This window comes from Homalodisca vitripennis, chromosome 1, assembly GCF_021130785.1.
Source record: "Homalodisca vitripennis isolate AUS2020 chromosome 1, UT_GWSS_2.1, whole genome shotgun sequence".
Classification (NCBI taxonomy): Eukaryota; Metazoa; Arthropoda; class Insecta; order Hemiptera; family Cicadellidae; genus Homalodisca; species Homalodisca vitripennis.
In genome coordinates, this window is record NC_060207.1 from 194,650,658 (window position 1) to 194,722,746 (window position 72,089).

General features: G+C 33.4%; 3 protein-coding genes across 4 annotated transcripts in view; 2 read left to right on the forward strand and 1 right to left on the reverse strand.

The window, feature by feature from the left end:
- The first annotated feature begins 5,425 nt into the window (after positions 1-5,425).
- On the forward strand, positions 5,426-30,508 carry LOC124354480 (ionotropic receptor 40a-like). Its single transcript, XM_046804966.1, is given in 13 exon segments — positions 5,426-5,622; positions 7,628-7,728; positions 15,207-15,302; positions 20,793-20,876; positions 20,878-20,930; positions 21,606-21,774; positions 22,191-22,294; positions 22,425-22,515; positions 23,462-23,620; positions 24,974-25,133; positions 26,308-26,533; positions 27,248-27,491; positions 30,377-30,508. Coding segments are annotated over 13 exon segments (1,671 nt in total). The 5' UTR covers positions 5,426-5,570.
- An 8,681-nt stretch (positions 30,509-39,189) lies between these two features.
- Positions 39,190-68,537, forward strand: LOC124352990 (ionotropic receptor 40a-like). 2 transcript variants are annotated; one of them, XM_046802761.1, is made up of 15 exons: positions 39,190-39,309; positions 41,320-41,420; positions 45,602-45,697; positions 48,848-48,984; positions 49,661-49,829; positions 50,255-50,358; positions 50,488-50,578; positions 51,524-51,682; positions 53,066-53,225; positions 59,520-59,648; positions 60,393-60,493; positions 61,641-61,803; positions 64,616-64,712; positions 65,848-66,083; positions 68,294-68,537. In XM_046802761.1, the coding sequence occupies exons 1-15, from the start codon at positions 39,258-39,260 to the stop codon at positions 68,389-68,391; spliced, it is 1,893 nt and encodes a 630-aa protein (XP_046658717.1). In that variant the 5' UTR covers positions 39,190-39,257; the 3' UTR covers positions 68,392-68,537. The 2 variants fall into 2 exon arrangements, with proteins under 2 accessions (XP_046658717.1, XP_046658718.1); XM_046802762.1 differs by lacking the exon at positions 59,520-59,648.
- A 255-nt stretch (positions 68,538-68,792) lies between these two features.
- LOC124352991 (adenylosuccinate synthetase) overlaps positions 68,793-72,089 on the reverse strand; it is a 46,763-nt gene continuing 43,466 nt past the window's right edge. Inside the window, exon 10 of the mRNA XM_046802764.1 lies at positions 68,793-72,089. This exon is cut by the window's right edge and continues 1,713 nt beyond it. The gene's annotated coding sequence lies outside the window, so the exon portion shown is untranslated.

The following is a 72,089-nucleotide window of genomic DNA, read 5'->3' on the forward strand; positions in this document are numbered from 1 at the left end:
GGTCTTATCATTTCAATATATAAAAAATTATAAACTTTACAAAAAGACTAAAAATGATGGATACAAATCCATGACTGTAAATGGTTATTGGATACATAGCAATAAGATCGTAAAATAGAGACATCTTCCATAATACTATGATGGGAAATAAGGGCAAAAAAATGCATGTGGTTTAACATTGATATTGTTCTTATCGTTTCATTACAGCAAGACCTTATGGTATAATTATAGGTACTACTAATTATATTCAAAAATCAAAATCAACCAAGGAAAATTCAATTGAAATTCATACCAAACTGTTTGAAGATTACCTGATGGTAAAAATAATAAGGTAACATAAATACAGAGTGTCAATTAAGTCTGGAACCGGCCTCTGAACTCTCAAATGATTACAGATAATGAAATACCACTTGCGTTTATCAATAGTATACTAAAAAATGTACATGTTTAAGTGATTTCCTGGTTTTCATCACATCAGGGGGACGTCCCACTGACTACTAACCTGAGACTAAATTAAATGTTCAAAATGTTCTCCATTGGTGGTTAGACAGTGTGCCAATCGGTTGTAAAAGCTGGATACTGCGTTTTGGATGTATTGTTGAGGAATATCTCGAGCTTCCTGTTCTATCCGAAATCTCAGTTGCACCAAATCTGTAGGCTTAGTTTGGTAGACCTTGTCTTTGAGGTATCCCCAGAAAAAATAATCGAGTGGTGATAAGTCAGGAGACCGAGCAGGCCACTCTATTGCTCCACGTCTTCCAATCCACCTTTGTGGAAACACATGATTTAAATATTGTCTCACTTGTAGTCCATAGTGTGGTGGAGCTCCATCTTATTGGAAAACAATTCTATCGAAGTGTGGACCAAGAATAGTTTGAAGGACAGGACTGATGTTATTTTGGAGTAGAGCTAGGTAAGATTGTGCATTTAAATTGCCATCAATAAAGAACGGCCCAACGATTTGATTTTGTACAATGCCCGCCTAAACGTTTATTTTCTGGGGATGCTGCGTGTGATTCTCGGATGTCCAATGCGGGTTGGTGTTGTCCCCGTACCTGTAATTATGTCTATTTACACTTCCATGTAGGAAAAATGTTGCCTCATCGGAAAATACAATATCATTTAAAACTATTTGATTTTGGTCAATTCGTTGCATTGTAATCTCACAAAATTCGAGACGACGATCAAAGTCATCTTCATTCAGTTCCTGAAATAAATGCACTTTATAGGCCTTAAAGCCAGCCGTTTTCATAATTTTACGAAATGACTCATGAGCCATTCCATGGGTTCCTCCCACAGATCTAAGTGACTCATGGGAATTCTCAATAAATGATTGTATGACGTCTAATGAGGCATTTTCATCTGTTACTGTCACTGGTTGACCACTTCTGGGGCGGTCTTTAACGCTTCCAGTCTCTAAAAAGCGTGCTACTGTTTTGACGGTTGTAGACTTTGAAATTGGATTTCTGTCAGGAAAGCTAGCATTAAATAAATTAGTAACTTCCTCGTAGGGTCGTACGTTTTCTCCCCAACCACGCATCATTAGAATAGTGATTCTTTCCCTTGTACTAAACTTGTACTAAAGAAGGAACTAAAGAAATCAACTGACCACATACAACCACCAGTGAAAGGTAAACAGCAACTACTGATATCAGTAGGATGTTTAAGAGTAGATAAGGTTTGGGGTTGAAGTCCATTTCATCGGAAAACCCAAAGCCACTTATGCAGTAATTTATTAGTTTGTATCTACAGTTTTGTTTTATGGTAGACCTTTTTTTCAATAACTTATAAAAGACCTGGGATTACAAATGTATCAAAACATCATTTGCAAGGAATAATATTTTGATTTTTTTTGTTGGGATTTAATTTAAATTTACATAAAAAAACGTGTAACTGCCGCCATTTTGTCTAGGGTCAACCTTTTGAGGTCTGGTTTGTGGCGTTGTGTTCCACTCACATAGCCCTTTAATTTGATGTACTACTCGACCTATGCTTGCATTTAAGATTTTCATGACTTCCTCAGTGGGACGTCCCCCTGATGTGATGAAAACCAGGAAATCACTTAAACATGTACATTTTTTAGTATACTATTGATAAACGCAAGTGGTATTTCATTATCTGTAATCATTTGAGAGTTGAGAGGCCGGTTCCAGACTTAATTGACAACCTGTATATTTGTACGTACATTTACACAAATTTATATTCAGTAAAATTATCTGGTGTATATCTGGAGTAAGTAAATATTGGATTTTCATATTCAACATGTTTGTTCTAAATTAGCTTAAACATTCTTTTTTCTCATAAACTCATACTTTGTGTAACCTTGGACATTTTACTAACAGCTATTTATTGTTTTTATTCTCTAATTGCATATGGTATAATTGAAATAATAGCAATACAGCTGTCAGAATTTGTAAGAGAGTAAAGTCCATAAGTGTCATAGTAGTCCTGAGTGGAAGGGAGTCAGTTGTTGCTTTTAATTTATAATCCTTTAAAAAAAGATTTTAAATTTATGGTTCAAGCCAAAAAGTTTCAATGAATTTGTTAAATTTAAGATTGGACAAAACTCAATTGTAGATGGGCAGTAGTTTTGGTAAATTGTTGATCAGATCAATTGTGGAATGAATCTAGGACTCTATGGTTTACTAATAAGATTTAACAGGTATATCATTAATTGATTTATTTTTGGTTGTTAATTGAGCAATGAAAGCTGGTTGGAGTACACAAAGCATAAGCACAGTGTGTGATCACAACACCTCTGGGGACTGAGCACATGTAATGATCATAAATGGACACAGAACTGACCATGAATGAGTTCTTGAGAAGGATTAATACCAAAATAAGAGAAAGAAACAAGGATCCAAATGTACTATACATAGTAAATCACCCCCCAGAATAACTATCTGTGCTCAAACATAAAATAAAATGGAAGAAATAAGTCAATTCTTGGGATTGTGATCATCAATTTCCTACATATCCCTTCTATGAGTGAAGCAAAGCCTTTTTTGTAGCTAACAGTTTTTATGTTTTTTAAATTGTCATACATCTTTAACAGTAGTGCAGCTAATTTTGGTTTTGGAAAATATTTTTCATGTTAACTTTATAGCTCTTTAAAATAACTGTCTGAAGCTGCAACTCAAATTTTTATCTTCAGCCGTTTTTATTTTAGCCTGATTACAGAGTGACCTAAATTTTCTTTAAATCTGTAAAATCTGGAGTGATAAAGAACATTTCTACTTTTGAAAATCTATTTCCAGAGAAGTTGTCTTAAAGGACAATAAATTTAAAATAAAAATATGTTTTCCATACAGAAAATCGATAGAATAAATTCAATTCCTGAATGAATAAACGTGGTATGGTAAACATGATTATCATAATGAAATGGCATTTATTGATTTTAAATTTCCTTTTGAGTCTTACAATCCATAATCAAAGTGAGGTTAAACATTCTTAAAAACCATTCTAGTATGGAAATATTTATTAAAGGTTTTGTTGTTTTGAAATCAATTTTCAACAGGTTTAGTGTAGATTGATGTTATCTATATTTGGCATATTTTTGTTTGGTTATAAGCAAAAACAGATTACTCTTTCGAATAGCTTCCAAATATCCACATGAGTTCCAATTGTTCTTCTTTATAAAATTATTAAGGAGTTGTGATATAAAGGTCATATTAGCCTCATAAATGTGTCTGCCCCTTATTTTGACGAACAGGTCATAAGATATTGATAAAGTTCAGTCACACAAGAATCTGTCTGCCTGAAGAGCCAGACCTTTTTGAAAAGAGTAATGGCTGAGAGTTCTGTACTGATAGTTAGAATCTTCATCACTTCTGCAATTTTACATTTAGGTATTTTTTTTAATTTTATCTATACTAGTTTTATACTACAGTTTAATCAATTAATAAAATTAATACTAACAGTAAGTTTTTATGAACATTTACTGTTATAACTATCTATAAACAGTTTAAAATTATCGGCACTTTGCTAAAATATACTAAAATCTGTTTTTCAATAACTAATGTTTTATAAAAAATAACAGGGTTTTTATAAATGAATATCGGAGTTTTAACATACTTTAGTATTTATTATATGAAACTTAAAACTATAATTATTAAGTAAATTTAAAAAGCAATTCAAGTAGTTTATACCTACAAGCTTACAAGTGATCAATGTGAGCTCTATTTGTCACAAGTCACACATCAAATCGATAGTTCTTCCCGAACTTTGATCAATGTATCTGGAGTGATTGTTGCCACAGCTGCTTCAATCCTGTTTCTTAAGTCGAGTAAGCCAGCTGGTAGCAGAGGCAAATACACACAATACTTTATGAATCCCCAAAGGTAGAAATCACATGGTGTCAGGTCGGGGTGAACGTGGAGGCCTTGCTAAACAAGCTTTAGGCCCCTTGCAGTCAATCCAGCAGTAGGGTACAGTGACGTTCAACTGATCATGAACTGAGTTATGCAAGTGAGGTGGTGCACCATCTTGCTGCCAAATAAAGTTCTGTGGTTCATCTTTTTCCTATCGAGGAAATAGCCATAGTTCTGAAGCACCAAGATAAGAAATACCAGTAATAGTTCCTTCTGCAAAAAATTGCCAATAAACTTTCCACTGAGATATTGCACACAAAAGATTCAATTTAGGGAGTCACGCTGCAATTGTACCATCTCGTAAGGATTTTCAGAGTGTTGTGAGTGTTCACATGTAAAATGATGTGAAATGTCGATTCATCAAATTAGAACGACTACAGATTCAGTCTACAAATTACAGAACACAAAACACCTTCCGTACATGAGTCACTATGTTTGCTACTAGCACTTTCTACAAACGGAAACATTGTATCCGCATGTGCACAGTTGACAACTTACAAAACTATATGAGTTGCTCTTTGATTAGATTTTTCAATTATATGTAAATAAACTGCAAAGTGTTACAACCCTGATATTCATATATGAACACCCAGTGAGATTTAATTCATATTAATTTTTAAAATACCAGTATTTTCTAACATAATTATATTTGAAATGAGACTTTTTTGTTAATTTGAATTTATTTAATGGTACTTTAATATCTAATATATAATTTATCAATATTACCAGATATATTTTCATTTTTGAAACTTTAGAACTCAAAATCATGTACTATCTGAAAAATAACCTTTTAAAGGTTGCTAGCACATTGTAAAGCATATTATTAGATCTTCTTTGTTTTTGTAAAAACTCTAAGCTCAGTGAGAACACATAGCAAAATTTGCATAAAGATTTTGTGTAATTTTATTCAATCAAACTTTTTTTTTAATTTCGTTGTAGCCAAAAATATTATCATACAGTTTTTATCTTACATAAAAGATCTTTTTCCTGTTGAATAAGATTTATTATTTTCCGACACTATGGAAAGTGAAGACAAAGTAAATTAAATTTCTGTTATAACATTTTTGTGGCTGTCTCTATTGGTCCATAGAGTAAGAGTATGGAAGGAATTTTGTTCTAGGTTACACAGAGCTAACATTACCGAGGCCTCAGTATCAGAGGTATGAGGACACCAGACTTTCTGCTGCTGTCAAAGACTTCATGTTGGCTCTCCTCACTTCCCATGTGGTCCTGGTCATCGACCATACGGTTGGTCAGTAGTCTATATATGTAAAAACCATTTGTATATACTTACCAACACTTGCTTTTGTAAAAAGGTTACTAAAAATATACAAGTAAATGCAAATTAACAAATACAAACATCACTATCCTACCCAAATATAAACATTGTAAAACATTAGGTGATGTTAGTTAGGTGATGAAATATAAAGTTAAACTGGTGACTGTTTCTATTTACCTTTTTTAAGTCATTGTACCTTTCTGTAAACTATAAAACAGGGCAGAGTCTGATTTTGTTTCCTCTGTTATTGAGCTGTCTTCCATTTTACACATTTAGTTTATTATTTGTAAAAGTAGTAGGCATGTGTTATAAGTAAGTCATCATCATCATCATCATCATCATCATCATCTGACGTTTCCGTTATCATGGGTCGTCGTACACAGCCTCCTCCACTTTTGTCTATCATTCCAGGTCTCCTCTTCCTCCACCTGTATTTTCTACAGTCCCCTTCTCTCTATGTCTCTCCACACTTGGTCCTCCCATCTTCCTCTCAGTTTTCCTCTTGGTCTTCTTTCTCCTTCCTCCTTCTCCAGTGCTATTCTAGGCATTCTATTATCTCCCATCCTCTTCACATGCCCCATCCACTGTATTCTTCTTCCTTCCATTGTCTCTTGCAGTGAAACTACCTTCAATCTTTCTCTGGTTATTTCGTTCCTTATTCTATCTCTTCTTGTAGTCTTCTCTATCCCTCTTAAAAATCTCATTTCTGCAGCTTGCAATCTGCTTAAATCATTTTTAGTCCACGTCCACGTCTCTGCTCCATATAATAAAATTGGTTGGAAATAAGATTTATACATCAATACTTTTGACTCTTTCCCAATGTTCCAAATCCACACAATCTTCTTCACCATATTGAAAAACTTTCCACTCTTCCATATTCTGTTTCCTATCTCTTCTCTTATTGTGCCCCTATCTGTTATGATACTTCCTAAATAACAGAATTCCTTCACCTTTTCAAGTCTTTTTCCTTCAACTAACACGTCTTTGTTATTTCCTTCCCTTCTCTCTATTTTCATTACTTTACCACCGTTTTAATATACAAAAACATCAGGTAATCCTTTTGCAACAATTTTATTTTTATATGAAAGCTTATAATTTTATCTACTTTTCTACATAATAGAAATCATTATTAAGATATTTGTATCATATCAAAAACAATCTTCATAGAAGATTGCTGTGTGATTTATCAGCAACTGAAATGTGATCATTCTCACGCCTGTTAGTGTTGTGACGCTGACCTTTAAGACGATTCTTCTGATGTAAAAACAAATGATACTCACTGAGCGTTAATAAATTGGGACTTTTGGAGGACTATCAAATTTATCCAAGAAAAATGCTGTGATGAGATCTTGAGTTCATTTTGCTGCATGTGGACAGACATTGTTGCTGTTGCGGGTTTTGCAATTGACAAGGGCATTTTAAATACACATATATAAAACGATCAATTTTTGCTGTAGTTGCATCTATGACCTGCTAACAGGAAGGTAGACAGTTCACAACCGTGGGTCACTGACTGCAGCGCTGCACAGTCGGAATTTCAAAATGGTACTTACTTAAAAAACACAATGTTTTGTCGTAATCTTGTCGTAATTATGTCATCCAGATAAACTCGTCACATAATGTAGTTATGGTTGTAAAGGTTAATGAAATGCAAATGTTCAAACAAAGGTTTAAATATGTTCTGAATAACTGATGTCAGTACTAAACAAAAATAAAAAAGGACCATTGTATTGTTTAACAAAGTTGTTCAATTACTTTGCATTCCTCATACATTTTTTTAATGTAGTTTATCAAATTAAAAATAACAATTTGTGAAATACCAAATTTAGGTGACAATTTATTAATTACACTTAAGTTGGTGAATAATATATGTCAGGTTTTTCTTAAAAGACACATATAAGACTACCTTATTTTATTTTATTTCATAACAAAAATAGTTCAGTAGTATCTGTGATTTTATGTCATTACTGAATTTTAGATGAAGACTTGCAAACTCTTTTGATGAGATCTCTGAACAACGGCACTGGTATCATGGTGGCTGTCTATCGTTTGCAGTTCCCGTTAGATGGGCTTGATCAGGTAATACATACATATTTATTTTCTTACTTGTCCAAATATTTAAAGCATGAAAATCCAAGTAAGGTATGAACTTTGCACTCATTTGATGTAAAGGACTAACGCCTATGCCTCACCAAGAATAAATCACACTCTGTTACCACTCCCATGTCATTTTTACAACTTGGTGAAACAGGAGAAAGTTAAGTTCCTTTTCCACATTCACTTTAATTAGCTCAAAATTGTATAGGCCATCCAAAAGGAATTTCTTCAGCACAGTTTCAATTGCTATATCTGCATAATGTAGGTCTTTATTCCAGATAATGATGGCATACTCAAGATGTCTTCAAACCTAAGATATATAAAGCATCAGACAAGAATCTTATTGTTGAAAAATTGAGTGATCTGTAGCTGTAGCAGGAAACCCAAGTTACTATTAACTTTTGAAACAACACTGCTTACTTCACATAGGGCTATGGTGGGAAATGTTGATTCAGTGTAAATATTGAGTTCAGCTCAACTCCACCTTCTGCTTAGTGTAGAGTCTGAAATTTGAACTTGAGTTATTTTTAGGTTCTTCATGGCAAACCTTTTGGGATCTCTTCAAACAGATGTTGACTCCAGATTTCAGGAGCTGTCACAGTGTCAGATTTCAGACACTGCACTAAGTGGAATGTGTAATGGAGCTGAACTCAACATTTGGACAATAAACTTTATTTGTACATTCCTTCAGAATTACAATTGAGTCAAAACAGTTGTACAATCTTTGTATAATTAGTGTCAAGATTCAATTGATACTTCCAATTTAAGAATTCATCAGTTTAAAAAGGATGATGCAGCAACTATCTTCCTAGCTCTCTCTTCATGGCATCAAAATTGATCATGGTACATTTTATACATTCAGGTAGTGCATTAACAAGCTGGCATTCCATGTTTGGTGGCTCCTCTGAATACAGTGCCGTTCTGTGTGCTGGTAAAGTAAAATCTGTAGCCCAGCAGATGTATGTGTGTGTGTGTGTGTGTGTGTGTGTGTGTGTGTGTTCAAGTTCAAGTTCAAGTTCAAACTCGTTTATTCAGAAAAAGACATGTTACATTTATATACTACCCCAAGGCACCTTGCAAGGCGCGTGCGGGAATGCAGCTTACAAGTCAAAAATATTTAGTCTTTATGTTGGCAAACCAATAACAATGCGAACTAATTTGTAATAAATAGATGCTACTCATAAGTCACAGATAGATTAGATATTAACAAATATAACAATAAATATGAGTGACAAAAGTAAACAACAATATTGAGTACATTTGTGTACATGAGTGTAAATTAAAACAGCCAATAAATAAATAAATAACAATAATAATTAATTAACAATAACAAATTAATAACAACAACAATAACAATAATAAATACAACATAGAAATCATTAACAGGCATAATATAACATAAGGTGTGATAAGCATGCAAGAAATAAATAAACTATTTTAATAAATATAACAAATAGAAATAAATTATCAATAAATTATCAAGGACCAAGGTTTAATACAAACTGCACGGCTTTCATTTTAAATTTGGGTTTAGAGTCAAGAAATACACTATTACCATATACTGTAATAAACCTGTTAAATAAAGTTAACCCTGCATAACAAAACTGGTGTCTACATTTTTCTTTTGCATAATTTGGCACATATAGGAGATCATATTGAGCAGTTCTCGTTAATCGAGATGTCTGTCTTTTTGGATACTCATCTAAATACTTGTAAATATACATTAATACACATAATTTATACAACTGAAAAAAATTAAGAATATTATTATCGCTAAAAAAACTGCTTACTCTACCCATACGCCCAATGCCAAAAAACTGTTCTCAATGCATTTCTTTGACACATAATTATAGGATTCAGTATGGTATTATACGTGCCACCATAATGTATGACACCATATCTTATCATGCTTTCAAACCAGGAGAAATACAAATACTTTAAAAATTGGCTATTCAAAAATCCTCTCATGTGGTACAAAGAATGATTAATCTGTCTTAACTTTTTCCCCAAGAACTGTATATGGTCACCCCATTTGAGATGGCTATCTATGTACAACCCTAAGTATTTAATTGAACTAACTATTTCCACACTTGGACATTTATACACATACATACACTGATGACTATGGCAAAACATTTTAAACATATCTTCTAACTCGCATTTAGGCTTATCGTTATCAAAAAATAGTACACATTTGGTTTTTGAAGCATTTATCAATAATTTATTAGTAATTAACCATTCAGATACTTTCACTAAGTCTTTATCAATTTTCAATTTAAGTTTATTTCTGCTGCTAGCTAAACAAACTAATGCTGTGTCATCAGCATATGCAAATATGGAAGAGTTGAGGTCGATATCCAATAAGTCGTTAATATAGATAAGAAACATGAGTGGACCAAGTACTCCCCCCTGAGCAGTTCCATAACATAGGTTTAAGGCGTCACTCTTGATGTTATTTATTCTAACTACCTGCTGACGGGATTTTGAAAAAGATGTTAACCAAGCCAATGCAGAGCCTCCAATCCCATACCTTCTGAACTTATGTACTAAGATATCTATATCCAAAACATCAAAAGCCTTTTTTAAGTCTAAATAAATAGCCAGAGTAAATTTGTGAGAGTCAACTGCATCTGTAATACAAGTTACATGTTTCTCTAAGGCTAAATCTGTTCCCTTATTAGGTAAAAAACCATATTGATTACTAGAAAAAAAATTATACTGCTGAAAGTGGTCCAGTAACTTTTCTTTAATTAATGTTTCAAAAATCTTAGCTATAGTATTTATAAGAGAGATCGGGCGGTATGAAGACATTTCCGTGGTGTCCCCTGCCTTAAATATAGGTACCACCATAGCTACTTTAAACTCGTCAGGAAATATACCTTGCTCTAGAGACTTACTATAAATACTATAAAATAATGGTACAAAAAAGATCTATGTTATTCTTAACTAGTACAATGCTTATGCCATCTATGCCAGTGCTGTTCTTATTTTTCATTTTACTTATTACTCTGTAAATATCAATAACATTAATCCTAAAAGAGTCTAATAAGACATCAGCCTCAACATGTATTTGAGGAAAAATATCAAATCCGAATGCCTCCTCCTTAAGGGATGGCACTACCTTTGTAAAATAATTATTAAAGGCATTGGCTACAATGGTTTCATTTCCCGCCACCGCAAGCAAACGATCACCTATCTTTATGGTTGCTAGTGATTTTCTTTTTTTGTTTAAGATTTTCTTAACTACACCCCAGTATTTCCTAGAATCACCATTACAATCACCTAACAACCTAGAATAATAATTTAATTTTTCATATTTAATACATCTATTTACGAATTTAGCCGTGTTATCATATTCTTTCTTTAAAGTTACATTGGATCTATCCCTACTATATCTTTTAAACAAACTATTCTTCCAGTTTACCAGATCTATCAATTTCTCTGATATCCACTCCTTTCTTTTTTTATTTCTACAATTTAATTTCTTTAATGTACATGAAGCTTCGTAACATAAATTATACACACTATAAAAAGCCTTAACCATACTATTTACATTATTACCGTTCAACACTCCGCTCCAGTCTGCCAAGGCTAGCTGCCTTTGCATCTTTCTGTAATCGAGACTTTTTACAAAACCTGAACTAGTAAAATTGGTGTTGTAACCTGAAATACCCAGCTTTAATGCATAGTGATCAGTTATATCAAGTTCCATTACATTACATTTAAAATCAAGTTGTTTTGAGTTTCTTACAAGAACATGGTCAATACAAGACGAGTATTTATCAACAACTCTGGTGGGACTATTAACTAGGCTTTCAAAACCATGTGCAGAGATCAAATTTAAATAATTTGTACCAGAACCATGTAATTTATCTCTCAAAATGCATATGTTCAAATCACCAATAATAACTGTGGGATCATTAGAGTACTTCAAAATATTTACAAAATCATCCTCAAATTGATTATATGTAAATTTACACTGTCTATATATACCATACAGGGACAGTCTAGTGACGACGTTGTTAAGTCTGACATCAATCAGGACGTTGACCACCTCGGCTGTGGGCATCAAGATAAGGCGGTGTTCACAGCGCAGTGCAGAGTCCACGTACACGGCGACTCCACCGGCCTGGTTGTCTGGCCTGTCCTGCAGAAACATATCGTAGCCTGTCATCTGGTATTTCGCCTCCTCGCCACTCTTTATCCACACTTCAGTCAAAACAATTATAGTTATTTTTTCCGAAAGAGTGGACAAATACAAAATGAGTTCATCAAAGTGTTTCCTCAGGCTTCTTATATTTAGGCAAAATATAATTAAGTCGTGCTTTTTAGTTACACTACGCATATACGTTGAACTTATACACATTAAAGTTTATTTTTAATTCAATTAGTTGCACCTAAATCTCCACCATGGATGTCAATGCCAAGTTTTCTAATATCTTCAGCACTCGATATACGTATTTTTTCTTCATTATCGTCCTTTCTGATAAAGATTTTACCCTCCCAGGTCCACACATACTTAAATCCTTTTTGTTTCAGCGTTTTAGTATGGAAGAGGAGATGTTTAGTATATGGAGTGAGATGTTCGTTAATATAAACATTAGATACCGGCACGTTACTGCAAAAATTCGTTGAGACCAGTTTCGTTTTTTTGCTTTTCTTTAAAATTGCATCACGTTTTTTTCTGTCAGAGAATTGTACAATTATTGGTCGTGGTCCTTTGGGTTTCTTAGTTGGGATCCTATGGGCTGCTTGTATATCATTTTCATAGTTAATCGGTACATTGACAAACTGCGCCAACGTTTGAACCGTTTCAACCATATTCTCACTGTCAATTTCTGGAACGCCCTCAATTTGTATATTTCTATTGCGGTTATATTGCTCTAAACATTCGAGCTTTACCTGATATTTATTGACTTCTTGTTTTAGAGAATTATTTTCTAATTTTAATTCACATTGTGCTTTTTCTAGAATTTTAAATTTTGACGTAACTTCAGAAAGTTTATTCTCATATTCGTCTATTTTCCCAGAACAGAATTCTACAGATGCTTTAAGATCTGCAATTTGAGCATTAAGTTTGCTATTATACTCTTTGAACTGAGATGAAATAGTTTCCTCCATCTTCTTTAAAAACTCATCCTGGAGTTTAACTATAATATCTTTAGGAATTTGAGACTTACTTGAACAGTTTTTACACTTCCAGCTATCACGCCTTTTCTGTCCCATTCTGTTCCATGTAGACTCCAAGATTTCGGCACAAATAAAATGATATTTTGTATTACAAAGTGAACAGATCGCAAAATCATCTTCATCCGGTAAAGGATCCGCACACTGGCCACAATCACTCATTATATCAGAGTACGAGTACGAGTAGATAACGGAGCTCACTGAAATACATCCGCACGCTACGGCTGACAACTACCAACTGTGTGTGTGTGTGTGTGTGCGTGCGTGCGTGCGTGCGTGCGTGCGTGCGTGCGTGCGTGCGTGCGTGCGTGCGTGTGTGCGTGCGTGCGTGTGTGTGTGTGTGTGTGTAGTCTCTACCCCTTGCATACAATATCACTTAGAGAAGTATGTATAGAAAAACCATGGTGATTATGCGGAACTCAATAAAGGTGTTTCTACAACTTTCTCTGTGTTGTAGACCTGCTAAAATGTGGATGTACTTTTTTGAAAAATAAGGATCTTTTACAGATTTGCTTTATAAGAGCTGCCCCATGCTGAAAGACAGTAGCAGAATTGAGATTCAAAGACTGCATAGTGAGCAGTTGTTGCAGTTTTTAGATCACATATATTTAATCCCAACAAAAGTCCTTGGCCAGGTTGCAAAGGTTGTCAACATGTACAGTCCATTTGAGACAGTTGTCAATTGTAATACCCAAGTATTTGGCTACATTCAATGCTTTAATATTTGGCCATATTCCCTCTTCCTCTTTTCTGTGTCCCATGACTAGCTGCTTGCTTTTACCACTAAGTTGTTGTGGTAGTACTGAACATCTGCCTTGCTATGTGAGCTGATACTTCCTAGGCCACTTAGTGTGCTGTCATTGAGGAGGCGCACTGTATCGTCCGCATACATTATGATTGTTGAGTATTCCTCCAAATACCTGGGGAGGTCATTAGCAAATAAAATGAAAAGGACAGATCCTAAGATGGATCCCTGTGGTACTCCTCTTATGAATGGAAGTGGTTTGGACCTCACTATTCGAGTACAACTCTTCTCTGTGTATCTTCAATTCAAAACTCTCAAAATATCTTGTTGACATGTCATGTATACCACCCATTACTAATTTATTCAACAGCTGTGCATGGGCAAGACAATCAAACACTTTACACAAATCTAGTAGTAAGATTGTAGTTGGTTTGCCGTCCTCCAGTTGATCAATAATAAACCCTACCAGGTCTATCACAGCAGTGGTTGTAGAACGTCCTTTTATGAATCGACACTAATACTTAATAAGTAGTAGTTGTGCTGGAAATTTTCCTTCTATAAATGGGATGTTGATGATCAGGGTTAATATTTAGGCAAATTCATTACAGCACACTTTAGATGACCTTAGATGATAATCATCAATCCCAGCTGAAGTATTTTTTTTTTTTTAATAGGAGATCATGCTCTTTACTTCATTGACTGTCACAGGGTGTAAAAACAAAATTGGAGTCTCTTGGTTTGGGGTTTGATCTGGGATTTGTAGCAAGTGCATTGCCAGCTAATTTTATGAACACTGAGTTGAAGAAGTTAGCCATCAATTGTGTTCACTGATGACCTCATTGGACCAACAGTTCTTTAAAGCCCTTGGAAGTCTTATGTTTTCGGGTTTATTACTGACCACACAGTTTTTTATTTTTTGTCAGAGTAAACAATGATTGGCAGCTATCTGGCGCCTCAAAGATTTTAGTTTTAAGTTATATTTCTTCTTTTTAAAAACTACCTCTTCCTTATGTTCCAACAGACCAGTCAGATTAAACTGTGCTTGTGCCCTCAAAAACGCCTCCCTAAATCTTTCTGTTTCAGTGTCAGATATCCTATTACTTTTTTGCCTTTAAGTCTAGTTTTTATAATATAGTTCAATAACCATACTTATTGTATTACTAGAACGCTTGTAAGCACTGGATGTGTTTGTAGTATTATACATTCCCAGCCATACTTCCTTTGTCAATTTGGATTAATTTTCACTGCTTTCTTGTTCAGAGATCAGTTTGGAATTTATGAAAACGCTTAGTTTCTGCTTGATGTGCTTTATCTTAATCTATAACCATAATGTGCAAAAAAAGTCCAAAACCATCAAACATTCATTCCACTATGGTACTGCCAAACACATACTAAGTCCATTTCTCCAATACTCTCACAACTTCATACACCATTGAGTATCATATATTACTTTCTGAACAGCCATAGTGTAAGGCTAACAAATTTGAAAATGTACAAGAATATATAACGCGTTGCGACATGTTTATAGTTGTACAGCGACATATACGACCACCTGGAGTCATACACAAGCGCTGTTTACTTCATCATTACAGCTCCAAAACTCAGCGAGGATATTGTGGAAATGGTGAGGACTACCTTTTTTGATTTGTATTACTAAGCATGTTAATATTAGTTAATATTTTAATTCTTCAAGTTTTGATCTAAAATTTATATAAAAATCAGATTTTTTCCAAACAGGTAACTAACCTCTTCTCTTAAAATCTCTGAGTAACTCAACTCTTATACATAAATAATGCTGCTGAACAATTATTGGGCAATATTGTGCCAAGAAGTATAAATATTCCTAAGGTCCTTTATAATAATAACAATTACAACCCAGAAAAGGTGCTCCAGGCCATAAAAATTCCTAAAGCTAAAACAAAATGTACTCTAGTAATTCCTGTGAAAATTTATTTAAAATTCAAATTCTGCTCCAGACTCTTTACCTATGACCAGATTTTAAATGCACCCAAAAGACTAAACAACTCTGACAGCATGGACGTTTATAATACGTCCAACAATATATGAAAATCAATAATACCTGGAATAGTTTTACCTTTTACTAGAGTAATTGAGCAATATTTGGCTGAAAAATATTCAAGACTGCTATTTACAAAAGGGACCCAAAAGACATTTATCTAAATTAATAGAAATAGTACACTATAATCAAATAAAACACTTTTTAAATAAAGAATAATTTTAATTAATTTTAGTTTGGGTTCATAAAAGGATCATCTACAATAATAGGGGCTATTGCTAACCTAGTAAAAGGTATAATTCAGACTTAGGAGTCCAAGGCCATCTTTTGTGACCTAAGCAAGGCTTTTGATTGCATTAATAATTCTGACCTAATTTTGAAATTAGAACACTATGGAATTAGGGGAACGTGTTCAAAATTCTTTGGTTCATATTTAACTTGCAATGAATGATCTATCTTTTTCAGTTATGACTAGACGATACTACCATTTTTAATGTTTCAAGTATGGACCCTCCATAACTTAAAAAGCAAAAATTGCTAAAATGAACAAAATTGCCCTCACAAGGCAGATTCATCACTTAATAACCAATAATTGAATCCTTTGCCATTAACTCAATAGAACAACATGTATTCAAATCTGGATGCTTCAACATCAACTGCTACAATAAACATCACTGAACACCTTATAATATCACTTGAATAAGAAGGTGCCGATTTTTTTCATTTTTAGTGGCTTTTGACAAAAAAACCATTAAATCCTGTGAATTAATCTTTTCGGCATTATAGTAAAAACTATTTTAAAAAGCTTCTTATTCATTCAGACCAAATCTGTTCAAGTAACAATAACCACAAATGACCAAACTAAAAAATCTATCCAAATTGGAGTCTCTCAAGGATTCACCTTAAGACCAATTATTCATTGCTTAAGTAGATGAACTACCTTTGTGGCTACTGCAGGTGCTTATATGATACTGTACTCCATCTCAAGAACTTATCACCGAAGAAGTACGTAGTACTCCAGAACAATATGTTTAGCAAGTGAACAAATCCTAAAAGTATATCCATAGCTTAGAAGCAAGAAAATCTAAGAATGATGCATTTGCTGCCCATTGGTTAAATAGCTATAAAAACAACCATGCTTACATCAGTGCCAAATATAATATAAGTAGCTTCTGAGCTGCCTTTCAACACCCTAGAGAAGTTCAAATTCAGTAATGATGAATGTTAAAATCTGATTCAAGATGAAGTGGTGTTCTCATCATGTTTCTGAGACGATTTCACGTCACGGTGGAGCAACTGAGTTTTCTACACATAATGTAGAGCAATGGTAGGAAGGGTTAATTCAATAACAGTGTTAAGATCAGCTTCATTTCACCTTCCACTTAGTGTATGAGACAATGAGAACACCACTTCATCTTGATTACATTTGTTTGTAATCCAGATTTTTCTGATGTCGAAACGACAGTCAGTTTTGGATCTCTTCAGATGGATGTTGATTCCAGATTTCAGGAGTCAAATCTGTTACAGTGTTAGACTTGAGACGCTGCTAAGTGGAAGGTGAACTGGAGCTGATCTTAACATTCTTATTGAATCAACCCTTCCCACCATTGATCTACATTATGTGTACTTTCCTTCAGTTAAGGGGATTCTGCATCTAGATGGGTGTTTTTTTTATATTTACTAACATTTTATTATTTTGATGTATTTTTTCAATTCCCTACATGTAAAAACTAATATGTAAATACCTTTGGTGTCATATTTTAATTTTACTTGGATACAATAAAATAAATACTCGTTTTTATTTTGTAAAAACGTTAATTTTTAAAATTGATATTCCATAGCTGAATGACAATCAATTGTTATCCTGTTTATTTTATTTTGATGCTATTGACAGCTACTACATTCCTATGTATTTTCATTGTCATACCCCAATAGATTAAAATTCCATGGGCTTTTAAAAATTAAAAAAAAATATTTTCTCATTTTATTTTATTTGTATAATTAAAAAAAATAGGTTAGGTAAGCTGTAGAGTTTATGAAAATACATAGGAATTTTAGACATGATATGAATAATACCTGGAAAAAATTTCAGCTCTCTATGTATTATGGTTCTCAAGCAATATCAATTTTATTTCAAAGAAACCTAACTTTCGGAAAATCGCGATAAACTAAATAGTTTCATTTCTTCAATGTAATCTACAAGTTTATATTAATACAACAATTTTATATAACATAATATTACATTAATTTGTTATTTTACATAGGCCTATTAGAATAGTATCCATAAATATTTTTTGTTGGTCCAAAATCTAAGTTTTGAAGTCTTAAAAAAAAAAAAAAAAAAATTAGACCTACCGTATCAAGTAGTGGTTCCAGCATTCAGATCTTTACAGCCAATGTAGCCTACTAGGTTTTAGACCTAGAATTCTCCTGCACCATACACCAGCCCTTCTGTTGCTCTTAGTCTTTCTTCTTCTGCTATCTGTGCCACTTTCAGTCTCTCCCTATATTTCTCCAATCTGTAACTCTTTGCGCCTTTTTGATAGTCGTTAGCCTGCTTTTATCAAAGCGCTTAGCTATCCTATAACTGTGCCTCCCAGGACTAATACCTGCAGCCTCTTGATAGCTTTGAACAAGTTTTCATATAGCCTGTGTTGTAAATGCTGATGGCTTCAAAAATACCCAGTTCAAGTTTTGTTTTAGATGTGTAAACAGTTTTTGGGGCACTTTGAACCAAATAACATTGTGGAGCGCCTCATTGGCATTTTGAGTCCGACCGGCTAAACACCTAGTCAACAAAGTTTCGGTGGAGAGCCTCTCATATAAAGGAAGCATTTCTTTCACTACATTAGGAGAGAGAGGTGTTTTTGATTTTCAATGCATGTGGTTCAGGAGATCTTCCATCAGCAATGGCTCTTTGGTAAAAACACCAAGATTCCTTCCCTAGCGGACATAACTTATGATGTGGTGACTCATCAGTGGATTTACAGTGAAAGAGAGTGGCATATATTGCCTCTTTCATTTTGGTTACAATTACCAAGGTTTTTATGTATAACCATTGTGGTAATACCTTGTTAGTTTTTTTTGTATAACTGGTTCACTTAGGTGACCTCGAGATCGACCTCCAACTGGGTTTTTTGATTTTGAACGATCCTTTACTAGTTTTCTCAATCCAGTGCCTAACCTCTTTGCAACATGATTGAGGCACTCCACTTTTTCAATCTGTTTGTCACCATAAATATTGCAATCATTTAGATGTGCAATTGTTTTTGCATCGCCATCCGACAACATGGTTGTATATCTAAATCCAATGCTTTCCGAACGCCGCCAACAATCTTTCTGCTGCCTCCACCTCCATTCCTGGTGATGAACCTACATAGTTTTGGTTACATACACCTTTGTGATTGTTGTACCAAGTCTGAAAATGCTCAGGGTTGCTAATTTTTCGTTTTGCTACCTCACATATGTTACAAAATTTGGATATCACTTCAAAATCTAAACAAGACCTGTCAAAATTTCAATACAACAACCAATCCCATATTTGGATGTGAAACCACGTTTCTGCCATGATCCGTCATAACACACAGTTATGTCAAACACCTCATTGTCAGCATCTAAAGTGCCATAACACTTTTTTTACTTCGAATCGGGCTAATTCCAAAACATGTTCCATTTCTGTTTTTGAAGAAGCGTGTGTAGGCTACTTATATGTTTTTTTGAAACGTTCTATAATTCATTGGACTCATGTTCAAGGACATACAAAACATATCTAAAGCCCTATGCCCTTGCCAATAGAAGCAATTGCTTTTGACTACTCTGCGGTTTACGTCATAAGAACCTCTCGGAGTGTCGTTTGTATTCGTCGACTGGGACGTACAAAAGCTAGTCTCATAATCACAGTCATCACTTTTACATTCAGGGTAACAGCAAAACCTTTTATGCATTTGGTTATTACTTTTGACCTCTCAGAAAAACACATTTTACAAGGAAAAGAGCCTATAAAACTTTCAAGCTTCTTGGTTTCGACTAAAATGTATTCTGATGATTCGTTTTTTTCTGGAATTATCTCATTATAACTAGAATATAATGCAAATCCAGTAGGCCTACTTACATTTTCCACAGTCTCTTCACTTACTTGTTGTTGGACAAATGGTGCATTTTTGTAACATGTTGCATACTAACACTAGGTTGTGGATCACAAGTTTGTAGGTTAGGGCTAGGCTCAACTGGAGCTCTATTTCCATTGTCACTTGTATCTTTCCATCTTAGCGAAATCGCTTGTCTATTTCTATCACTTAGTCTCTTTTTGGAGTTCTTTTTTCGACCATATTTGACTAAACTATTCACTTATTGTAGACACTAAAACACAAGAAACTGCACAATTACAATTGTAAACAAACAGAATATTTTGTGAAATGTTTGTTTGTGATATGCTACCATATGACTCAAATACATTTGATCAGCTGTTTGAGCAAACAGTTGTTAGCTAACTAACATACAAGCTAGCCAGAAAGACAAACAAACAAAGATAAATAACTATAGAAACAAAGAGTAAACAATAATGCTTATTACATGTAAAGTTTCTTTGAAACCAGAAAATGTCGAGTTCACACTCAGGACATGGCCGAATAAAATAAATATTATGAGATAAAATATTATTTTTTTAGTCATAAAGTTATGTTTTTCTGGTTCAGAATTAAACAGAGAACAAGAATATGTATAAATTTTTTTTCAAATTTTTGTCATTTTTTGCCATTTCTAGATGCAGAATCCCCTTAACCAACCAATTAAGAAGGATTTCTGCATGACAAAAACACATTAAACCTAAACCCAAACAAAAATGTTATTAAATAATATTACAGACTATAGATTAGACATAATTTAGTTATTTCACTTCATTTAAGCACTCACCAATTTTTAGAACAGTTACTAAAAACAACAATAATTGTTGAAACAGCTTTTGTGAAACTAATCATTGACAAAATCTATTTATTTTATAAATAGCATAACGTTAGATTTAACCTTGTACTTTTTGTTACTTTAATGCAGATAAAGTTATGTTAATTCCTAAATAAAGATTTATTTTACATGAACCAGATCCGTTATGAGGACCTAGTTCGACGCAACCTGCTGTACATGTTCTACTGGAGAGAAGTGAAACCAACTCTTAACTTTAAAACAACACCTGATAGAAGCAATGAGAGTGTGCATTGTTATAAACAGACAACCTGGAACGTAAGTTTCTATTTTGTTTTTAATTTTGAGATAGTACCAAATAGTAAAAGGTTTCAACTTCAAAGAAAAGTTTTTACTTACAAACTGTATTATTGTTTTATAAAATTATTCTTTAGAACAATAAACATCATTTGCCCTTTCAATCATTTTTGCTCATATTACTCTAGAAAAATACCATTTAAAAAATGCTGTACCTACATAAGACAAAATGATTATACAAGAATTACTTTTTCTTTAGCCACAACTTTTTAATCATTTTAATTTCATGTTTATTTTTCCAGCCCCAATGTTCTCACCTGTCTGTATGATAAGAATAAGAACATCTTTATTCATAAAAGTATTATGTACATATTTTTAAAAAGCTAAACAAATTTTAACAGTAGTAATTTAAGAATCACTTTAACTAAATTTAGCACTTAACACATATTTTAATATACCACTTGCATGATGACTCTTACATCAAAATAAACTAAAATGAAAAAAAGGGAAACATTTTACTTATATGATCATATGGTTAATATTTTAACCAGACATACTTTAGATATTAAATATATTTATTTAATTCTCAAAGTGTCACACAAACTTCCTGTAGTTTTACAGTATTTTATGCCATCAGTTATGATGTATAGACCTCTTGCAGGGTTAAAACACTGCAATTAATCATTTATTTATCAGTTACCAGGTATATTACTCCCAGGCCCAACCGAGCGGGAGGTCCCTCCTGCAGCTGGTCAACTGGTGGTCCGCTCGCACCGGGGGATTGTACAGACACCCTCTTCTACCTCCCGCAGATAAGGTCTACAAGGACTTCAATGGCCGCACTTTCTACATCCCAGTCCTTCATGTAATAATGTGAATTCATCATGATAGTGTGCTTATTAATCGAGAAATGATAATGTACAGACGTTTCAGATGGATGTTTAAGGAACGAAAATCATTTTTTGTTCATAAATCTAATTATATTATTATTAGTTGACAACCTGTCAAAAATGAAAAGATTATTCCACTATCGTATCTATATGAAATTGCTAGTTGGTTTTGTATGTGTGTGTGTGTGTGTGTGTGTGTGTGTGTGTGTGTGTGTGTGTGTGTGCGCGCGCGTGCGTTTTGTGTGTTGTGTGTTTAAATTCTTTTCTACTGATATATAAATATTTTTTAAGTTAAATTTCAATATTGCATTTATCAAACAGGTCTTTTACAAAGATATTTAGACCTTTGTGTTTATTTTATACATACAATAATTTTTGTATACTGTTTTAGAAACCCCCATGGCACTTTGTTACTTACAACAATGACAGTATTGTTGTGGAGGGAGGCAGAGATGACAAGCTGCTTCAAATGTTGGCTGTGAAACTCAACTTTCAGTTTGTATCATACTAACATGAAACATAGTAAAACATACAAATTAATCAATAAACCAATTTTTTTTTTTTTGTACATATTATTATTGGAAAATTGTAATTCCTGTATTTGTTTTTATGTTTTCTTTTTCAGAATTGAGTATTTTGATACTCCCGAAAAAAGTCAAGGATCTGGCATTATTAATGGGACGATGAATGGTGTGCTTGGCCAAATATGGAGACGGGTAAGCATTTTTATTTGTTATCCATACATTACAGACAATCTTACAAAAACTTCTAGACTGCAATTTAAAAAGATGTTATTAAAGTAAGAATTTGGTAGTCAAGCATTTGGAGCCATGCAGTGCAGAGGTGCCTGTCAACTTGATCAAGAAATATAATAAGTAACTAGCGACTGTTACAAATAATAATGATGATTTAGATTCATAGTTGATAGGATTGGAGTTATTTGTTAGTAGATAATTATCACGCATATTATTTCTAGTGTTACAAAACATTTTTTAGCCATTATAAATAATATTTTCATTCAAGAGCTATTTCTTCAGCAATAGTGTTTCTGATTACAATGGTCTTTTCAAAGCTAGCTGTGAAAATGGAAAATTAAATTCAAATACAATTTGAATCAGCATAACAAAATTATATACAAGTAAAGTTCCTTTGGAGGGCTCAACATGCATCCTATTATGGCTAAACATCCAAGAAGTGGAGAAGACATTATAGAATTCTCTATTGTTCCTCATCTAGAATTTTTTCATGTGGTTAGTTTTACAGATGTTTCTCCATAGCAGCCACCGACTAATGTTAAACTCTTTTATTCCTAGATCCTTTGTAAATTAAGGTGAACTAAGCTGTTTTTACGCCTAAAAGAAATAGATCAAAATGTTTCTGTATATATTACTAAAAAGCTATACGAGAAATTCACTTAACAAATTCTATGGAAAGAAATAATAGCTACTCCAATTACTCAACACAGATATATGCTAATGGAATAATTTTTGTTTTCATTAAACATTTTAAAGAAACAAGCACATTTCTCTGTGTAATAATATAAGCTTGCAAAAATGCTATACAATTATATAGTTCCTAATGGGTAAAATTCAAAATTTGATTGTTAAGAAGAAACAAATTAGCTATCTGAATTACAAACATGAAATCTATCTCTTTGAGCAGGATGTGGACCTCTTTATGGGAGACCTTACGGTAACATATAATCGTAGCCAAGCTGTGGAGTTCTCGTTCCTAACGTTGGCTGATAATGAAGCTTTTCTCACCCACACCCCTGGGCGGCTCAACGAGGCTTTGGCCCTCGTCCGATCCTTTCACTGGGAGGTGAGAAATTGCCTTAAATGTAACAACCAAATTTGTATATTGTTTGGGAATCTACACACAAACTAAAACATAGTCAGTGAGATTTGTTAAGGTAATTAGTTTTTGATGAAATTCAGCTTCATAAAGCAGAAAAGTTTGATTGTGGGGATTATCAATCAGAACAGTACTTGCATGGTTCAAATTATATATATTTTATTATAATATTTATACTCGTATTATATGTATTTTGTAATTTGACATATCACTAGGTATTATTCCATAAATATAGTTCACCTAAGATTGTTCAGTGAACAAATACTCATTTCAATTCAATTAAGTTGAACAACCTGCAGTTTATTACAGAGATGTAATCCTAAAAACTGAATATTCTCTTTGGCATACCTTAGAGATTTTTACAGAAACATTTCAATACTAATTCAAATTCCAATCACGATTTGGCAACAAAATACAGTAGCAAGATCATCTAAAAGGACTCTTTGATCTGGACAACCAGTTACTTCAAATTAGTGAATCAAGTAGTATTTTTATATACTGTTAAACATAATAATTTAATGGTCAAAGCGCAGAGCCTTATTTTTACAGTGTCTCGTGCCAAACATTCCAGTTCTGAAATTACTGTGGACTAGAGAACTATACAGTATGACTGCTATATTAGTTCTGGAATGTCAGTACTCTATATGTTCATAAACATAAGATTGTAGAAGCTTAATAACACAGAGATATGTTACATATATATATATATATATATATATATATATATATATAATGTTTGATTTTAAGATGAGTATTACCTGAAGTAACTATTTTGATTAGTTAAAATAATAAAAAGAACTACTTTCAACATAAGAACCACACAATGTGATTGTACAATTTTTTACTACTGAAGTTGAATATAAAAAAGGTGAATAAAGATTATAAAGATCATGTTGTGCTGGTTTCTATTAAACGTTATTGATGCTAGAAAGAAGCTCTTCAGTCATTGTGGGTTATAAACAACTACCTATTACTTCCTTCTATAGAGTACAAGCTAATGCTGACAGATAAATTCCCATGACATTTCATGTTCCTGTTTTACGCTCTCCTAATGTATTCCAAATGCCAAATGATACACCTTGTTTTCTGTGTATTATGCCTGTATAAATATCACTTTTTGTAGTTAAACTATACAGAAATTTTAAAAAAATCTTGCATATAGAAATATTTTAAATATGATGTTCCGAAACATGTCTATTATATTTGTGTAAATTATAGACTACATTCTAGAACTTTAATATTGTTAACAAGCAAATGCGTGTTAGGAAAACTTATTGTTAGGGTACTCATGAAAGGGATACTTAATTGTTTATTTTATAGGTTTGGCCGCTGGTGATATTTACTATACTTGTCTCTGGTCCTCTTTTGTTCTTGATCATATATATTCCTCAGCTGTGGAACAATGAGGAACCAGTTGTCTCTCCTCTTAAGCTGTTCAATGATTGCAACTGGTTCATATACGCCATTTTTCTTAGACAAGGTAAGTAAGGTCTCTAAAGATTCAGACATTATTCATGAAAGCTGATTTTTGTTCTATAAGAATATATTATGTATTAATTTGTAAAAAACTTAAGTTATGTTTTTTTCAAAATACAACAAACATGGCTGACTGACTACAGTCTTAGTAAAGTGAACTCCAAGAAAAGTGTGTATTTAAGTGGTAATAATCCAACAAAATATTATTTACTTGTGCACAATACTTACCTCGGATCATATGTAAGTAAACAACAAAAATAATACTTCATGAAATTTCGAAACTTTATCAAGAAACTTAAGTTTAATTCTGAACATTCACCAAGCAAGTAAACAGTCAAGATTAAGACTTTCAATATTCCAAGCACATCATTTAAAACATAACTACTATATTAATCACTTTAAATTAGTAAAAAACACTTCAAGAAAGTATCAAGGATTAAATCAATATAGAATGCAAACTATGAATAATTACTATCTATGACACAACCCGATAAAAGTGTGACGTCACTGCCAAGTCACAAGGCAACAGATATTCCACATCATACAGTGTTGGCGCTGGCACACAGCTGCTTGGCCACCTGTAACTAGACCACCAGACTACTGACCCCAGACACTGTGTCAGCATTGTCAGCGCTGACCTACAGCAATACATCCAGCTGTTGTACTGCTCAAGCTACTGACACGGCACTTGATTGCCACTTAATCAAGAACACTTATTTAAATAGACAAGAAGAAAGTTAACAGGAGGAGGCAACCAAACCTCTAAAATAACTGCCAAATTTTGTATTAGCAATAGAATTATTTTTGTAATAAAACTGCTTCATCTCATTACATTACTTAGTATTACAGAATAGTCAAAGCAGCCTTCCATTTAAATTATAAATGGAATAATATTTAATCAAATTTATTTTAATCTTGGTTCCGAATAGGATTCATTCAGTTCCTGGTTCCATAGTAAATACTTTCTGCATCCAAATGACCTCGATGGACTTTAAAGTAGGTGACAAGGTTTTTATTAAGCTGAAAGGCTATCCACACTGGCCAGGAATAGTAGAGAGAGTAATAAGCAATAATGGTACAGGGAAAAGCTTAAAATACTATGTCCAATTTTTTTGGCAGCCATGATCATGCCACAGTAAAGCACAGTGATTTATACTTGTACGAGGAAAATATATTAGTATATGGGCAACCAAAAGCAGATAACTACCGGAACAAAAAGTTTAATGCTGCCTTAAAGGAAGCTGAAGAAAAGGAAATCAATCTCACACAGCCCTGTACCGAAGTAAATGAAATTAGCAAAAAGATTGACAACCTTGAGAAGACTGATGACCTTGACCTAGAAACATCCCTGACCCTAGCAGCCGAAGCAGGCAATGCACTGCTGACAGAGAATACCAAGCTTAGGCAAGACTTACAATTTCTACAAGATGAAAATGTAGAATTGATAAAAGAACTGGAAAAGAGAAGTAACGACATACAGTTTTTTTATGGAAGTAGAAGCTAGTTGTAAGGAAAAGGATGAAATAATCAAAGGGCTGACTGATAAGAAAAATGAGCTTCTGCAAGAGACCAGCTTTATAAGGAAAAGAGCAGATGAAGAACGGAATTTGAAAGAGGAACTGATACAACAGTCAGAACTTGAAATCCAAAGCCTAACTAACAAAATTAAACAACTCCAGTGTAATCTAATTGAACAAACTAATCTATCGGAACAATCTGAAAAAGCTTTGAAACAAGAACTTAATTCCCTGTCAAATCGTGAAGAAAGGCTAAAACAAGAAATTATTGACAAAAACTCAACTATTGCAGCTATGAGGAACGACACAGAAAAGCTTCTGCTTAAACTTACAGAACAAGAACAAATTACAAAATCCTACTTATCCGCCTTTTTCAGCAGAATCAAAAGTCACACTAAACATTCTAACATAGTTCTAAACAATAGTCATCTAGACCAATTAACAACTCAAACTCTTTATACCAACTCACTGCCTCTTGACGTCTCCCTTCAAGACGAACTGTCAATTTCATGTTTTGAAAACACAAGGATGAGTACCACAGCAAATAAGACAAAAAACCTAACTGCAGTAGGTAACAATGCAAGCAACTTTTTGACATCAGGAATCAGACAAACCCGCAACCAAAAACTGGAAAATCATTTGACTACTCCGACAAGCCCAAGCCACTCATTGACATCAGGAATCAGGCAAACCCGCAACCAAAAACTGGAAAATCATTTGACAACTCCGACAAGCCCAAGCCACTCATTGACATCAGGAATCAGGCAAACCCGCAACCAAAAACTGGAAAATCATTTGACTACAACTCTGACAAGCCCAAGCCACTCTTTGACATCAGGAATCAGGCAAACCTGCAAACCAAAAACTGGAAAATCTTTTGACTACAACCCCGACAAGCCCAAGCCACTTTTTGACATCAGGAATCAGGCAAACCTGCAACCAAAAACTGGAAAACATTTTGACTGTGTCCCCAACAAAACAGAACCACTCCCTGATATCAGAAATCACACATGCCATTGACCAGAAACTGACTGACTCCGTGATAGGCTCTAAACACATCAACACATCTGGCCGAGAAGACAGCCTGACTACTCACAGTACCCAGCACACATCTCTCCTAACCAAGAACACAAAAGGAAACTTCTACAGTGTTTCTTTTCAAGTTGCAACCGCTAGAAAACATAAAAACTCTACAAAACACAATGTCTGTCAACTCTAAAATAAAATTGAATGTGAACAAGTCACCACCAATAAATGCAAAAATAAGACTAGCAGATGAAAAATATGAAGATTTCTTTTTAAAACACATAGAGTTCTATAAAAACCTTTTGAGAATAGATAATACCTATGTCAGGACCAACCCGCCACTAGGCGACAATACTTCTGCAACTGCACCCTTGACTCAAGAGCTCTCTACACAACAGATTCACTCTTTTCCCAAGACCCAAAGTTAGAAACTACTGCAAGCTGATGTGCAACAACCTAATCATTTTTTATTACACAGTAACAAGACAAACAGCAAAATAAAAATACAATAATAAGCAAAGGAAAAAGACACTCTTCAAAAATTAGTATCCTCCACCAAAACATAAGGAACCTAGAGAACAAAAGAGAGCAACTCAACCACTTATTACATGACACCTCTCCAAACATATTAGTACTAACAGAACATGGTCTAAAGCAGAATGAATTGTTGAATACAATAATTCCTGGATACAAGCTAGTCACAAATTTCTGCAGAACACAACATAAATATGGAGGAGTAGTTATTTTCACAAAAGATGACACAGTGATTGAGGCAGAATCTATGAGTGTGGGAGATCTTAGTGAGGAACTTACATGTGAAATAGCAGTAGCAGCCCTAAACATCAGTAAAACCAACATTACTATAATTGGAGTGTACAGACCCCCACAAGCAAATTTAGAAGATACACTCAGAATTTTGTCACAAGTTTTAGAGCAAACTGAACCACATAAAAGTAGCGTTGTTCTGGTAGGTGACATAAACATTGATTGTTTAAAGGTACACAAATCCAAAAACAGATTTGAAGAGACTCTAGCAGCTTATAACTTTAACAGACTAAACCTTCCGCCAACTAGAATTACTTATCACTCAGCTTCCTCGATTGATTGTGTTTGTACAAACTACCCCATAGAGAGCCTGAAAGTGCACATACTTGATACAGGTCTATCAGATCACAAAGAACAACTTTGTGTGCTAGATATTACCACCGAGCAACCAAGACAGACATCCCAAATCAGAAGACAAATAAATGTTAATACACTTAACCACCTTAAACTTGGCCTTGCACAACAAATGTGGACCGAAGTCTACTCAACGATATCAGCCGATGAAGCCTATAACAATCTTCTAAATACTATGACTATGGAAATAAATGCTGCATGTCCACTAAAGAAACTTAGGCAGAGAAAAAGCAAAACCTATGTTAAATACAATGACATAGAAATTACCCAACTAAAGCAGGACTATCTTCAGTTGCTTCGTATGTATGAATTGACAGGGCTAGAGAGAAACAGATCTGCCATGGCTAGTAAAAAGAAGCAATATGACCTAAGACTGAGGAAATTAAGGCAAAGAGAGTGCAGCAAACCATATACAGCAGTCCAGCAATAAATCCAAAGCAGCTTGGGAGATAGTGAACTCTGAGAGGGCTACAAAAAGAGGGGAGAAGAACAATCCACTCATCAAATTAATTACTGAAGGGAAAACCATAGAAAAACCTGAAGACATTGTAGAAGAACTCAACACCTATTTCTCAAACATCGCAGAGGACACATTAAGAGCAGCTAGCAACCTAAATCAACCATCTACTAGAGTCACAACACCTAGGCCTAGGCTAACACAGACAAAGCTTATTCTAACAGACACAACTGTGAGGGAAGTTGAAGAAATCATCTCCTCCCTGAAGAATAAAACCTCCAGTGGTCTAGATGAAATCTCTGCTAAGCTAGTAAAACACTGTGCTGAAACAATCATTGCTCCTCTTGTTGATGTTATCAACAAATCCTTCAAAAGCGGCATTTTCCCCCCTCGGCTCTCAAAGTATCAAAAGTGTACCCAAAACTGAAGAAAGGAATCTCAACCAACCTCAGTAACTATCGCCCCATTTCAATAATTCCCACCTTTTCCAAAATCTTTGAGAAAAATCGTCCTGAAGAGACTCATAGACCATTTGACACAACTTGACCTCCTCACTAACTGCCAACATGGTTTTTTAAAGGGTAGATCTACAGCCACAGCCTTAACAGACCTAGTAGAATTTATTATTGATCACATTGACAAAGGAAAATACACCACTGCTGTTCTCCTTGACTACTCAAAAGCGTTCGACTGCCTTAGCCATGATATCATTCTTGATCCCCCCCCCACCCCCCCCCCCCCCCACCCCCCCCCCCCCCCACCCCCCCCCCCCCCCACCCCCCCCCCCCCCCACCCCCCCCCCCCCCCACCCCCCCCCATTAAGTACATTTTTATGTATTCAGTTTTTGAGTCCTAATGAAGAGGGTAGATTTGAAATCCTCAAAACAAAAAGTGTTTTACATTTGTAACATATAACAGTGGCAAATGTCCAAAATCTTATTATCCTCCCACACTGACTAAGTGATTAAGAAATATTTTAATTGTCTGAAGCTATTGTGTTATTAGCCACTTATTATATTTGGCAGATGTAAGAAGCTTTACTAAAGTATTTACGTTGTAATATTTCAGAGTCACTGGTATGACTGGTTCGGTGTGCTGAACCTGGATCACTCCCTGGGACCGAACTGGGACTTCTACCTTCTGTCTGCTCTACTCGGCCTGCTGGGTATCGTCATGTACTTCCGGAGGCCGCAACACTGAACGTTATCTTACTAGGCACCGACACTGCCAACGTCTCCACTCTTCTCCTAGCACGAATTTAAGAACAAGTTTCTTTCAAGAATTCATTTTGACCAATTCTGAATAATGAAAGCTTGCCTTTAAATATATTTTCACATTTACACTTCCATTTTGTTATGAATTCAAGGGCAAATAGAAACATATTGTTTTTATTTCTTAAAGACGCCTAATTGGATCTTTTCTATCAATACATTCTTGAATAATATAGCTAGGAATTATCCGTGGAAATTGATCACTAAACAATCAGTTTGTTTTTACAAGTTTTCATAACCACTGATCAAGACTGATTCAGAGGGTTTTTTTTTGTATCAGTCATCTCTCAGATGTACTAAGGACTCTTCATGTGATTTCTTATATGCTCAAGAGTTTTGTAGGCTCCCGAACTGTTTCCTGTATTGAATGGCATTGGATATTAAATTTAATAGAGCCTGCCTTAGTTCATAAATCGAATTTCCACGTTTTTACGTATTTTTCCCCTTTCTTTATTATGACCATACAGATCTAAGTGGATTTGTTATTAACTTTTAAATGAAAATATTAAAACTTATCTCTCTACACAATTTATTTATCTATTATTAGAAGGAGGCTTCCAAAATACTGTATAGTAATTTTATCAATATATATTTCAATTTTGTTAAATCTTTCATTGTGATCTAATTTCATTTTTTTTTCTTTTAAATACTATACAGTACTGAACTATGATCAATGTTTCTTAATTATTATTTTCCTGTATCACATATTTGCTTTGAATTTTAACATGTTTCTAAGTTTATTGATCTTTATCTTATTAGGTTGTACGGTAGATTTCCAAAAATCCAAACTGATTTGTACTAATATACCTCTTATTATAAAAACTGTGACTACTGAGTAATATTGATAAAAAAAAGTATGGAATTAATTTAGAGGCCTGGAAACCGTTTCGTAATTTATACAAAGGGCGATTTGTAATAGTATATGGGGAAAATTGTAGTAACATATTAGGCGCATTTTACAGTCTCTACTTTGTACAGTTGTCAAAACGTTGTAAGTGTAATACATTTTTTTTTTCCAAATTCCCTCGAGATGCAAGAAACTTCAAAGTTACTAAGATTAATGAATTACAATAACAGTTTTAGTTATTAAATGAACCTACAAGATAAAATTAGTTTATCCATAATTATTTAATATTATTGCTCTAGATGGTCAGTTTGTATTAGCTTAAAATATCGAGTACCTATACTTTTTGTCACAAAGACTAAAAAGGAAACATTTTGTAATTAGTATGTATAATAATTGTAGTGGTTTATATGTGAACTGATTCCTACACATTTTAAGGCGTGTTTCAAGAGTGTAAATGTTAAATGTGTGCAGCATTGTGTCATTACCTTATTGGATTTTGAAAAGTTTATACTGATTTTTGGGTTTTTGTATTTATGTTTTTATCCACAAGATACAAATTTGGTTTTGATCATCACTGATAATCGAATGTTAAAATTAATCCTAATGCAATGTTTGTATTCAAATAATGTTAAAGTTGATTTAAATATCCATAGTGTGTTTGGTGTAAAAATTTAATTTGTATGTACAGTTTTTATTTTTTATTTGAATTTTTTTTCTATTGTTTTAAAGTATATTAAAACAAAATTATTGTTTACTTTATATCGTATGGTGGATTATGTTTGTAAATAGTATGCTGTTGATCGTTTGTACATATTATGTCAAATGTGATAAATTATTTAAGTTAAAAACTTAGGTGTATTTTTCCAAGTCCTGTGTAATGAATCCTGTTTACATCATGTAGGGATCTGAAACATTAATGGTGAATATAATTACTCTTCAGAATGCTATATATTCTTTTTGAGAAATATAGCAGTATCTGTAATAAAGCACCAATGTTTTTGACTAAAGTAATAGTTGTAACATTTTTTACATAATAAATATTAAAGCCTCTTTCTTTCCTGCATGTAATGAGTGTGGAATTGACAAAAATGAGCATTAGGATTCCTGGCAGAAAATTACTAGATATTCTGTTTCTTATATTAGTATAAATTTTTCAAATTAAGTGGATTATTTTTTTCTTGTACTATTCATATTTATAACTTTTTATGTTTTACTTGTGAGGGTTTTTTGGTGTACATCTAGAAAATTCTGATAACCAGTTCAAGGATGAGAAACGAAAAAAGAACATTATATTTTATTTGACATTGCAGAAAATTGTAAATTTCTTTAATGTAATAAAGAAAAGGAAGTATATTTTTATGATAAGAAAAATAAGCATGTTCATTTCAAAAACATATGCTCTCAAACTAAGGGACTTAAAGATGTACTAGAAAAGGACTTTCAAGAGCAAAAGCAGAAAAGGAGGAACTTCTAGATGTGTGTGAGATATGAAATAGAATATCTCATTCTCATTCTGTAGTATATCTATCTCAGCATGTGTGGCTGTGCTATCATCATACTCTGTCCACACACATCAAGGGGGTTGGGGTGATGTCACCTATTCCATGATTTACAGTCCCATTTCTGTAGAATTTTTATTTTTATTATTTTTTAATTTTCCTGGCAATTTGTACTGTTGGTTCAAAATACCTACCAATATTTTTTACCAATTTGGACTCCTATGGTGATATAAATGTCATAAAAATGTAACATCCCTATAGTCATGAAAGATAGATGCAGATGTTTAATAGCTGAATGTACTGTGGTGGCCATCTTGATTGTAGTCCCATAAGAACAACGTACTTCATGAACTTTTACAACCTTATTTTTAGTCATAGAATTATGAGAGAAGTTTTATTTTAAAGTTATAATTAATATGCATCCAAACACTTATTTTTTTCAGAAACGGGTCTTATCATTTCAATATATAAAAAATTATAAACTTTACAAAAAGACTAAAAATGATGGATACAAATCCATGACTGTACGAGAGGGTACCCAAAAGTAACCGGAATTGTATTGCTGGCAGCCAGCAGCGTGTAGTACACATTCCTGCCGCTAGGCGTGTGTCGCGCAACCCATTGCGAGCTCAGTGACCCCAGTTCCGTTGTCCTAGTGCATTCTGTTCGTTCGTAGTGACTGTTTTCGCTAACCCTGTTTTGTTCTTGTTTCGTTTTTTGTCATGGCAAGTTTAAGTGAACAACGTGCAGCTGTGAAATTTTGTTTTTTACTTGGTAAAAATGCTGCAGAAACTATTTTAATGTTGAATACAGCTTACAAAGATGATGCTATGGGGAAAACTCAGGTCTACGAGTGGTTCGCTCTATTTAAAAATGACGACATGTCGATTGAAGACAAACCTCGTTCTGGACGTCCATCAACCTCTCGAACGGACGAAAATGTTGAGAAAATTCGTGAACTTGTGCTCACCGACCGTCAACAGACAATTGAGGAACTATCAGAGAGTAGTGGGTTAACTTGGAGCTCGGTTCAGCGAATTTTAACAGGAGATTTAGGACTGAAAAGGGTTGCTGCCAAATTTGTTCCTCGACTTCTGACTGACCATCAAAAGGCACATCGAGTTGAAACTTGCCGCCTTCTGAAAGAACATCTCGAAAATGATCCCGATTTTCTGGAAAAGGTAATTACTGGTGATGGGTCATGGTGCTATGGTTATGACCCAGAAACGAAGCAACAGTCAAGCCAATGGAAGTCGCCATCTTCACCTCGTCCAAAAAAATGTCGGCAAGTCAAATCAAACATCAAAACCATGTTGATTTGCTTTTTTGATGCTAAAGGCATTGTTCATTCTGAGTTTGTTCCTCCAGGTCAGACTGTCAACCAAACATTTTATTGGAAGATTTTAAGAAGATTGCGCAACAGTGTTCGCCAGAAAAGACCCGATTTGTGGCAGACTGGAGACTGGTTCTTCCACCACGACAACGCACCGGCACACACAGCCATCTCAGTTAGGCAGTTTTTAGCCAAAAACGGCATGGTTCCGCTGCCCCACGCACCTTACTCGCCTGACCTCGTTCTATGCGACTTTTTTTATTTCCACACATGAAAAGAGGCTTGAAAGGTCAACGATTTGACAGCGTTGAAGAGGTTAAGAAAAAAACGAAGCTCGAGCTTGCAGCCATTTCTAAAGATGACTACAAAAAATGTTTTGATCAATGGAAATACCGTTGGGACAAGTGTATTAGTTGTAATGGAGATTATTTTGAAGGAGATAAGGTCGTATTGTAAAAAATTTGATAATATATAATTTTTATAAAATAATTCCGGTTTTTTTTGGGTACCCCCTCGTAAATGGTTATTGGATACATAGCAATAAGATCGTAAAATTGAGACATCTTCCATAATACTATAATGGGAAATAAGGGCAAAAAATGGATGTGGTTTAACATTGATATTGTTCTTATCGTTTCATTACAGCAAGACCTTATGGTATAATTATAGGTACTACTAATTATATTCAAAAATCAAAATCAACCAAGGAAAATTCAATTGAAATTCATACCAAACTGTTTGGAGATTACCTGATGGTAAAAATAATAGGTAACATAAATATTTGTACGTACATTTACACAAATTTATATTCAGTAAAATTATTTGGTGTATATCTGGAGTAAGTTAATATTGGATTGTCATATTCAACATATTTGTTCTAAATTAGCTTAAACATTCTTTTTTCTCATAAACTCAAAGTTTGTGTAACCTTTGGACATTTTACTAACAGCTATTTACTGTTTTTTTATTCTCTAATTGCATATGGTATAATCGAAGTACAGTAATAGCAATACAACTGTCAGAGAATTTATAAGATAGTAAAGTGTCATAGTATTCCTGAATGGAGGGAGTCAGTTGTTCTTTTCATTTAGAATCCTTTCATAAAAAATATTTTAAATTACAAGCCAAAAAGTTTTGGTAGATTTGCTAAATTTAAGATTGGACAACTCAACTGGAGATGGGCAGTTATCTTGGTAAATTGTTGATCAGATCAATTGTGGATCAAAAGCTGATTGGAGTACACAAAGAATAGGCACAGTGTGTGATCACAAGACCTCTGGGGACTGAGCACATGTCATAATGATCATAAATGGACACAGAACTGACCATGAATGAGTTCTTGAGAAGATTTAATACCAAAATAAGAGAAGGAAACAAGGATCCATCTGTGATCAAACGTAGGATAAAATAGAAGAAATGTCAATTCTTGGGACTGTGATCATCAATTTCCTTTATATCTCTTTTCCACTTCTATGAGTGAGGCAGAGCCTTTTTGTAACTAACAATTGTTATGATTTTTTCAGTTGTCGTGCATCTTTAAAAGTGGTGCAATTGATTTTGGTTTTGGAAAATATTTTTCATTTTAAATTTATAGCTCTTTAGAATAACTTCCTAAAGCTGCAACTCATATTTTTATCTTCATCCCTTTTTATTTTAGCCTGATTACAGAGTGGTCGAAATTGTCTTTAAATGTATATATTATAATTTCATGTGGAGTGGTTAAAAACATTTTTACTTTTTAAATTTATTTAGAGAAGTTATATTAAAGAACCAAAAATTAAAATAAAAAAAAAAATTGTTTCCTTACACAAAATTGATGGAATAAATTCAATTCCTGAATGGATTAATTTCGTATATTATAATTGAATAATCATAATGAAATTACATTTATTCATTTTAAATTCCCTTTTGAGTCTTACAATCTATGATCAAAGTGACGGAAAACAATCTTAGAAAATCATTCTAGTGTGGAAATATTGATTATAAGTTTTGTTGTTTTGAAATCGATTAGAACAGGCTTTGTGTAGATTTATGTAGTACAATTTGGTGTATTTTCTTTTGGTTATAAGCAAAAACAGATTACTCTTTCGAATAGCTTCCAAATATCCACATGAGTTCCAATTGCTCTTCTTTATAAAATTATTAAGGAGTTGTGATATAAAGGTCATATTAGCCTCATAAATGTGTCTGCCCCTCATTTTGACGAACAGGTCATAAGATATTGATAAAGTTCAGTCACACAAGAATCTGTCTGCCTGAAGAGCCAGACCTTTTTGACAAGAGTAATGGCTGAGAGTTCTGTACTGATAGTTAGAATCTTCATCACTTCTGCAATTTTACATTCAGGTATTTTTTTTTAATTTTATCTATACTAGTTTTATACTACAGTTTAATCAATTAATAAAATTAATTACTAACAGTAAGTTTTTATGAACATTTACTGTTATAACTAATTATAAACAGTTTAAAATTATCGGCACTTTGCTAAAATATACTAAAATCTGTTTTTCAATAACTAATGTTTTATAAAAAATAACAGGGTTTTTATAAATGAATATCGGAGTTTTAACATACTTTAGTATTTATTATATGAAACTTAAAACTATAATTATTAAGTAAATTTAAAAAGCAATTCAAGTAGCTTATACCTACAAGCTTACAAGTGATCAATGTGAGCTCTATTTGTCACAAGTCACACATCAAATCGATAGTTCTTCCCGAACTTTGATCAATGTATCTGGAGTGATTGTTGCCACAGCTGCTTCAATCCTGTTTCTTAAGTCGAGTAAGCCAGCTGGTAGCAGAGGCAAATACACACAATACTTTATGAATCCCCAAAGGTAGAAATCACATGGTGTCAGGTCGGGTGAACGTGGAGGCCTTGCTAAACAGACTGTCATTAGATCCCTTGCCACCAATCCAGCGGTCGGGTACAGTGACGTTCAACTGATCATGAACTGAGTTATGCAAGTGAGGTGGTGCACCATCTTGCTGCCAAATAAAGTTCTGTGGTTCATCTTTTTCCTATTGAGGAAATAGCCATAGTTCTGAAGCATCAAGATAAGAAATACAGTACCAGTAATAGTTCCTTCTGCAAAAAAACGCCCAATAAACTTTCCACCGAGATATTGCACACAAAACATTCAATTTAGGGAGTCGCGCTGCAATTGTACCATCTCGTAAGGATTTTCTGAGTCCCAGATATGCACATTGTGAGTGTTCACATGTCCACTGATGTGAAATGTCGATTCATCAATTGGTCTAAAAGCCCGTGACGCCCAGGCATTCGTTATTTCATAAAAGCTGACAACTTGTCAGTATACGAGTACTATACAGGTATAAACGTACCTCGAGTATGGAGCCTGGCTTCGGTAGGTAACAGGTAGTAAAGGTGAGTGAAATCACAGTTTAAATTCGTAATAGTGTAAAGCTCAGTTTTTATACATTTCAACATTAAACAACGATAGAAAGCTGCATGTGCGATGCCGGACACTTAGTATAGTTCCAACTCCCCTGCCAGGCACCCCTAAAGTACGATTAATAAAAATAGTACTTTCGTCATATTATAAAACCTGAAATTTGTATATGTTATTAGGGGAACTATAAAAAGATGTTTTTCTCAGTTCCCAGACACTTTCTATGGTTCATTCATGCAGCCAGGCACCTCAAAAGTTACTCTAGGTGCGAGCGCGAGAGATATACATACAAGCGGGTGCGAGTGAGATAGTACGTAATGTCTACGGCGATCTTTTACTGCGCATCAGCTGTCTTATACTCCGAACGTTTGTTTGAATACATAGTAGTGTGAAACGGTTATGCGTATGTATAATAAGTGTATTATTATTTAAGAAATTTATTATTACATACAAAGCAACGTAATTGAGCTCCTTCTACTTCCATGATAGTACTTTTTCACAAATGCACCATGATTTTAAAAAACAATAAATTTCTTATAAAAACAATAAATGATAATAAAAACAATATATTACGAATTTAAACTGTGATTTCACTTACCTTTACTACCTGTTACCTGTCGAGCCACCGCGACCCAGGCTCCATACTCGAGGTACGTTTATACCTGTATAGTACTTGTATACTGACAAGTTGTCAGCTTTTATGAAATAACGAATGCCTGGGCGTCGCGGGCTCTTGCTCCAAATGAGAACGACTACAGATTCAGTCTACAAATTACAGAACACAAAACACCTTCTGTACATGAGTCACTATGTTTGCTACTAGCACTTTCTACAAACGGAAACATTGTATCCACATGTGCACAGTTGACAACTTACAAAACTATATGAGTTGCTCTTTGATTAGATTTTTCAATTATATGTAAATAAACTGCAAAGTGTTACAACCCTGATATTCATATATGAACACCCAGTGAGATTTAATTCATATTATTTTTTTAAAATATCAGTATTTTCTGACATAATTATATTTGAAATGAGGCTTTTTTTGTTAATTTGAATTTATTTAATGGTACTTTAATATCTAATATATAATTTATCAATATTACCAGATATATTTTCATTTTTGAAACTTTAGAACTCAAAATCATGTACTATCTGAAAAATAACCTTTTAAAGGTTGCTAGCACATTGTAAAGCATATTATTAGATCTTCTTTGTTTTTGTAAAAACTCTAAGCTCAGTGAGAACACATAGCAAAATTTGCATAAAGATTTTGTGTAATTTTATTCAATCAAACTTTTTTTTAAATTTCGTTGTAGCCAAAAATATTATCATACAGTTTTTATCTTACATAAAAGATCTCTTTCATGTTGAATAAGATTTATTATTTTCCGACACCATGGAAAGTGAAGACAAAGTAAATTAAATTTCTGTTATAAAATTTTTGTGGCTGTCTCTATTGGTCCATAGAGTAGTAAGAGTATGGAAGGAATTTTGTTTTAGGTTACACAGAGCTAACATTACCGAGGCCTCAGTATCAGAGGTATGAAGACACCAGACTTTCAGCTGCTGTCAAAGACTTCATGTTGGCTCTCCTCACTTCCCATGTGGTCCTGGTCATCGACCATACGGTTGGTCAGTAGTCTATATATGTAAAAACCATTTGTATATACTTACCAACACTTGCTTTTGTAAAAAGGTTACTAAAAAATATACAAGTAAATGCAAATTAACAAATACAAACATCACTATCCTACCCAAATATAAACATTGTAAAACATTAGGTGATGTTAGTTAGGTGATGAAATATAAAGTTAAACTGGTGACTGTTTCTATTTACCTTTTTTAAGTCATTGTACCTTTCTGTAAACTATAAAACAGGGCAGAGTCTGATTTTGTTTCCTCTGTTATTGAGCTGTCTTCCATTTTACACATTTAGTTTATTATTTGTAAAAGTAGTAGGCATGTGTTATAAGTAAGTCATCATCATCATCATCATCATCATCATCATCTGACGTTTCCGTTATCATGGGTCGTCGTACACAGCCTCCTCCACTTTTGTCTATCATTCCAGGTCTCCTCTTCCTCCACCTGTATTTTCTGTAGTCCCCTTCTCTCTATGTCTCTCCACACTTGGTCCTCCCATCTTCCTCTCGGTTTTCCTCTTGGTCTTCTTTCTCCTTCCTCCTTCTCCAGTGCTATTCTAGGCATTCTATTATCTCCCATCCTCTTCACATGCCCCATCCACTGTATTCTTCTTCCTTCCATTGTCTCTTGCAGTGAAACTACCTTCAATCTTTCTCTGGTTATTTCGTTCCTTATTCTATCTCTTCTTGTAGTCTTCTCTATCCCTCTTAAAAATCTCATGTCTGCAGCTTGCAATCTGCTTAAATCATTTTTAGTCCACGTCCACGTCTCTGCTCCATATAATAAAATTGGTTGGAAATAAGATTTATACATCAATACTTTTGACTCTTTCCCAATGTTCCAAATCCACACAATCTTCTTCACCATATTGAAAAACTTTCCACTCTTCCATATTCTGTTTCCTATCTCTTCTCTTATTGTGCCCCTATCTGTTATGATACTTCCTAAATAACAGAATTCCTTCACCTTTTCAAGTCTTTTTCCTTCAACTAACACGTCTTTGTTATTTCCTTCCCTTCTCTCTATTTTCATTACTTTACCACCGTTTTAATATACAAAAACATCAGGTAATCCTTTTGCAACAATTTTATTTTTATATGAAAGCTTATAATTTTATCTACTTTTCTACATAATAGAAATCATTATTAAGATATTTGTATCATATCAAAAACAATCTTCATAGAAGATTGCTGTGTGATTTATCAGCAACTGAAATGTGATCATTCTCACGCCTGTTAGTGTTGTGACGCTGACCTTTAAGACGATTCTTCTGATGTAAAAACAAATGATACTCACTGAGCGTTAATAAATTGGGACTTTTGGAGGACTATCAAATTTATCCAAGAAAAATGCTGTGATGAGATCTTGAGTTCATTTTGCTGCATGTGGACAGACATTGTTGCTGTTGCGGGTTTTGCAATTGACAAGGGCATTTTAAATACACATATATAAAACGATCAATTTTTGCTGTAGTTGCATCTATGACCTGCTAACAGGAAGGTAGACAGTTCACAACCGTGGGTCACTGACTGCAGCGCTGCACAGTCGGAATTTCAAAATGGTACTTACTTAAAAAACACAATGTTTTGTCGTAATCTTGTTGGTCGTAATTATGTCATCCAGATAAACTCGTCACATAATGTAGTTATGGTTGTAAAGGTTAATGAAATGCAAATGTTCAAACAAAGGTTGAAATATGTTCTGAATAACTGATGTCAGTACTAAACAAAAATAAAAAAGGACCATTGTATTGTTTAACAAAGTTGTTCAATTACTTTGCATTCCTCATACATTTTTTTAATGTAGTTTATCAAATTAAAAATAACAATTTGTGAAATACCAAATTTAGGTGACAATTTATTAATTACACTTAAGTTGGTGAATAATATATGTCAGGTTTTTCTTAAAAGACACATATAAGACTACCTTATTTTATTTTATTTCATAACAAAAATAGTTCAGTAGTATTTGTGATTTTATGTCATTACTGAATTTTAGATGAAGACTTGCAAACTCTTTTGATGAGATCTCTGAACAACGGCACTGGTATCATGGTGGCTGTCTATCGTTTGCAGTTCCCGTTAGATGGGCTTGATCAGGTAATACATACATATTTATTTTCTTACTTGTCCAAATATTTAAAGCATGAAAATCCAAGTAAGGTATGAACTTTGCACTCATTTGATGTAAAGGACTAACGCCTATGCCTCACCAAGAATAAATCACACTCTGTTACCACTCCCATGTCATTTTTACAACTTACAAAAAGTTGCCACACTCTACCTCAATATGATGAGGTGAAACAGGAGAAAGTTAAGTTCCTTTTCCACATTCACTTTAATTAGCTCAAAAATTGTATAGGCCATCCAAAAGGAATTTCTTCAGCACAGTTTCAATTGCTATATCTGCATAATGTAGGTCTTTATTCCAGATAATGATGGCATACTCAAGATGTCTTCAAACCTAAGATATATAAAGCATCAGACAAGAATCTTATTGTTGAAAAATTGAGTGATCTGTAGCTGTAGCAGGAAACCCAAGTTACTATTAACTTTTGAAACAACACTGCTTACTTCACATAGGGCTATGGTGGGAAATGTTGATTCAGTGTAAATATTGAGTTCAGCTCAACTCCACCTTCTGCTTAGTGTAGAGTCTGAAATTTGAACTTGAGTTATTTTGAGGTTCTTCATGGCAAACCTTTTGGGATCTCTTCAAACAGATGTTGAGTCCAGATTTCAGGAGCCGTCACAGTGTCAGATTTCAGACACTGCACTAAGTGGAATGTGTAATGGAGCTGAACTCAACATTTGGACAATAAACTTTATTTGTACATTCCTTCAGAATTACAATTGAGTCAAAACAGTTGTACAATCTTTGTATAATTAGTGTCAAGATTCAATTGATACTTCCAATTTAAGAATTCATCAGTTTAAAAAGGATGATGCAGCAACTATCTTCCTAGCTCTCTCTTCATGGCATCAAAATTGATCATGGTACATTTTATACATTCAGGCAGTGCATTAACAAGCTGGCATTCCATGTTTGGTGGCTCCTCTGAATACAGTGCCGTTCTGTGTGCTGGTAAAGTAAAATCTGTAGCCCAGCAGATGTATGTGTGTGTGTGTGTGTGTGTGTTGTGTGTGTGCTGTTGTGTGTGTGTGTGTGTGTGTGTGTGTGTGTGTGTGTGTGTGTAGTCGTTTCAAGTTCAAGTTCAAGTTCAAACTCGTTTATTCAGAAAAAGACATGTTACATTTATATACTTACCCCAAGGCCACCTTTGCAAGGCAGCCGTGCGGGAATGCAGCATTACAAGTCAAAAAATATTTAGTCTGTTGTTGGCAAACCAATAAACAATGCGAACTAATTTGTAAATAATAGAAAGATGCTACTCATAAGTCACAGATAGATTCGTTATTAACAAATATAACAATAAATATGAGTGACAAAAGTAAACATACAATATTGAGTAATCATTTGTGTACATGAGTGTAAATTCTAATACAAGCCAATAAATAAATAAATAACAATAATAATTAATTAACAATATACAATTTAATAAACAACAACAATATACAATAATAATACAACATACATAGAAATCATTAACAGGGCAATAATATTAAGCATAAGGTGTTGATAAGCATGCAAGGAAATAAATAAACTATTTAAATAAATTATAACAAATAGAGAAAATAAATTATCAATAAATTATTCAAGGACTAAGGTTTAATACAAACTGCACGGCTTTCATTTTAAATTTGGGTTTAGAGTCACCGAATACACTATTACCATATACTGTAATAAACAGTTAAATAAAGTTACACCCTGCATACAAAAACTGGGGTCTACAATTTTTCTTTTGCATAATTTTGGGCACATTTAGGAGATCATATGAGGCAGTTCTCGTTAATCCGAGAATGATCTCGTACTTTTTTGGGATTACTCAGTCTAATAATACTTGTCATAATATACATAATTTATACAAACTGAAAAAAAATTAAGAATATTAATTATCGCTAAAAAAAAACCTGCTTACACTACACTCAGCACGGCCCAATGCCAAAATACTGTTCTCAATCCATTTCTTTTGACCACATATTTTTTAGGATTTTTTTTTTTTCCAGTGATGGTATTATACGTGCCACACATAATGTATGACACCATATCTTATCATGCTTTCAATACCAGGAGAACATACACAAATACTTTAAAAATTGGCTATTCAATAAAAATCCTCTCATGTGGTACAAAGAATGATTAAATCTGTCTTCACTTTTTCCCCAAAGCACTGTATATGGTCACCCCATTTAGAGATTGGCTATCATATCGTACAGACAACCCTAAGTATTTTAATTTGAACTAACAATATCACTTAGAGAAGTATGTATAGAAAAACCATGGTGATTATGCGGAACTCAATAAAGGTGTTTCTACAACTTTCTCTGTGTTGTAGACCTGCTAAAATGTGGATGTACTTTTTTGAAAAATAAGGATCTTTTATAGATTTGCTTTATTAGAGCTGCCCCATGCTGAAAGACAGTAGCGGAGTTGAGATTCAAAGACTGCATAGTGAGCAGTTGTTGCAGTTTTTAGATCACATATATTTAATCCTTTTTACAACAAAAGTCCTTGGCCAGGTTGCAAAGGTTGTCAACATGTACAGTCCATTTGAGACAGTTGTCAATTGTAATACCCAAGTATTTGGCTACATTCAATGCTTTAATATTTGGCCCTATTCCCTCTTCCTCTTTTCTGTGTCCCATGACTAGCTGCTTGAATTTACCACTAAGTTGTTGTGGTAGTACTGAACATCTGCCTTGCTATGTGAGCTGATACTTCCTAGGCCACTTAGTGTGCTGTCATTGAGGAGGTGCACTGTATCGTCCGCATACATTAAGATTGTTGAGTATTCCTCCAAATACCTGGGGAGGTCATTAGCAAATAAAATGAAAAGGACAGATCCTAAGATGGATCCCTGTGGTACTCCTCTTATGAATGGAAGTGGTTTGGACCTCACTATTCGAGTACAACTCTTTTCTGTGTATCTTCAATTCAAAACTCTCAAAATATCTTGTTGACATGTCATGTATACCACCCATTTCTAATTTATTCAACAGCTGTGCATGGGCAAGACAATCAAACACTTTACATAAATCTAGTAGTAAGATTGTAGTTGGTTTGCCGTCCTCCAGTTGATCAATAATAAACCCTACCAGGTCTATCACAGCAGTGGTTGTAGAACGTCCTTTTATGAATCGACACTAATACTTAATAAGTAGTAGTTGTGCTGGAAATTTTCCTTCTATAAATGGGATGTTGATGATCAGGGTTAATATTTAGGCAAGTTCATTACAGCACACTTTAGATGACCTTAGATGATAATCATCAATCCCAGCTGAAGTAATTTTTTTTTTTTAATAGGAGATCATGCTCTTTACTTCATTGACTGTCACAGGGTGTAAAAACAAAATTGGAGTCTCTTGGTTTGGGGTTTGATCTGGGATTTGTAGCAAGTGCATTGCCAGCTAATTTTATGAACACTGAGTTGAAGAAGTTAGCCATCAATTGTGTTCACTGATGACCTCATTGGACCAACAGTTCTTTAAAGCCCTTGGAAGTCTTATGTTTTCGGGTTTATTACTGACCACACAGTTTTTTATTTTTTGTCAGAGTAAACAATTTGATTGGCAGCTATCTGGCGCCTCAAAGATTTTAGTTTTAAGTTATATTTCTTCTTTTTAAAAGCTACCTCTTCCTTATGTTCCAACAGACCAGTCAGATTAAACTGTGCTTGTGCCCTCAAAAACGCCTCCCTAAATCTTTCTGTTTCAGTGTCAGATATCCTATTACTTTTTTGCCTTTAAGTCTAGTTTTTATAATATAGTTCAATAACCATACTTATTGTATTACTAGAACGCTTGTAAGCATGGGATGTGTTTGTAGTATTATACATTCCCAGCCATACTTCCTTTGTCAATTTGGATTAATTTTCACTGCTTTCTTGTTCAGAGATCAGTTTGGAATTTATGAAAACGCTTAGTTTCTGCTTGATGTGCTTTATCTTAATCTATAACCATAATGTGCAAAAAAAGTCCAAAACCATCAAACATTCATTCCACTATGGTACTGCCAAACACATACTAAGTCCATTTCTCCAATACTCTCACAACTTCATGCACCATTGAGTATCATATATTACTTTCTGAACAGCCATAGTGTAAGGCTAACAAATTTGAAAATGTACAAGAATATATAACGCGTTGCGACATGTTTATAGTTGTACAGCGACATATACGACCACCTGGAGTCATACACAAGCGCTGTTTACTTCATCATTACAGCTCCAAAACTCAGCGAGGATATTGTGGAAATGGTGAGGACTACCTTTTTTGATTTGTATTACTAAGCATGTTATAATATTAAGTTAATATTTTAATTCTTCAAGTTTTGATCTAAAATTTATATAAAAATCAGATTTTTTCCAAACAGGTAACTAACCTCTTCTCTTAAAATCTCTGAGTAACTCAACTCTTATACATAAATAATGCTGCTGAACAATTATTGGGCAATATTGTGCCAAGAAGTATAAATATTCCTAAGGTCCTTTATAATAATAACAATTACAACCCAGAAAAGGTGCTCCAGGCCATAAAATTCCTAAAGCTAAAACAAAATGTACTCCAGTAATTCCTGTGAAAATTTATTTAAAATTCAAATTCTGCTCCAGACTCTTTACCTATGACCAGATTTTAAATGCACCCAAAAGACTAAACAACTCTGACAGCATGGACGTTTATAATACGTCCAACAATATATGAAAATCAATAATACCTGGAATAGTTTTACCTTTTACTAGAGTAATTGAGCAATATTTGGCTGAAAAATATTCAAGACTGCTATTTACAAAAGGGAGCCAAAAGACATTTATCTAAATTAATAGAAATAGTACACTATAATCAAATAAAACACTTTTTAAATAAAGAATAATTTTAATTAATTTTAGTTTGGGTATTTTGGAAGACATGCTGGAAATGTGAGAACAAACTTAAGCATTGACAACTACTCGATTGACTGTGTAGAAAGTTTTAAATATTTGGGTGTAACAATAAACAGCAAAAACGTGGAGGATATAGAGATACAAAGCAAATTAGCTAATGCAAATAGGTGTCTTGGGGCGTGTACAAGATTCTTTACGTCAAGATTGTTGTCACAATGCTCCAAAATAAGAATTTATAAAACAATCATTCAACCAGTCCTAATGTATGGAAGTGAAACATGGACATTAACGAAGAAAAATGAGGGGCGGTTGATTGTTTTTGAGAATAAAGTTCTCCGAAAAATATTTGGACCAATATGTGATGAAGGGGTGTGGCGAATAAGAAAAAATAGAGAATTACGCAATGTATACCAAGATCCTGATATTGTGGCTTTGGTGAAGGCAAAGAGAATTAGCTGGCTAGGACATGTACATCGGAGACAGGAGGGCACAAGGTTAAAAGAGGTCTACCAGGCGGTACCGACAGGAAGGCGCCCTTTGGGTAGGCCAAAGATAAGATGGTGCGATCAAGTGGTCGAAGATGTGACCCGGTGTGGAGGGTCTGTGGATCTGGCGGAAGACAGGGTGGCGTGGAAGAGGCTCATAGACGAGGCAAAGAATCGACTGAGATTTGTTACGCCCCGGCAGTAAGTAAGTAAGTAATAAAAGGATCATCTACAATAGGGGCTATTGCTAACCTAGTAAAAGGTATAATTCAGACTTAGGAGTCCAAGGCCATCTTTTGTGACCTAAGCAAGGCTTTTGATTGCATTAATAATTCTGACCTAATTTTGAAATTAGAACACTATGGAATTAGGGGAACGTGTTCAAAATTCTTTGGTTCATATTTAACTAATAGACAACAAAAAGTTTTTTTTGAATGGTAAATGGTACCTTCAGGTAAGGTTGAGTATGGAGTTCCGTAGAGCTCTGTACTTGGGTCTCTTCTCTTTTTTATTGCAATGAATGATCTATCTTTTTCAGTTATGACTAGACGATACTACCATTTTTAATGTTTCAAGTATGGACCCTCCATAACTTAAAAAGCAAAAATTGCTAAAATGAACAAAATTGCCCTCACAAGGCAGATTCATCACTTAATAACCAATAATTGAATCCTTTGCCATTAACTCAATAGAACAACATGTATTCAAATCTGGATGCTTCAACATCAACTGCTACAATAAACATCACTGAACACCTTATAATATCACTTGAATAAGAAGGTGCCGATTTTTTTCATTTTTAGTGGCTTTTGACAAAAAAACCATTAAATCCTGTGAATTAATCTTTTCGGCATTATAGTAAAAAACTATTTTAAAAAGCTTCTTATTCATTCAGACCAAATCTGTTCAAGTAACAATAACCACAAATGACCAAACTAAAAAATCTATCCAAATTGGAGTCTCTCAAGGATTCACCTTAAGACCAATTATTCATTGCTTAAGTAGATGAACTACCTTTGTGGCTACTGCAGGTGCTTATATGATACTGTACTCCATCTCAAGAACTTATCACCGAAGAAGTACGTAGTACTCCAGAACAATATGTTTAGCAAGTGAACAAATCCTAAAAATATATCCATAGCTTAGAAGCAAGAAAATCTAAGAATGATGCATTTGCTGCCCATTGGTTAAATAGCTATAAAAACAACCATGCTTACATCAGTGCCAAATATAATATAAGTAGCTTCTGAGCTGCCTTTCAACACCCTAGAGAAGTTCAAATTCAGTAATGATGAATGTTAAAATCTGATTCAAGATGAAGTGGTGTTCTTATTGTCTCATCATGTTTCTGAGACGATTTCACGTCACGGTGGAGCAACTGAGTTTTCTACACATAATGTAGAGCAATGGTAGGAAGGGTTAATTCAATAACAGTGTTAAGATCAGCTTCATTTCACCTTCCACTTAGTGTATGAGACAATGAGAACACCACTTCATCTTGATTACATTTGTTTGTAATCCAGATTTTTCTGATGTCGAAACGACAGTCAGTTTTGGATCTCTTCAGATGGATGTTGATTCCAGATTTCAGGAGTCAAATCTGTTACAGTGTTAGACTTGAGACGCTGCTAAGTGGAAGGTGAACTGGAGCTGATCTTAACATTCTTATTGAATCAACCCTTCCCACCATTGATCTACATTATGTGTACTTTCCTTCAGTTAACCAACCAATTAAGAAGGATTTCTGCATGACAAAAACACATTAAACCTAAACCCAAACAAAAATGTTATTAAATAATATTACAGACTATAGATTAGACATAATTTAGTTATTTCACTTCATTTAAGCACTCACCAATTTTTAGAACAGTTACTAAAAACAACAATAATTGTTGAAACAGCTTTTGTGAAACTAATCATTGACAAAATCTATTTATTTTATAAATAGCATAACGTTAGATTTAACCTTGTACTTTTTGTTACTTTAATGCAGATAAAGTTATGTTAATTCCTAAATAAAGATTTATTTTACATGAACCAGATCCGTTATGAGGACCTAGTTCGACGCAACCTGCTGTACATGTTCTACTGGAGAGAAGTGAAACCAACTCTTAACTTTAAACAACACCTGATAGAAGCAATGAGAGTGTGCATTGTTATAAACAGACAACCTGGAACGTAAGTTTCTATTTTGTTTTTAATTTTGAGATAGTACCAAATAGTAAAAGGTTTCAACTTCAAAGAAAAGTTTTTACTTACAAACTGTATTATTGTTTTATAAAATTATTCTTTAGAACAATAAACATCATTTGCCCTTTCAATCATTTTTGCTCATATTACTCTAGAAAAAATACCATTAAAAAAATGCTGTACCTACATAAGACAAAATGATTATACAAGAATTACTTTTTCTTTAGCCACAACTTTTTAATCATTTTAATTTCATGTTTATTTTTCCAGCCCCAATGTTCTCACCTGTCTGTATGATAAGAATAAGAACATCTTTATTCATAAAAGTATTATGTACATATTTTTAAAAAGCTAAACAAATTTTAACAGTAGTAATTTAAGAATCACTTTAACTAAATTTAGCACTTAACACATATTTTAATATACCACTTGCATGATGACTCTTACATCAAAATAAACTAAAATGAAAAAAAGGGAAACATTTTACTTATATGATCATATGGTTAATATTTTAACCAAACATACTTTAGATATTAAATATATTTATTTAATTCTCAAAGTGTCACACAAACTTCCTGTAGTTTTACAGTATTTTATGCCATCAGTTATGATGTATAGACCTCTTGCAGGGTTAAAACACTGCAATTAATCATTTATTTATCAGTTACCAGGTATATTACTCCCAGGCCCAACCGAGCGGGAGGTCCCTCCTGCAGCTGGTCAACTGGTGGTCCGCTCGCACCGGGGGATTGTACAGACACCCTCTTCTACCTCCCGCAGATAAGGTCTACAAGGACTTCAATGGCCGCACTTTCTACATCCCAGTCCTTCATGTAATAATGTGAATTCATCATGATAGTGTGCTTATTAATCGAGAAATGATAATGTACAGACGTTTCAGATGGATGTTTAAGGAACGAAAATCATTTTTTGTTCATAAATCTAATTATATTATTATTAGTTGACAACCTGTCAAAAATGAAAAGATTATTCCACTATCGTATCTATATGAAATTGCTAGTTGGTTTTGTGTGTGTGTGTGTGTGTGTGTGTGTGTGTGTGTGTGTGTGTGTGTGTGTGTGTGTGTGTGTGTGCGCGCGTGCGTTTGTGTGTTGTGTGTTTAAATTCTTTTCTACTGATATATAAATATTTTTTAAGTTAAATTTCAATATTGCATTTATCAAACAGGTCTTTTACAAAGATATTTAGACCTTTGTGTTTATTTTATACATACAATAATTTTTGTATACTGTTTTAGAAACCCCCATGGCACTTTGTTACTTACAACAATGACAGTATTGTTGTGGAGGGAGGCAGAGATGACAAGCTGCTTCAAATGTTGGCTGTGAAACTCAACTTTCAGTTTGTATCATACTAACATGAAACATAGTAAAACATACAAATTAATCAATAAACCAATTTTTTTTTTTTGTACATATTATTATTGGAAAATTGTAATTCCTGTATTTGTTTTTATGTTTTCTTTTTCAGAATTGAGTATTTTGATCCTCCCGAAAAAAGTCAAGGATCTGGCATTATTAATGGGACGATGAATGGTGTGCTTGGCCAAATATGGAGACGGGTAAGCATTTTTATTTGTTATCCATACATTACAGACAATCTTACAAAAACTTCTAGACTGCAATTTAAAAAGATGTTATTAAAGTAAGAATTTGGTAGTCAAGCATTTGGAGCCCTGCAGTGCAGAGGTGCCTGTCAACTTGATCAAGAAATATAATAAGTAACTAGCGACTGTTACAAATAATAATGATGATTTAGATTCATAGTTGATAGGATTGGAGTTATTTGTTAGTAGATAATTATCACGCATATTATTTCTAGTGTTACAAAACATTTTTTAGCCATTATAAATAATATTTTCATTCAAGAGCTATTTCTTCAGCAATAGTGTTTCTGATTGCAATGGTCTTTTCAAAGCTAGCTGTGAAAATGGAAAATTAAATTCAAATACAATTTGAATCAGCATAACAAAATTATATACAAGTAAAGTTCCTTTGGAGGGCTCAACATGCATCCTATTATGGCTAAACATCCAAGAAGTGGAGAAGACATTATAGAATTCTCTATTGTTCCTCATCTAGAATTTTTTCATGTGGTTAGTTTTACAGATGTTTCTCCATAGCAGCCACCGACTAATGTTAAACTCTTTTATTCCTAGATCCTTTGTAAATTAAGGTGAACTAAGCTGTTTTTACGCCTAAAAGAAATAGATCAAAATGTTTCTGTATATATTACTAAAAAGCTATACGAGAAATTCACTTAACAAATTCTATGGAAAGAAATAATAGCTACTCCAATTACTCAACACAGATATATGCTAATGGAATAATTTTGTTTTCATTAAACATTTTAAAGAAACAAGCACATTTCTCTGTGTAATAATATAAGCTTGCAAAAATGCTATACAATTATATAGTTCCTAATGGGTAAAATTCAAAATTTGATTGTTAAGAAGAAACAAATTAGCTATCTGAATTACAAACATGAAATCTATCTCTTTGAGCAGGATGTGGACCTCTTTATGGGAGACCTTACGGTAACATATAATCGTAGCCAAGCTGTGGAGTTCTCGTTCCTAACGTTGGCTGATAATGAAGCTTTTCTCACCCACACCCCTGGGCGGCTCAACGAGGCTTTGGCCCTCGTCCGATCCTTTCACTGGGAGGTGAGAAATTGCCTTAAATGTAACAACCAAATTTGTATATTGTTTGGGAATCTACACACAAACTAAAACATAGTCAGTGAGATTTGTTAAGGTAATTAGTTTTTGATGAAATTCAGCTTCATAAAGCAGAAAAGTTTGATTGTGGGGATTATCAATCAGAACAGTACTTGCATGGTTCAAATTATATATATTTTATTATAATATTTATACTCGTATTATATGTATTTTGTAATTTGACATATCACTAGGTATTATTCCATAAATATAGTTCACCTAAGATTGTTCAGTGAACAAATACTCATTTCAATTCAATTAAGTTGAACAACCTGCAGTTTATTACAGAGATGTAATCCTAAAAACTGAATATTCTCTTTGGCATACCTTAGAGATTTTTACAGAAACATTTCAATACTAATTCAAATTCCAATCACGATTTGGCAACAAAATACAGTAGCAAGATCATCTAAAAGGACTCTTTGATCTGGACAACCAGTTACTTCAAATTAGTGAATCAAGTAGTATTTTTATATACTGTTAAACATAATAATTTAATGGTCAAAGCGCAGAGCCTTATTTTTACAGTGTCTCGTGCCAAACATTCCAGTTCTGAAATTACTGTGGACTAGAGAACTATACAGTATGACTGCTATATTAGTTCTGGAATGTCAGTACTCTATATGTTCATAAACATAAGATTGTAGAAGCTTAATAACACAGAGATATGTTATATATATATATATATATATATATATATATATATATATATATATATATATATATATATATACAATGTTTGATTTTAAGATGAGTATTACCTGAAGTAACTATTTTGATTAGTTAAAATAATAAAAAGAACTACTTTCAACATAAGAACCACACAATGTGATTGTACAATTTTTTACTACTGAAGTTGAATATAAAAAAGGTGAATAAAGATTATAAAGATCATGTTGTGCTGGTTTCTATTAAACGTTATTGATGCTAGAAAGAAGCTCTTCAGTCATTGTGGGTTATAAACAACTACCTATTACTTCCTTCTATAGAGTACAAGCTAATGCTGACAGATAAATTCCCATGACATTTCATGTTCCTGTTTTACGCTCTCCTAATGTATTCCAAATGCCAAATGATACACCTTGTTTTCTGTGTATTTGTATTATGCCTGTATAAATATCACTTTTTGTAGTTAAACTATACAGAAATTTTAAAAAAATCTTGCATATAGAAATATTTTAAATATGATGTTCCGAAACATGTCTATTATATTTGTGTAAATTATAGACTACATTCTAGAACTTTAATATTGTTAACAAGCAAATGCGTGTTAGGAAAACTTATTGTTAGGGTACTCATGAAAGGGATACTTAATTGTTTATTTTATAGGTTTGGCCGCTGGTGATATTTACTATACTTGTCTCTGGTCCTCTTTTGTTCTTGATCATATATATTCCTCAGCTGTGGAACAATGAGGAACCAGTTGTCTCTCCTCTTAAGCTGTTCAATGATTGCAACTGGTTCATATACGCCATTTTTCTTAGACAAGGTAAGTAAGGTCTCTAAAGATTCAGACATTATTCATGAAAGCTGATTTTTGTTCTATAAGAATATATTATGTATTAATTTGTAAAAAACTTAAGTTATGTTTTTTCAAAATACAACAAACATGGCTGACTGACTACAGTCTTAGTAAAGTGAACTCCAAGAAAAGTGTGTATTTAAGTGGTAATAATCCAACAAAATATTATTTACTTGTGCACAATACTTACCTCGGATCATATGTAAGTAAACAACAAAAATAATACTTCATGAAATTTCGAAACTTTATCAAGAAACTTAAGTTTAATTCTGAACATTCACCAAGCAAGTAAACAGTCAAGATTAAGACTTTCAATATTCCAAGCACATCATTTAAAACATAACTACTATATTAATCACTTTAAATTAGTAAAAAACACTTCAAGAAAGTATCAAGGATTAAATCAATATAGAATGCAAACTATGAATAATTACTATCTATGACACAACCCGATAAAAGTGTGACGTCACTGCCAAGTCACAAGGCAACAGATATTCCACATCATACAGTGTTGGCGCTGGCACACAGCTGCTTGGCCACCTGTAACTAGACCACCAGACTACTGACCCCAGACACTGTGTCAGCATTGTCAGCGCTGACCTACAGCAATACATCCAGCTGTTGTACTGCTCAAGCTACTGACACGGCACTTGATTGCCACTTAATCAAGAACACACTTATTTAAATAGACAAAAAGAAAGTTAACAGGAGGAGGCAACCAAACCTCTAAAATAACTGCCAAATTTTGTATTAGCAATAGAATTATTTTTGTAATAAAACTGCTTCATCTCATTACATTACTTAGTATTACAGAATAGTCAAAGCAGCCTTCCATTTAAATTATAAATGGAATAATATTTAATCAAATTTATTTTAATCTTGGTTCCGAATAGGATTCATTCAGTTCCTGGTTCCATAGTAAATACTTTCTGCATCCAAATGACCTCGATGGACTTTAAAGTAGGTGACAAGGTTTTTATTAAGCTGAAAGGCTATCCACACTGGCCAGGAATAGTAGAGAGAGTAATAAGCAATAATGGTACAGGGAAAAGCTTAAAATACTATGTCCAATTTTTTGGCAGCCATGATCATGCCACAGTAAAGCACAGTGATTTATACTTGTACGAGGAAAATATATTAGTATATGGGCAACCAAAAGCAGATAACTACCGGAACAAAAAGTTTAATGCTGCCTTAAAGGAAGCTGAAGAAAAGGAAATCAATCTCACACAGCCCTGTACCGAAGTAAATGAAATTAGCAAAAAGATTGACAACCTTGAGAAGACTGATGACCTTGACCTAGAAACATCCCTGACCCTAGCAGCCGAAGCAGGCAATGAATGCACTGCTGACAGAGAATACCAAGCTTAGGCAAGACTTACAATTTCTACAAGATGAAAATGTAGAATTGATAAAAGAACTGGAAAAGAGAAGTAACGACATACAGTTTTTTATGGAAGTAGAAGCTAGTTGTAAGGAAAAGGATGAAATAATCAAAGGGCTGACTGATAAGAAAAATGAGCTTCTGCAAGAGACCAGCTTTATAAGGAAAAGAGCAGATGAAGAACGGAATTTGAAAGAGGAACTGATACAACAGTCAGAACTTGAAATCCAAAGCCTAACTAACAAAATTAAACAACTCCAGTGTAATCTAATTGAACAAACTAATCTATCGGAACAATCTGAAAAAGCTTTGAAACAAGAACTTAATTCCCTGTCAAATCGTGAAGAAAGGCTAAAACAAGAAATTATTGACAAAAACTCAACTATTGCAGCTATGAGGAACGACACAGAAAAGCTTCTGCTTAAACTTACAGAACAAGAACAAATTACAAAATCCTACTTATCCGCCTTTTTCAGCAGAATCAAAAGTCACACTAAACATTCTAACATAGTTCTAAACAATAGTCATCTAGACCAATTAACAACTCAAACTCTTTATACCAACTCACTGCCTCTTGACGTCTCCCTTCAAGACGAACTGTCAATTTCATGTTTTGAAAACACAAGGATGAGTACCACAGCAAATAAGACAAAAAACCTAACTGCAGTAGGTAACAATGCAAGCAACTTTTTGACATCAGGAATCAGACAAACCTGCAACCAAAAACTGGAAAATCATTTGACAACTCCGACAAGCCCAAGCCACTCATTAACATCAGGAATCAGGCAAACCCGCAACCAAAAACTGGAAAATCATTTGACTACTCCGACAAGCCCAAGCCACTCATTGACATCAGGAATCAGGCAAACCCGCAACCAAAAACTGGAAAATCATTTGACAACTCCGACAAGCCCAAGCCACTCATTGACATCAGGAATCAGGCAAACCCGCAACCAAAAACTGGAAAATCATTTGACTACAACTCTGACAAGCCCAAGCCACTCTTTGACATCAGGAATCAGGCAAACCTGCAACCAAAAACTGGAAAATCTTTTGACTACAACCCCGACAAGCCCAAGCCACTTTTTGACATCAGGAATCAGGCAAACCTGCAACCAAAAACTGGAAAACATTTTGACTGTGTCCCCAACAAAACAGAACCACTCCCTGATATCAGAAATCACACATGCCATTGACCAGAAACTGACTGACTCCGTGATAGGCTCTAAACACATCAACACATCTGGCCGAGAAGACAGCCTGACTACTCACAGTACCCAGCACACATCTCTCCTAACCAAGAACACAAAAGGAAACTTCTACAGTGTTTCTTTTCAAGTTGCAACCGCTAGAAAACATAAAACTCTACAAAACACAATGTCTGTCAACTCTAAAATAAAATTGAATGTGAACAAGTCACCACCAATAAATGCAAAAATAAGACTAGCAGATGAAAAATATGAAGATTTCTTTTTAAAACACATAGAGTTCTATAAAAACCTTTTGAGAATAGATAATACCTATGTCAGGACCAACCCGCCACTAGGCGACAATACTTCTGCAACTGCACCCTTGACTCAAGAGCTCTCTACACAACAGATTCACTCTTTTCCCAAGACCCAAAGTCAGAAACTACTGCAAGCTGATGTGCAACAACCTAATCATTTTTTATTACACAGCAACAAGACAAACAGCAAAATAAAAATACAATAATAAGCAAAGGAAAAAGACACTCTTCAAAAATTAGTATCCTCCACCAAAACATAAGGAACCTAGAGAACAAAAGAGAGCAACTCAACCACTTATTACATGACACCTCTCCAAACATATTAGTACTAACAGAACATGGTCTAAAGCAGAATGAATTGTTGAATACAATAATTCCTGGATACAAGCTAGTCACAAATTTCTGCAGAACACAACATAAATATGGAGGAGTAGTTATTTTCACAAAAGATGACACAGTGATTGAGGCAGAATCTATGAGTGTGGGAGATCTTAGTGAGGAACTTACATGTGAAATAGCAGTAGCAGCCCTAAACATCAGTAAAACCAACATTACTATAATTGGAGTGTACAGACCCCCACAAGCAAATTTAGAAGATACACTCAGAATTTTGTCACAAGTTTTAGAGCAAACTGAACCACATAAAAGTAGCGTTGTTCTGGTAGGTGACATAAACATTGATTGTTTAAAGGTACACAAATCCAAAAACAGATTTGAAGAGACTCTAGCAGCTTATAACTTTAACAGACTAAACCTTCCGCCAACTAGAATTACTTATCACTCAGCTTCCTCGATTGATTGTGTTTGTACAAACTACCCCATAGAGAGCCTCAAAGTGCACATACTTGATACAGGTCTATCAGATCACAAAGAACAACTTTGTGTGCTAGATATTACCACCGAGCAACCAAGACAGACATCCCAAATCAGAAGACAAATAAATGTTAATACACTTAACCACCTTAAACTTGGCCTTGCACAACAAATGTGGACCGAAGTCTACTCAACGATATCAGCCGATGAAGCCTATAACAATCTTCTAAATACTATGACTATGGAAATAAATGCTGCATGTCCACTAAAGAAACTTAGGCAGAGAAAAAGCAAAACCTATGTTAACTACAATGACATAGAAATTACCCAACTAAAGCAGGACTATCTTCAGTTGCTTCGTATGTATGAATTGACAGGGCTAGAGAGAAACAGATCTGCCATGGCTAGTAAAAAGAAGCAATATGACCTAAGACTGAGGAAATTAAGGCAAGAGAGTGCAGCAAACCATATACAGCAGTCCAGCAATAAATCCAAAGCAGCTTGGGAGATAGTGAACTCTGAGAGGGCTACAAAAAGAGGGGAGAAGAACAATCCACTCATCAAATTAATTACTGAAGGGAAAACCATAGAAAAACCTGAAGACATTGTAGAAGAACTCAACACCTATTTCTCAAACATCGCAGAGGACACATTAAGAGCAGCTAGCAACCTAAATCAACCATCTACTAGAGTCACAACACCTAGGCCTAGGCTAACACAGACAAAGCTTATTCTAACAGACACAACTGTGAGGGAAGTTGAAGAAATCATCTCCTCCCTGAAGAATAAAACCTCCAGTGGTCTAGATGAAATCTCTGCTAAGCTAGTAAAACACTGTGCTGAAACAATCATTGCTCCTCTTGTTGATGTTATCAACAAATCCTTCAAAAGCGGCATTTTCCCCTCGGCTCTCAAAGTATCAAAAGTGTACCCAAAACTGAAGAAAGGAATCTCAACCAACCTCAGTAACTATCGCCCCATTTCAATAATTCCCACCTTTTCCAAAATCTTTGAGAAAATCGTCCTGAAGAGACTCATAGACCATTTGACACAACTTGACCTCCTCACTAACTGCCAACATGGTTTTTTAAAGGGTAGATCTACAGCCACAGCCTTAACAGACCTAGTAGAATTTATTATTGATCACATTGACAAAGGAAAATACACCACTGCTGTTCTCCTTGACTACTCAAAAGCGTTCGACTGCCTTAGCCATGATATCATTCTTGATAAGTTAGAGGCACTAGGGGTCCAGGAAACTGCTAAACACTGGTTTGAAAGCTATCTCAGAGGACGGAGTCAACTGGTAGAGCTCAGTTACATGGAAAATGGTGTTACTCGAACAGTAAAATCAAAGTTACGTTCGATTGAAAGAGGAGTACCACAAGGATCGGTGCTTGGGCCTGTACTTTTTATACTTTTGACAAATGACTTCCCTGATTACATCAAGGACTACAGTTCGGTGGTGATGTACGCAGATGACACAACCCTTTTACTGAAAGGAGACACACCAGAGGACATCAGCATCAGTGCATACATTGCCCTAAACATGACATACGACTACTGCCTTACAAATAACTTGGTAGCAAACCCTTCTAAAACAAAACAGATCAATTTCAGCAGAAGAGGTGAACAAATCCCGGCCCTTCCTGATATTGACCTTGCAGACCAAACTGACCTTTTGGGTCTCACTCTAGACTCAAATTTGACATGGGGCCCACATGTTGACATCCTGTGCAAGAAACTCAACTCTGCTCTCTATGTAATAAGAAGAATTAAATGCATCAGCAACATAGAAGCAGCAAAGATGGCATACTTTGCTTTATTTGAGACATACTTGAGGTATGGTATAGTAGTATGGGGTGGCACATCAACTACCAACTTAAATCGTATACTCACCATCCAGAAGTCAGCTATAAGATCCATAGCAAACCTAAAAGCACGAGACAGTTGCCGAGAAGAATTTAAAAACCTCAAAATTAAAACAGTAATCTCAATTTACATACAGGCAGTCATACTCCATGTTGATAAATTAGGACTCCCAAAAGAAACAAGATTACATTTTCATGACACTAGACATTCATCAAGAATCCCCGTTGCGAGACAAAGGACAGCTCTTTATGAAAGAAAACCATCATTCATCGGGGCTAAACTCTACAACCATCTCCCTGCTGACTTCAAGCTACTGACAGGCGAAGCGCTGAAACACAGATTGAGCTCCTGGTTGACAGATAATCCATTCTACTCAATCGAAGAGTTTCTTGACAAGACCAAAGACAGTGGACTTAACTTAAGAACATGATAACATTGTATATTCATCCAATATTGAATTGTCTAACCTCAACATACTTGACACCATTCTCTGTACTTGATGTTCAGAAATAAAGCATTATTCTATTCTATTCTATTCTATTCTATGTTACCTTAAGATTTCTTAGTTCCAAGTTCTAAATTAAAATTTTTTTGTTTAGATATTATTGTGCAAAAATAGCGTCAGTTTATTCTTAAGTAGTAGATAGGTAATTTGGACATAACAATAGTATAATCCTTATTTCAGGAGTTTCGGTCCAAACAGAGAAGCACAAGGTGAGGTTCGTTGCCATTCTGTTGTCTCTGGGTGCCACTTATGTTATCGGTGACATGTATTCAGCCAATCTCACATCCATGCTGGCTCGCCCAGCCAGAGGTAAACTGGATGTGATTTCCACTACTTTTTACGAACAGGTGTTATTTCATAAATGTGTCATAAAATGTAATGTTGGAACAATTCAGCTGATTTTGAAAGAGACAAATTCAATTTGTCATCATGAAAAATAATAATTGTCCACTTAGCGGCATCAAACATAACAAACAGAATAGAGATTTGTAATAAACCAATGCAGATACACAATATGGTTTTGAGAAGTTCATCTAGAATGGACCAATAAAAAAAGTTCACTCCTTTTTTACCACCATATTGTTTCTGTCGTAACGATCACCATTTACTATTGGCTTCTGGTCAGTTCTCCGTGGTTGGTCAGTAAATGCAGATAATTGTGACCTGTTTCTTAGTTCAGTTTTAATAATTAGTGTTTTGTTTTTCTCAAGTGCATGTTTTAGAGTTAGTGTGCAAGGAATTGACACACAACATGGTTGTTGTGATTCCTGACTTATGCATGTTACAATGCTCTGGTATGATTTGTTTATTTTAACCTAGATTGTAGTTACATGTTAGGTTAATTATTCACCTGAGGAACAGATCAGATTGCAGATCTCAAAATGTAGTCTTGCAGGTTTTTTTGTATCACTAAACGATGATAGATGACCGGAAAAATCCTTTACATAGCAGTATGTTTTAAACCTTTACATTAGTATTTGAATAAGCCATTCCCATTGATTCATTCACATCAAACTGCAATTCTATTTTGCCAACATAATTGCTTGTTCTCAGAAAGGCCCATAACAAATCTGGAACAACTGGCTGAAGCAATGGAGAATCAGGGATACCAACTGTTGGTAGAAAAGTTTAGTGCTTCCCATGGCAATGTTGAGGTGAGATTATAAAAAAAATCACTGTTCAACAACGTATTGTTATAATCTGGTGATTATAGTAACTAAAATTCAAACAATTGATTGTTATGGCTCACTAGCAGTGCTATCACATAATTAAAGTTGTTATTGTTTAGTACACGGCTTTTTAAAATTGAATTACTCACTTATTTCTCAACCAATTTTCTTAAACTTGGTATTGTTGGATTTTAAATTAAATTACCTTAATAAAATTTTAACAGTGACTTTTATGTGTATTTTTTAAGATATAACACATACAAATTTTAAGAAAGCACAATTTTGAAAGTAAATCTTATAAAAAGTTATTATTTTTATTGTAATTAGGCTTTTAGGTTAGCTATGCACCAAATTTAAATTTATTACAACATTCTCTTCTAAAATAAAAATAAATAAGTGAAAATGATAAAATGGGCAGCATTTGGGTAATTATTGAATTTTTTAAAGTTTGAATACTATATTTTTATTTGTTTTTGGTCCAAGAAAAATATTTGAAAAGATTGATAGAGAGTTCTGAGACACCCTGTATATATATATATATATATATATATATATATATATATATATATATATATAAAATATATTTATTGCAATATATAATGAAATACTTTTTAGTTATATTCTGATACAACACAGTAAATAAAAACATTAAAATACTTTAAATATATATATATATGTAGATTGTTGAAAATAATATTTTTTATCACTAGGAACAAAAGAGGTTGTTTTTGGATGCAATCATTTTTTTTACAAAATGGGCGAAGCTGAGGTTAAATACGATTAAGCCCCTAAGATCACTTTTGCTCCATGTGATGGACAACGGTTTTTATGATATGGAAAACAAAATTAAAACTTTATTTTATTTAATTTTTATTACACTATAACGCAACATAGTAGTAGTACTGTCAGGTTTATATATCAAAAACCGTTTTGGTTTTTGTATTTACTTCTTCTGAAACGACAACAAAGCTTGAGGTTAGCACACTGTTGTGTGCTAACCTCATGTGTTAACAACACTTTTTTTAAGATCTCTGTTATTAGGTAATGTAAAGCATCACTTTATGTACCAACTTAAGTATTAAAAACAGCTGTTATTTGTGCAGTATGATAAAAAAAATGTTTTTCCTTCAAGAATGGTACTGGCTTGTACAAGAAAATCTGGCAACAAATGGAGAAGCAGAAGATGTATCCCCTCATAGAGTCCACAGAAGACGGGATGAAGCTGGTGAGAGATAAGAAGAATGTAGCTCTCATAGGAGGCAGAGAGACTTTCTTCTTTGATACTCGACGGTTTGGTAAAGTCTCATTGATTACAAGAAATTGAAAAATGAGGTTCTTTTTTGTTACAAATGTTAATCACACTTCTTATGTACCAATCACATTTTCACAATTAATTAATTACAAGGTTGGAATACCCCACACCATGCGTCACATAACTGGTTTCGATGAGGTTATAAGTTTATAGCTCATTACAGCCTTGCAATGTTCTGAAGACAGACAGAAAAACGGACAACCCCCATAAAAAACATTCTTGTGTACGTAGAAATGAAATTTTATTCAAAACATTACGTCTACAGATGAAGTGTTTCTTGAGATATCATGCCACTTTCATATATTCAGATTTTTGTTCATTGTTACGTTTAAGTGTTTAAAATAATAAAAGTTCCGGTTAGTGTTACAAGGAAGAGAGCACTAAAACCATATCCTGTCACTGGCTTTTAATATTGACTTTCCACTCTAAAGATATTTTCTTTTACTGTGTGAATAAAAGTTACATATTAGAATCTCATATGAATGGACTTAGTTTGTTTACAAACGTACTTATTCTGCTATTTTTCATTGCTATTATGGTCACACATAAGGTCACTGTAAAAAAGATTTGCTGACGTGCATCCAAATCCTATGGCGTGACAAGTACCATCATCAAACTCAGTGTTGTCTAAATAGAAATGAAGCTTCATCCAAAATTTCAAATCTATAGATCAGTTCAATTTTGAGTTATAGTGTGTACAGACAGAAAAAAAATTTCCGACCTCGCTAAAACTCAGCTAATAAATTACGATAGAACACTATAATTCAGGCCAAGAAAAGTAAATATAAAAATAAATTCAAATTCAAATTAAGGATTTTAAATTTTTTTTATCACACTCCGTGAGATGTAGTGTGTAAAATAATAATTTAAATTAGTTATACTGAAAAAATAATGATTGGGTTATTAGACATAAAATAAAATAATGTGATTGGTTGATTGGTCTTTAATCATTGAATACTTAAGTTTACCCCATCAGGAGACATAAACACAAATAGATTTTGCTTGTACATGACACAGTTGTATTTCCATAACTTCACTTTGATAAACCACCATGTTCAATATGTTATGTTGTTAAAAAAACTACCACAGTTTTATAAATTTAAACATTTTTCCAATTTATTCATAAATGATTTTTGAGGTTACAGAGAGGTTTTTCCAATCTTTGGGAAGAACATAGTACAATATAAGGCACTTAAGGAATGCCTAAAATATTTGCAAAGTCTATGTGTGAGGGTTATTCGGAAAGTAAGTTGCTTTAAAAAATTACTCTTTTACAGCATACATTTAAAAGAATATTTCTTAAACGATATTTATCAGGAAACAGGATTTTTCCGGACATTTGCCATCGTTCAGTGAAACAAGAAAACAGTAACACTACGTTTCGAGATCTGCAATCTGATCTCTTCTTCAGGTAAAGAAACTAACCTAATACATAATTACAAACCAGGTTAAATTAAACAAATCTTACTAAAGCGTTGTGGCACGCCTAGGTCAGGAATCACAACCTACATGTTGTTGTCAACTTCACTAACACTAAAGACATGCACTTAATACAAAACTATACAAAACACTAATCATTAAAACTAAACTACGAAATACAGGTCACAATACATCTTCACTCGTCTGGTCGTATTGTGACCTGTATTCCGTAGTTTAGTTTTAATGATTAGTGTTTTGTATAGTTTTGTATTAAGTGCATGTCTTTAGTGTTAGTGAAGTTGACAACAACATGTAGGTTGTGATTCCTGACTTAGGCGTGCCACAACGCTTTAGTAAGATTTGTTTAATTTAACCTAGTTTGTAATTATGTATTAGGTTAGTTCTTTACCTGAAGAAGAGATCAGATTGCAGATCTCGAAACGTAGTGTTACTGTTTTCTTGTTTCACTGAACGATGGCAAATGTCCGGAAAAATCCTGTTTCCTTCACAATCCTTCCATCGTCAAAAATAACCTTTAAACAAAGGATATTTATCATTTACAATCACTTCTCGTATCTATGTAAAAGTTTTCAATGCTTATTGATTAAAATTCTGCCAACTATGCACGTAACCAACCGCTATGACAAAGTGTGACCCCAATCTGTTGACTGGCTTTATTTTTAACATTAACACAAGACACTATGTGAATATGTATTAAGAAATTTGTTGCTTTCATCGTGGTACCGAATAGGAAAGTTTAGAATTGGTCCCATTCTCTTTGTTTTGAGTTCATCAGTCACGAGCCTGGGTACTCATCAGGCACAAAAATGTATGACATCCAAGTTTCTAAGTCACAATTTCATATAACAGAGTTTTTTACATCAGTAGAAAATGCTTTGAAAGATCTGTGATTGTGAACATTCGATTTCCTCTAGTGTAATGATTGATTTGTTCAACAAGGTCATTGGTGACCATTTCGCTATCAATTGTAAATATTAGTTCTTTCTTCACAAAACAATTGGTACCATTTTAACTGCAGTACAGCTCATAATGTCTTCCCCCTGCACAGAATAATTCATGATAAATTTCCACCTATTGAATTTTCTTAACCAAAAGAAATTTAATGATGCTATGGCCTTCATACTCGGCGGGAGAGTTGACTGCAGTGTCCATTTTGAACACTAATTTAGAACTCTTAGAATGGCATAGCGACAATCACTATCACTGTCAGATGCGTACTGAACATAGCTACACAGCACCACTATCTCCTCCCATTCGGAGATCAGATACCTCATCAACTTACCTTCCTAACGACTCTTATAATATATATTGGGTACGAATCTTATCAATTTTGTAAAATTTTATTTTATTTTTAGGAGTTCATAATTTTCACTTGAGTGAAAAACTTTACACTCGATACTCAGCCATCGCAATGCAGCTGGGATGTCCTTTCATTGACAAGTTCAATCAGATGTAAGTTAAGCTAATTGTTTTTTTATTTCAAAATGTATTTATTTAAGAAGATACGTGAATTTTTTACTACCTTAAAAATAATTTAACAGTTAAAAAATTAGAGTTAATATAGTAACCATTGGAAGTATTCCAAGGAAAATAACATATAGTGCAACCATATGTGAGATCCAAAGAAGCTTTTTAGCTTCTTTAGTCTTTTGACTAAAGAAAGATTCTTATTAATATTCTTGGCTATTTACAATAAATGTATTTTGTGCTTGTAAGCATTATATTTAACATTATAAAATATACATACAGTGGATTTTCAATCTAATGAATATCCACAATATCACAAAAACGTGATGTGTCTGACGAAGATAGCCTTGCTATCGAAAGGCCTCACAAAAATAAGTTTTAAATATTGGTTTATGTGTTTGAATGTAAATAAGTAAACTTAGATTGTTTTGAGGTTCTATCTACCACTGCAAACTTGAACAGTTAATAAAAATACGACAAAGATGAAAACACACAAGTCTGTAGCAGTAAACAATCTCAACACAGCATGGGGGATAACAACGCTCACAGACTGATGGTTAGAGGTCCAAATTGGAAGTAACTTGTTTCTAAGGGAGTAACTTTAGAAATTGGCCAATTTCCAAAATTGCAAATTTCTACTAAGAAGTAAATCTTTTAAGAAAGATAATAACCAACAAAAGCAGATAGGATCAAATTATTAAGAAGCTAGCAGCATATGATAAAGAAAATGCATGTTGATCATATGGCTGTTGGGTCATATTGGTGTTTTAATTGGTTAAAACTTCAGCCAATAACAACACAGCTCCACCCCATTCAACACACTTGTAGAAGTGAATATGTAGTATTGGTACTTTCAGTTTAACATCTGTTGACTACAGATGACTCTCCACAGTAAGGCCAAAATATTGTAAGAATTTAACTGTGATAAAAAACATTTTGACATAGTGTGAACTTAGATAATTGTAGATTACATAGTAATCCAAATAATAGGGTTATAAAATTAAATGTATTATCATAAATATTTCATAACTTGGGATATGAAATGTGTTCAATTTCAGTTATTATCTAAATTGAGATTTGCAACAACAAAATTCTCCACTTTTATCTCCATGTATTTCAGACTGATGAGACTGTTTGAAGCTGGAATACTAACGAAAATAACGGAAGAGGAATACCAGAATCTGGGAGAAAAGAAATGGAGGGAGTCCAGAAGGACTCAACAGGAGAAGGAGGAATTATCGACCAGCGTTGCTGAGGGGGATGACAAACTTGAGGAGGATGATAAACTACGTCCAATGAGCATTAAGGCTTTGCAAGGAGGTTTCTTTATTCTCATGATCGGTCACTGTGCTGCAGGTTAATACTATTTTTTTTAAATACTAGGGATGAGTAGTAACAATTATAGCATGAGGACTTGTAGTTTCTTCTTTATTGATGCTGCTTTTTCATTGCTAACAAGTTATAGCACTAATCTTACCTGACTTTTTAGTGGTCTGAGCAAGGTTCTTTGAAAAACAAAGCAGTAAAATATTTTTAATATAACTTGAATTTACTTGTAGTATTAAACATTTGCAAAACACATGTACCTAATAGTTTTATTCTGCACGGAAGTGCTGTAATCTATTAGGGTTAAATAACACTTAGTTTAAACGAGGATATCTACATTGGAAAGAAAGATTTGTTAAATTTTATAAATTACTATGTCTAAGCAAAATAAAGTACTAACACATTATGATTATTATTACTAAATTAAATGTAAAAAGGTTAGTCAAAGGATCTGTCATTTTATATATAACTCAATAAATCAAACATTTTAACATTTGCATTTTAGTTGTAGTATCTAAAAGACATTTTGAAAAATTACAACTGAAAGGTATCTAACTTTGATTTGCTGTTTTTTGGTTTTTTTTTTAATACATAAGTTATAAGTTTATGGAAACATTTTTATCATAATTTAATTTCCTTTTATTGGGATAAGAAGGAATTCCCAATTATTTAATTATAATTTTGTTATCCTTTTTGTTATACAGTACAATGGGAACTTTATTTATTTAAAAGAAAATCAATGAAGGCTTCATGTATTAAATTAGCGGACTATCTACTTAGTCAACCCACCAGTTGAAACTAGGCTGCTTTGGTTGCCAATAATAAATAATTAAAAAAAGGAAACCTAAAAGATCTACCAGAATAGAGAATTCAAATTAATAAACACTGAGTCACAATATAATCTTAGGAAGCACATCTCGCATGAACGAATAAAATAAGGGCCACCCATGGTTCCTCAATGGCTGCCATCTTGCTTGTGTTGGATCAGTTGTCAGTGGTTAGTTGTTGTAAGCAAACGTGATATGTCTGGGTTCTTTAATTCTATTTATAATTATTAATCTTAATTTCATTAAGTACATATCTGTAAGATAGTGTGCTTGAAGTCGACAAACAACATGTTAGTTGCAATTAAAATGTGGTGGTATGATTAATTCACTTAAGTTTGTAGTCTATGTGTTAAGTTACAGTTATCCACCTGAGAAAGAGACCAGATTGCAGATCTTTAAATTTAATGCTACTGTTTAGTGTTTCATTAAAAATGGGAAATGTTTGTAAAAAATGTGTTGCCTTCACAAACCCTCCATTAATAAAATACTTTTCAACAAAATAAGCAAGTTTTAAGTTACGGACGGCTCTATCTATTTACATAGATGTTACTTTTGTGAGGATGAAGCTCAGGACCATAAATGAAAAAATATTTTCTTTACTATGAAAAACGACATTTAAAATAATATGGCAAATTTCATTAAAAACATAACTGTTAAATAATTTAGAAAACCTAATAGGTAGACTGAAAAAAATGTTGACACCTTTTTGGTTAGAATTGCAGATACATGCAAAACCTTATTTATAGTGCTTTACTCCATGTATTACCCCAGATTTTCATGCTACAATTTGCTCTCCCTGTCTGTGATCTCTGCTAAACAACCCCTTTGGCAGATGTTGGCAGACTCCTTGTAGACCATGCTTCATTGTATGTGAAGAGTACTAACTACCTTAAAAACTAGTTCTTAAGTCCAATATTCATTTACTAAGTTTAACTTTCACAACCTGAACCAAAACAAGAATATTAAACTGTCTAAAAGAGGAACTAAATTGTAAATGTTTCAAACCTTAAACCAACGTAATGTTTTTTAAAGAGTGAATCTTTTGAGGTTGTATTTACAGTATTGTACTCTACTAATAAAGACCTTTAATTTGATGTACTATTCAACCTATGATCTAATTAAAGATTTTCTTCCGATTCCTTGCGGGCCACCCCCCAGACATGACATAAAAATGGTAGTTACTTCAAAAAGTAGATTTATATGTGCAGTAATTATATACCTAGTTTTAATGTTTAACTTGTAATCGTTTGGGAATTATCAGGCCCATGTGGGACTTTATAAACATCCTGTATATTTATTAAAAAACATATAATGGCAAAGGTCTGCAATCTGTTATCCTCTAAAATTTACCCCTTCATCAATTATGAACTTTATCAAAATATAATATGTAGTATAAAATTGCCAATTTTCCAGGTATTTTGCTTCTGCTGGAGCTGATGGTGGCTCACAATCGCAAGTGTTTGGGATCTAAGAGAGAATCCCAAAAAAATCCATCAAAGGAAGATTGTTAGTAAAAACGTTTCTTTAACCACTTCACTCTTCTGGTGTGTTATATGAGTATTTAAATCAACAATAACATTAGTATATCACTATTAATATTGTAGCTCACTCTATGTCAATTTGCAAAGTCTTAATTTAATAATTAAATACTACAATATTTGTTTTATTTTTAATTCCTTCTAAATAATCTGCACGGAAACCAATCAGTGGTAGCCAGAAAATATTTCACAGAAATATACTGATATTGTATGCTAATTACTGAGAATTAGCATAAAAACTCCTATATAGAAGGTATCGCATACCCTTAGTAGCTAGAGTTCCGAATATGGATTTTAAGTTAATGTTATCTCACCTGACACATTACTTGACACACAATGTGAGTTGATAATGTTCTGAATAAAGAAGACACTAATTAATTACCAATCAAAACCATTTTATTTCACAGAATTTACAATTTTGGTATTAGTCTTAAGTATTAGTAAATAACTCTAACAAGATTAATTAATTTCAAACAGATGCTTGTCTTTATCTTGAACTGGTAATTTATCTTGCATTACCACATTTTTATTCTGCTTTGTGGTAATATGGTTTTGTAACTTCAAGTAATTTGTTTTTTCTAGACAACAGTTTGATTTTTAATGGTAAAACAGATTTGTGATGGCAGAAACGGGTTTATAATTTATTGCAGCTTGTTTCTAACCAACTAGTATCAGTGAAATTTCCATTAGGAGATTGATTTCCTATATCGTGCCGATGTTGTATTAACTAAACAAGGTAATGTATCAACACCGGGTATAGTTTTGAAATTGTGCAGATAACAAAATTTTAGAATGGTTAAGCTCGTGTTTCATTACTTTAAGAAAATGCACAGCCATTCAGACAAAATTATTCTTTTAACTATTTTGGAGTAGAAAATTGAAGGGTTTAAAAAGTAACATAATTATAAATATCAAACAGAAGTATTTGAAATATTTATCATAAATATATAATTGTTTTGAATTAAAATGATTAACTTTCATATATCTAATTAATGTCAGACAAATTGTAAAATATAAAGATTTCATGCCCATAATTCTATACAATTTTATTTTATCAGATATTATTTTTCCAAAATTTTCTCACATTTCTAATTTTTAATCATAGAACTAAACGTTTTCCATTTAAAATTAAATTAGAAATAATTATAAGATGTATGTTTGTGGCATTGCTAATAACTGATTGATAGGACATTGTTGTGAGAATCCCACAACCTTAATCTTCCTATTGGCTGTGACTTAGTTCTTTAGCAAGAAACTATGCTTAAACTTGGCTAAACAATTTTTTTTACAGAAATGTACATAATTTTACTCAGAATGAAATTAAGAATAATGCTGTAATGATAGTTCTAAACAATTGTGCTACCCTCATTTATGTATAAAAAATCAGTTTAAAAAAATACATACAAATAACTGGTTTTATATTCAAAATGACATTGAAGTTATAAACCTAAACGTGAAAAGGTAATGGTGAAACTGACATCACAGCATATTCAGTGTTCGACAATCGTGTTTATTCACACACATTAGCACAATAAAAAATTAAATTTTCAACAAGTGCCAATAGGAGGATTAGGTATTAATACAACCCTTATCATACAAGGCGTGTTTTTAAGTAACATTTTGAAATTCCACCCCTAGAGCGTTGTGGTTGATGTCCCACGCATGCATACGGTCTACCTACCTTCATCTGTTGAGCAAGCCTCTGACGCAATTTCAGCAAAAACTCAATAATCTTTACATCTATTTATGGATATTTAAATGCATCAATCAGTTGAGAATCCTCCTGACTGTGAAATATGCATTATTTGTTCTCTTACTGCTAAAAGCATAAAAGCAGTAGATATTCACCATCCTAATTGTGAAGTGTACATACAACGAATGCTCAAAAGCATGAGAAACGGACTGGACCACAACCATATGTTTAATTAATTTAACCACTATTTTCAACTGTTTTCGTTTTTATTCCTGAAAGCACACTAGTAAGCTTGATAGTAAAATCACTTCTTTTTCTACCTTTTCTGCGATTACTGTTAAGCACAGAGTAAGAAAATATCCTGATAAGAAAATTAAAAGTTTTAGTAAAAATGTAATTTTAACTATACATTTTAGAAAATATTAAGTATACAGTGCTTGTTCAGTACTGTAATATAGATATAAAAGACAAAGTTACTATCTAAAATTTACTATAAATTTAAAGACTGTTATAAAACCCATCTTAATTGTCTTTTGACAGAAGTAGGCTTCTCAGACCTGTGTAAGTATATTTATTTCCTTGATCAGCAAAATGAGACAAAATTAACTGTGACACAAAAGTACTAAGACCGTAATAAATTACAATGTCCATAAATATACACTTTTTGAAAATTTTCAGCAGCAAGGTAAACACAACATTGGCATTGAAAATATAATTCACTCGAACCAGAAGTGCTCATACACTTGTAAAGCCCACGAAATTGCTACAAAGCCGTACATAATTACTAGTTGTGTATTAATGTAGATCAAATATGGGGTAGACTCAAATAAAAATAAAATAACTCAATATTCACATTGAATCAATCCTTCCCATAATAGCTACATTATGTGTAAAAATAAAATTGTTACAATAAGTTTATTTTTCTACACATATCAAAATGGTACCTACCGAAAAACACACCTTGTATATTAAATTCAGTGTGTAACATAATGATAACCTATAGGTAATGTCCAATAACAGAATGACAAACCACATTAGACCTGTATCCAAACAAGTTAAAAAGAAATTCCCAAGGGAACTTCTGAATTTCCTTTAATAATTAAATAAAATACTGTGAATGAAAAAAGTCTGTGCAATAATAAGTAGGCTAATATTTTTAAAACCCAATAATGATATCATCTTTGTTTAAATTATCAACATTTTTACTCTTTTATTTTTACTTATTAATATTGTATCCAATTTTAATTTGACTACTGAAGTTTGATTTAATATATTTTCAATATTTAAAAACTGTAAAATACATTTAACATAAAATAAAACAAAATAAATAAGTAATAACTGTAAAGATTAAAAATGTTATGTTATTTTTCAAACATATTTTTTTGAAATTAACTTGTAAATGGTATATTTTCAAAGCAAAACAATTACTTTATGGACAATCTCATTTTTAGTCATTCATATAAAATATAAGAACTAGTGATTGTGCGTTATCTAGTGAAATATAGTTTATCTGTTAGTCTAGCATAAATTTTACCTAAAAATAACACATTTTGTAAAACTTATACATTTCTACATTATTAACAATTCTTCTTTTTATTATAAATAAATAATATTAATATTTTGTATACCGCAGATGACATTACCATTACCATAGTGCAATGAAGTATTACATCAAGCACTAACATTAAAATGGTTTCTAAGAGTTACCGAGTTTCTAGTAAATTTGAAACAAATTTACTTTGCAATAATGATAAGAAAAATATTAAGTTTTAAGGAAGGTAAAAAGAAGGAAGAAGTAGTTATTTTTTAATACGAATAAAGCACATTTAACATATTATATAAATAAGCACCTATTTATTCGCAAGAAGTTTAAGAAAATTACAAATGTCTCTTCGTTAGAAAAATGACAGGACTCAAATTATACAAAAAAAGAGATAAGTACAACAATTAAGTTTCCTACTAGAGAGACTTTTTAATG

Coding starts and splice junctions, on each gene's coding strand:
- LOC124352990 (XM_046802761.1), top strand. CDS start 39,258: ATGTTGGCTCTCCTCACTTCCCATGTGGTCCTGGTCATCGACCATACG. Junction 41,421..45,601: donor CGTTAGATGGGCTTGATCAG/GTAATACATACA, acceptor ACATGTTTATAG/TTGTACAGCGACATATACGA. Junction 50,359..50,487: donor GCTGTGAAACTCAACTTTCA/GTTTGTATCATA, acceptor TTTCTTTTTCAG/AATTGAGTATTTTGATCCTC.